At 46.1% G+C, this 72089-nt stretch overlaps 1 protein-coding gene across 1 annotated transcript; it reads left to right on the top strand.

Moving 5' to 3' along the window:
- Window positions 1-39704: 39704 nt before the first annotated feature.
- LOC148220377 (endogenous retrovirus group K member 8 Gag polyprotein-like) lies at window positions 39705-52277 on the top strand. Its single transcript, XM_088155538.1, has 2 exons — window positions 39705-39771; window positions 51100-52277. The coding sequence occupies exons 1-2, from the start codon at window positions 39705-39707 to the stop codon at window positions 52275-52277; spliced, it is 1245 nt and encodes a 414-aa protein (XP_088011664.1).
- The last annotated feature ends 19812 nt before the right edge of the window (window positions 52278-72089 follow it).

The following is a 72089-nucleotide window of genomic DNA, read 5'->3' as shown; positions in this document are numbered from 1 at the left end:
GGAGATCCAGGTGAGTTTTGAGGGGTCCCAGATTGATTTTGGGGGAGAATTTGTGGAATTTTGGGGGATCCCGGGTAGCGAGTTTTGGGGTGAATTTGTGTAATGTGGGGCATCCCAGTTGAATTTTAGGGGGAATTTGAGGAATTCTAGGGATCTCAGGGGTAATTTGGGGAGAGTTTGGTGAATTTTAGGATATACATGTGAATTTTAGGGTTCTCAGGTGAGTTTTGGTGATGCCAGGCAGATTTTGGGGTGAATTCTGTCGATTTTGGGGTATCCAGGTGAGCATTTGGGGGTCGTGGGAGAATTTTGCGATGAATTTTGGGGGATGCAGGTGGATTTTCAGGGGAATTTTGGTGATTTTTGGGAGTCCCAGATTGGTCTTGGAGTGAATTTGGTGCATTTGGGGGTATCTGGGTGCGTTTTGATGGGGATTGGAGACATTTTGGGGTGAATTTGGGAGGTGTTGGGGGGACTCGGTAATGGGGGTGATTTGAGGGATTTTTTGGGGTTGCAGGAGGGATTTTGGGGAGAAGCCCTGGGATTTGGTGGTTCCCCGTGAATTTTGGGGTGAATTTGTGGAATTCTGGGAGTTGCCAGGTGAGTGCTGGGCATCCCAGGGGGCACTTCGGGGTGAATTTTGGGGATTTTAGATTTCCCAGGTGAATTTCTGAGGTGAAAGGGTTCAAAAAGGGTTTTTTTGAAAACAAGTTAAAGCCAGAAGGTTATTGAAAATTAATAGATGTGATGCAAGTAGGTAATATGCAGACAATACACAGGGAGACAAATCATGGGAAAAATACAGTGGTAACACATGAGTGTGTGAGGATGGGATCAGTATAGCTAAGGCTCAGTTCAAGCTGAATTTCGAAAAGCATGCCAAAAATAAGAATAATAAAGGCACCTACGGGTATTTCAGTGGGGAAAGGAAGATGAAAAGAAACCTATCACACCTGCCCTATTCCCCCCCCCCACCCCCATAAGCCAGACAGGACTAGTGACAACAGACAAGGAGAAGGCTGAGGTACTCAACAAGTGTTGGTCTCAATTTTTATTGCCAGTCACTATTTCCACATCTCTCAGGTTATTGGACTGGTGGACTTGATTCTAAGCCATAGTAGCAGGTCAGCTTTCAGACCACTTGAGGAACCTGAGCATGCAAGACCATGGGACCCACCCAGAGGCATGTCAGGGCCCTGAGAGAACTGGCAGCTGTAGTTGCTAAGGTGCTTCCTCCATCATATTTGAGAAATCAAGGCAACCAGCTGAAGTCTCCAGACACTGTGTTGTATTGACTCCAATACTCTTGGCCTTTTTTATAAATCTTAGAGCTCTGAGTCAATTTCTACAGAGGATTCCCAATGCAGTTTCAAAAATGGAATCTTTGTTATTGGTCCTCATGTTGATCTTGGATATTTCCATTTTCTGCACTCCTATATTTTCGAAACATTTTTAATGACTTTAAAGAAAGCTGAGAAGAGGCATTATGCTCTTTCCAGTGATATAAATGGACCAGTATTCTTTTCAGACAAATATATTTTTGCTGTGTCGAAGCACATGTGCATACCTGTGTTTGATTTATGTGTCCAGGTTTTGGCAGTGGGGCAGTCACAGGGCCGTCCTCTGACAATGGCCCGGATGCTGCCCTGTCCAGCTTTCTTCCAACTGGCTCCACTTCAGGATGTCCTCCCTGCTGAGAGAAGAGGCTGGGACAGCACCTTTAGAAATGTGACTTTCTGGGTTTTTTTGTTTTGTTTTGTTTTGTTTTGTTATTTTTAAAATTACTAAAAAATTCACCCTGATTTTTGATGTGTTGGATTTGGAGGTTTTTTTCAGTATGGGTGGATTTTGTGGGGCATTTTTTGTCTTATTGGGGATTATTGGTTGGGGTTTTTTGTGTGTTTGATTTCCCTGCTTTTTGTGTTTGTTTGTTTGTTTGTTTGTTTGTTTGTTTGTTTCTTTATTGCGCCTTTGTAGAGTTTTTAAGCAAATTGATTGGAAAACTGAATAGTCCTCCACTATAGTCTCCTGGATTCACCTGAGACTCTTGCTAGGCATCTCCCTGATCCTTTTTGCAATGAGTCTCACATCATTCTCATGAAGAAACTGTCTGCTTATGGTTTGGATGGGTGGGCTGTTTGCTGGGTGACAAACTGGGTGATGGCCAGGCCCACAGAGTGGTGGGAAATAGAGTTCATCCAGCTGGTCCCCAAGGCTCAGTCTTGGGCCCAGTCCTGTTTAATATCTTTATCAGTGATCTGGACAAGGGGATAGAGTACAAGCCCAGGAAGTTCACAGATGATGGAAAGTTGGCTGGTGGTGTTTTTTTCTTCTGGAGGACAGCAGGCTCTGCTTCTTCTTCCTCCTGTTCTGAGGTCGCTGCTCCCTCTTCATCCCTCATTAAGTGTGCTGATTTTGTCGCTTGGATGAGAAAACAAACAATTTTAGCAACAATACTAGTGGCAGGGTACAAGAAAGGAAGAGTTCACATGAAATCCCCCCCCCAACAACAGACAATAACTGATGGCTCCTCTGCCCAGCTTACTGACTACACCGGAACCCACTGTCCCCCAAAGATACTCCCTTCTCCCTGCCCCCAGCCATGATGTGAGATGGAATAGAATAACTAAGATTAAGATTCTCCCTATGTAACTCCATCATACTTCGATTCTGGGAAAGAATATTTCTTGAAGTTCTATCATTTCAGATCATTTGAATTTGAATTTAATGTCACGATCCGCTATTAATGCAGAGCGGGGGTCGTGATGGTTCTTTTGATCTCAAAGGTGCAAACAGGCAAAATGCAGGGGACAAAATCAGTTTATTCAACAACAGAAAATCAGTTTAGTCAACAACAGCAATGCATTTCATCAAATGCCAACAATTCAGTTACGGTAAAGGGGAGAGGTACAGGATAAGGAAAGGGGAAGGAAAGGAAGGGATGGGAGAATAGCTACCAACAGACGAGACGGGCGTCCTCGCGGGTCATCCGATAGACGAGTCCTCCTCTGTGGGGAGATCTCAGGGGTCTTCATCAGTGGAGAGATCTCAAAGGGTCTTTTCCAGAGGGTCGCTCTTTTATAGTCCTTCTCCAAAGCGAGTGGCCTCTAGCCAAAAGGTGGGAAGATTTATGGACCATTGTGTGGTGCTGCAGGAGACAGGTACGGACAAGCAGTCCTCAGTTGATGCAACACAGTCTCTGGTTGGTGCCACGACAGCACGGTCCAGTGAACACAATACACCAGCACACAGTCATGAGCATCCACCTTGGCCCGGCCAGTAAACCATTGTTCGGAGTCAGTCTGGGTGGGGTCCTCAAGGTCTCCTTGCGACGGTCGGGAGGCAAAATCGAGGGGAACTTCGGACCGACCCTTACAATTTGCATACTAAAAAGTCTACCCAGAAACTCATGACAATATTAATAGCCCGTTCTAGAATGTCCGAGATGATAGACACTTCTTTCAAGAGAATGTGATACCTCACATGACTTGTCCAGAATTTCAATGAACAGTGTGAGTAGTCTAAAAGATTCTTGCTGCCATTTGGGTTTCCTGGTATTTGGCTGGTCTATGTAAGCCAACCAACTATTCAGCAGAGGGAATATTAGTGTGATACTTGATGGTATGTGAGATGGAGCACAGTAATTTATGGTTTTTGCATAGTGATGAAGCTGTAAAGAAAGCCCCATAATGCTCAGACAAGGAGGCTGCTGGACTTCAAGCAGCAAAGACCCAAATTGAACCAGTGAAAAGGTGTCGTTGAAATAAAAAAACCAGGTGGCGAGCAAAGTGATACTTAAGGGCAGTTGACAGAAAGAGGAAATCTGGTAAAAAAAAAAAATCCAAGAGTGAAGGAATAACAGGGAAAATGAAACTAAGGAAGGAAATAAATCTCAGCTAATCATTTCAGAAGCTAACAAGTTGTCATTGCAATGATGCATAAAGTGAGAAATAATAAATATGTCTGCACCAAAATCTGAAATATGAGCTTCACTGCATTCTGTCTTTTATGGAATCGTACAACAGTCTGTGATTAAAGATCATCTAGTCCAACTTCCTTGCCAGGTAGATCTTACAGTAGATCCAATTGCTCAAGACTAGCCAAACTGATAAGGAGCACTCTCAATGATGGGGCATCCACAGCTTCTCTGGAACACCCGTTTGAGTGTCTCACCAGCTTCATTGTTGAAAAGTTTTTCCTTTAAGCCAATCTAAACCTAGTCTCAGTTTGAAAGCATGGCCCCTTGTCCTGTCTCTGCAAACCTTCCTAAAAAGTCTTTCTCCCTTTGTCTTATACCCTCTTTACATATTGAAAGGCCACCATCCTGTCTCTCCAGAAACCTCTCTTCTCCAGGCTAAAAGATCCTACTTTTCACAAGAACCAGGTCATAAACTGAGATGGAAGACATCTCAGGAGATCAGATCATTCAACAGCTCAGCGAAAGAATAGCTCTGAAGTCAGATCAACTAGCTTAGGGCTGTGTCTGTTTGAATTTTGAAAATTACCAGGAATTGAAATGCTTCAAGGAAGAGAACTCTGGGTGGCTCCAGAAACAGCCTGAGAAACTCGAGCAAACTCGAAACCTCAGAAACTACCACTGCTTTCTCTCCCTCAGCCCAAGCAGTCACAAAGAAGAAGTGTTCCCAGCAGGCTGGGATAGCACACATATACACTACATATACATGACAGGCATCGCCAGAAGCCACATCCTGCTCCTTTCTGTGGCTGGCAAGAGTGAGACTGGATGTTTACATGTGGGCAAACTGGGTCCCTCCAGCAGCTCAGACACTCAGCCTACCCAGTGACCCCACTGAATTCCAGTATTTGCAGTGTCCCAAGGCCACAGCACTACTCCTCTTGCTGGCACAGACCATCACACACCTCCTAAATCAGTCAGGACTCCCCTTGTCCCACAGCCAGCAGCTCACGTGCTCTCCCCCAGGCCACTGCCATTGTTCACCAATTTCTCCACTTTGATCTTTGCTGGTGCTCTCAACACTGGCACACCCAGATGTTCTGCAGCTGTTGTTTCCTGGTGGAAAAGACTTGTAAAGCCATGTTTCCTAACAGGACTTCCACAACCTTTCAAAGCAACCTTTTCTGGGATATGAACAATCTCATTCAAATGTCAGCATTTCTTTTCCCATATGTGAAATCAGAATTTCCTTCTTCCGGGCGTGCCCAAAACAAGGCACAAACCAGATTGTGCCTTCTGTTTCACATGTTGACTTGTTTGTAAAAAATGCTAGGAGAATACCTGTTTTGATCCAAGCTAATCTCTGGCCGTTATAGTGCTTTCGGTAGTTAGTTTTGCTTTGCTATTTACTTGATGTCCCATTGAATTTTTGAATCATAAACAGACTATCAGTCTGTATAGCAGCATGGAAGTGATGAATAAATGCAATTACCATCTGCTCCTTTACCAACTTTTCCATTTCCATATTCACAGTTGGGGGATTCTGTATTTCTTCACTTGCCATAAATTCTCTGCAGGATGGAAAGTAGATATGTAGAATGGAATCACATGATATATGTGATATCATACGTGATATCACGTAGAAAGAAAAAATGATCAAGTATTACTTTGATAGAAACCAAAAGTGAACACTAGCCACTTTGTGTTGCTCATTGTCCAAAAGAAGAGTGCCACATTTCTGACCTGAAACTCTGAACTACACACTTCTTTTGCATGAGCTTCCAGTCCTTGACTCTCCCTTGCCATTTCAGTTGATGCCATTTTTCTTTCTCAAGCTCTGATTTCATACGATTCAAGAGTAGCTTGGCAGTTGCCCTCTCATTATCCAGCAGTGCTCTCCTTATATTCTGTGTATTAAAAAATAAAAACAGAAGTAGAAGCAGCATACGACATGCAAAAACAAACGAAAAATTGTCTCTTCTACAGAAAATGAGGGGAGAAAAGAACACAAATGATAACCAATACCCTGCCAAGTAGAAATTTCTTCTATATTTCAGTGATTGATAGGCAGAAAAAATGAATTTCATTTGGGGAAAGAAAGACATTCTAGGAATATTCAGACTGTTATCTTGCCCCAGGTAAAACATTTACCATGGCCTTAGCGTTAATGAGCTTGTGAACATCAGCTGCCAAGAGGAAGGACATTTCCTCCAGTTTCACAGAATACTTGGTCAGTACATCTGCTATCTGTGCAATCAAAGAATACAGAAAAGCAACAACAGTGAAAAGTAGAACTCAAATATCAATTTCCCAAGTTAAAATCTACATGAACAAAATTATTCCATTCAAGTGAATTCGATTTAATTAATGCATTAACTACATAAGTATCATTCTCACGTCCAAGAATAGAATTCAAAGAATCAACGTTGCTTCTTCGGAGACATTCAAGCCTCAGTAGATCCCGACTTCAAATCTATTAGGACGGCATGAAAGCTATACCTGCTACATTTAGTACATGTCAACTACAAAGACATCTAGAACAGCTCCAAAAGATGAACAAACCCATGAACTTTGAAAAAGACGCTAGCAAGAAATGTGGAAATAGGCTTTATCTGCCCAGTGCTTTTCCCAAAAGCTTGGGCACTCCTTGGCATCAGTGAGAGTCTCTGTCTCATTATTCAGCAGCTGGCTTAGGGTAAGAATGGATGCATGCAATCACTTCATTCCTGTTCATGACATAAACTTACTGCATCATCACAGAAGCCATTTACTTGGAAATATAGCCTAAAAAATAGGTGTCAGACTGGGTACATATCTAGATTGCTATGAGTAAAACCAATTCCTTTTTAACAGGAAAGCCATACAATATGCCTGCCATGGCAAATATTAGTCTACTAGCCCTGCATTTCAACGGGCAGCGAGCAGTTCATTACACCAAATTTACATTTGGCAAGGAGACAGTCTATTTATTACAAGCCCCTAGTTCTAGAACCAAGAATTCAGGAGTTGCTCATTCCCAATGAAAATCTGTCCATTTCAGACCTTTGGGGTTTTATGCTTCTGTTCTTTACCTGTCTTGAGTGTGGCTTTCTTGTGAAGCCACTGATGGGTGATTTTCCAACACATTTCTGCTGATGACATGGTAATTGCATGGCATCAGCAGACATCTCTGAATGTCTCTTTAAAGTATGCTTTTTACTCTTCTTAGAGGACCTTGTCTTCTTCTTTCCTTCACCCAAGAGGTGGGCGAAGTGAGCCTTCAAAGAAGCATCATCTCAGCAATTAGAATTCTTTCAAACCTACTGAATGGAGAACAGCAACAAAAAAAATTTAAAAAAAAAACTAGTACGCGAAAAACAGCAGAAGAGAAAGGTAAAATAATGAATCCTACATGCCACATGCATAACTCCATTCAAGGCTATTTTCAAAATGAGAAAAAAACAAAAGATCATCTTTTCCTCAGAGAGGAAAAGTGGAGTAACTGGATTGTGTTGCCTTGCCTACAGTTACCAGAAAAGTCAACAGCAGAGTTGAAAACTCCTGAAGCCTGCTAACTACACCTCTAAATGTTTTACTACTGTGTTATGATTCTGTCTTCACTTAATAGAACCTGATATACAACAAAAAGATGGGAGCACATGGAGATGCATTGGAGAGCCTATGCTGGAGGTTACACATTCATTTTTTACTCAAACAAATCCAAATTAGAAATGTTGAAAATGACCTGGGGCCATTTCAACAGCCAGCAAACTGACTAACACAACCAAGCTTTGGGTTTTATTCAATCCTTTGCTTGTTTTACCTGGGCCTTGAAGATCTGTCTGCAGCCTTCCTCTCTGCAAATATATCACAGTCGTCCTATTGAGAAGCCATGGCTCATCACAGCTGCTTGGCGAGGCCTGCTTCCAGAAGAACTGGCAACTACAAGCTGGGAGCCAAGAGATACAACACTTCACTTGGAAAAGGGCCTTCCATGAATCCCAGAATCCCAGAATCGTTTGGACTGGAAGCAGCCTTAGAGATAGATTATCTTCTTGCCTCATCCTGACATGGGCAAGGACACTTTTCCACTAGTCCAGGTTGCTCCATGTCCGCTCCAGCCTGGCCCTGGACACTTCCTGCCATGGGGCTCCCACACAGCCTCTTTGAGCAACATGTGCCAGGCCTCAGCACCCACACAAGGAAGAATTCCTTTCCAATATACCATTTACCCCAGCCCTCTGGCAGTTTGTAGCTATTCCCCCTTGTCCTGCGAGTCCAGACCCTTTTCCAAAGTCCCTCCCCAGCTATCTTGGAGCCCCAGCAGGCACTGCAAGGGGCTCGAAGGTCTCCCTGGAGCCTTCTGTTCTCCACATTGGACACCCTCAGCTCTCCCAGTCTGTCCTAGAGCAGAGGAGCTCCAGCTTTCAAAGCAGCTTAGCAGCCTCCTACCCGTGAAACTCGACGCCACCGCTGGCCTTTTCGGCCCTACGGATATCTCTTCCGGTGTCGCTCAGGGTCACTCCCTGCTCTCTCCCCGCCCCCCATGGGGCCATCAGGCGATGCCGCTCAGACGCCACTCCTGCAGCTGTCAGACCAACGGGTGTCAGGCAGCCGCCCCAGCCACATCCACAATCCACAGTGTCCTCTGCGGCTGCTGCAGGCTCTTGGCTGCCCACACACCCGGAAGCAGAGCACTGGAACAGAGGATCATAGCCCCACATTTGTGCTGGTGTTTGCACAAGGCAGGCCAGAATTGCCATGCCTGGGCTTTTCAGTTCAGCACGAGAATGAGAATACACCTGCGCCATGGGGGAGGAATCCTCTAAAGACTCCCTCATATGTGGTCTCTCTACGTTATGCCTAGGAACTTGCCATTCCTGAGGATACACTAACGCCTTTTTTAGCTTGAGGGTAAGAAATGCCATTGTACTGGTGTGCAGCTAAAGGAGCAGCACAGGCAGGCCAAGCCAAAAGCTGGGGCAGTGCCCTTCCTCACACCTTCTCTGTGGTGTACTCCATGCAGCTAGTGCGAAACGAGAAGGACGCGAGGAAGAAGAAGGCATTCTTAAAGTAGCCCTCTGTCAAGCAGCCCTGAAATGGCGCATAACACACGGCGTCTTGCTGCCCTACATTCTACACACTCGCAGCCCATTTTGCTGACTTGCAAAAGTTGCTACCAGAGCAGAGGGGGCCAGATTGAAGAGGCAGTGCCTAGGTCCACCTTCTACTTATTGCACGTAAGCCCCGTCCAGCTCCTCGCTGCACTCTGTATTTCCCTTCTACGCGGCATTTACCATGTTGCTCTCTGCAACTAGGCACCTAGAAGTGACCGCCAATGTTTCCACAGCGGGCTGCAAGGGAACCAAGGAGCAACAGAAGCAGCAGTGCTTCAGCTTGCTCCTTCCGACTGCTAAGGGCACTTGGGAAGGCAAGCGATAGGCAGCCACCTTCCTCTCCTAGCAGCCTGTAACGTGGTGCACACAAGCACGGTACTTCACCGCCCTCCCCCACGCCTGGCGTCGCTTTCACTCCCCGGCGCCCAGAAGCCGCAGAAGCGGCGCCACACAGCCAGCAGTGTGCCAGCAGCCAAGTGCTCGAGAACGCTGCTTCTGCCCAAGCCCACCTAGGAAGCGCACCTTTGTTCTCAGAGCTCCGTGCAACAGTCTGCCTCTCTCGCAGTTCGAATGGAAAACGAAAGCTTTTTGCCTATGCCTTTCACAGAGATTTGTTGCCAGGTCGCGAAGGTCTTGTGGGCGGAGCTCGCCCCCGACGCGAGGACGCTGCTATTAGCACCGCATTGCAGGGGCACTTCTCGCTCCTTGACTACGTGCTCAGCGCTCTCCGAATTCGCTGCTAGATCCTCTGTCCTTCTCAGCTGCAAGTAGCAGCACTCACAGTACATAGAGCTTCGCATGGACCGAGGACATGGAGGGACATATCGCCCACGAAAATGTGTCAGGACAGAGACGTGTTCTACATTGTCCCTTCTCATCATCCAGTTTGTGCTTCTGCTGCTTCTGCTGTTAGGAATTGGTCCTTGAAAGACGAGCGAGAGCGTCTTTCTGGGTGTATTGCACTGAGTAAGAGCTCGCTAGGGACTTCGCACTAGAAGCCAAGGCAACAGGGCGTGCTTGCCCGCAGAACTGAGGACAGGCTGTTGGGCAGAGCTGAAACTGACCCCAGGAGTTGAGCTCTGTCCGGACGGCAGAAGGTGAAGAACGAAGCCTCTTGCGAGCGCAGTGCAGCGAAGAGCACACGAGCAGTCAAAGAGCTCCTTCACAATCGCTTTCACTTCTCAGTGCCCTTGCTGCTTGGAAAAGTAGCTCGCAGCTGTTGCACGCCAGGGCAAAAGCTGGGGCAGTGCCCTTCCTCACACCTTCCCTGTGGTGTACTCCATTGTTGGGGGTTGAATGCTTCCCTTTTCTTTCTGTGGAATTTCTCCCATTGTTATGCTAATTGGCTACATCTTTAGGTAATGTTCTCTCCCAGGGAGGTGGGTGGAGGGAGAGAGGGTGAAACGGGAAAAAGGAAAGGTGGGCTGGAAAACTGTCTCCTTTGGCTGGTGGAGGGAGATGACGCCCCGCGCTCCTATCTGGCATCTCCCCTACCACCCCAGCGCTGAGATCCACCCTCCCTGCCTTTGGACATCGCTCTGCTGCTCTCCCACCTCACCGTACTAACTCCGGACACTCTGCCGAGCACCACGACCGACACCATGAGGGGGGAGTCACTTTCCCCATCCCTCTCACCCCTGGTCTGCAGGCCTCTTCAACTGTGCGGGACCTACCCTGCCCCCGCAGCACCAGTAACTGAGCACAGGGAGACCGCCTGCGGCCAAAAGGGACTGGAACTGAGTTACACTGTTCTGTTCTGTTGTCAATTTTTATAGCTGTTGTTGTTTTCTGCCTTGTTAGATATCAGTAAAGAACTGTTATTCTTATCCCCATATCTCCTGCCTGAAGGCCTCTGATTTGGACATAACATAATTAAAAAGGAGGGGGGTTGCACTCTGCATCGCAGGAAAGGGGCTCTTGCCTTTCCTTAGACCACACCTGCCTTTCAAACCAAGACAGATTTTGGTGCCCGGAACGTGAGGCATTCCCTGAGGGCATTGAGACAGGGTTAGAAAAGGGGATAACAGTTCTTGAATTACCCAAGCTTGTGGTAGGTGACACCATGCTGTCTAGCTTACCCTGGATTGGCCTCCATGTGTTCACCGCTATATCTCTCCCATTTGCAAGCCCTTTTTTAAACATGAGTTTCATAACCAAGGTTACCGTGGCTATTCTCCGGTTCATTTTGCGGATTGATCAGCTGAGGAATTCATGGATTTTTAATTTTCTCTGGAAGATGGCCACATGGATTCAGAGCTATTGCAATCTAAGTGTGTGTTTCTGGGGCTACTTCAATAATGGTACTTACTGTGAGGAAGTGGCAGCAGGTGAAATCTTCTTCAAACCCATCACATGGTTTTTGAAGTTCACCCCACCAGTCTTCAAGGGGTTCCAATCCGCTTTAAATGCTAATGACATTATAGTGTGGCTAGTGTTGCTTATATCCCTGTTAAACCTGTTCTATCTAACATTCAGAGATAAGGGGAGATTGACTTTGATAACGACGCTGATACCTACCGCAGGGACTAGGGATGTTACCCAAGAGCCTGACCCTGTTCCAGAGACTAGGGATATTAACCCAGCGTTTCACCCTGCCCCACAGCCCACCTTGGAAAGGAACCACCCAGAATGGGTGGTGGTGCTAGCGAAGGAGATACATGAGATGGGCCAGATGCTGAAGGAGTACCTCTCCCCAGCTGGTGAGAAACCCTCCCCCTGCCATAAAGAGGGAGACTCTGATGGTGCAGCAGTGGGACCCACAGACGTTACATCTGTCCGGTTCCAGCTGAACTGCAAGGGCACTCAGCCGCCGCAGTTGCCCCTGTGGAAACTAGGAAGTCTAAGATGAAAACAAGGCACCCAGATAATAAGGGACAGGAAGGGGGCCCCTCACAACCAGCAGGGGAGCCAGAAGTTGAGATCATCACCGAGTCCCTGTCATACGAGAGTCTCCGTAACCTGCGAAAAGACATTGTACAATGGGGCCGTGAGCCTTTTACAACTTGGTTACTGTGGGTCTGGGACCTTATGGGCACAGGTGTGCAACTGGATGGTACTGAGGCAAGGAATTTGGGAGTCTCGACCCAGGACTCTGGTGTGGACCAAGTATTTGTAAGGGAGACAGGTCTCGTTTCCCTCTGGGAGCGACTTTTAATGAGTGTGAGAGAGATATTTGTCCACAGGGAAAGAATGTGGGAGCACCACCAGAGAACGCGTTGGAATATTCTTGAGGAAGGGATCCAACAGCTGAAAGAAGTGGCAGTACTGGAGGTGCTTTTTGGGAGGGATGGACAGCATGACAATGACCCTGACAAGGTCAGGTGCACAGGGCAGAGGTTGTGGAATCTGGCAAACCTGGGCCCATCTCAATATACCCCCTTTATTGCAATGATTAATGCTGATACCAACCAAGTCACAGTGGGTTCTGTTGCCAACAGGCTCAGGAATTTTCAGAGTATGATGGCTGGCCCAATGCAGGCTCATGTCTCTGCTGTGGTTAAGGACCTCAGAGAGGAGTTTAAGGAGGAGATGAAGGAGATAAGGGAAGAGGTGAGGAAGATCAATGCAGCACCAGTGCGAGTCATGGGCCCCAAAAGTAGAGCCCAACGACCCCCAGCTAGGGAGAGAGGGTACACCCCACGTGCTGACCTGTGTTTTTTTCTACGTGACCACGGGGAAGACATGAGAAGGCGGGATGGGAAACCCACTTCTGTCCTGGCAGCACGGGTGCGCCAACTCAGGCAGGGGAACACTAACAGAGGGAACTCCACTAAAGTGAAGGTAGCCTCAGCCTCCCATGACCAAGGTGCACGGTATTACAGAAGGGAAGATGATCTGTCAGATCCCCTTGAAGGAACCTCCACTATGTATGCCCAGGAGAGAAATAATAACCAGGGCTAGAGGGGCCCTGCCTCTAGCCAGGGAGAGGCACGGGAAAAAGGGATCTTTTGGATGGTATGGATCCGATGGCCTGGCACATCAGAGCCACAGGAACACAGTGCATTGGTTGACACTGGTTCACAGTGTACATTAATACCATCGGGACATGTCGGGGAGGAACCTGTTTCAATTGCCGGGGTTACAGGGGGATCTCAGGAATTGACTTTGCTGGAGGCTGAGGTGAGCCTGACTGGGAAAGAGTGGCAGAAACATCCAATTGTGACTGGCCCAGAGACACCATGTATCCTAGGCATAGACTTCCTCAGGAGCGGCTATTACAAAGACCCAAAGGGACTCAGGTGGGCTTTTGGAATAGCTGCTGTGGCGGCAGAGGGCATTAAGCAGTTGAACACCCTGCCTGGGCTATCAGAAAACCCATCTGCAGTGGGACTCCTCAGGGTGAAAGTGCAACAGGTGCCAATTGCTACCTCAACAGTGCACCGCTGGCAGTACCGGACGAATCGAGATGCCGTGATCCCCATCCAGAAGATGATCCTTGAGCTGGAGAGCCAAGGGGTGGTCAGTAAAACCCACTCACCCTTCAACAGCCCCATCTGGCCTGTGCGTAAATCTGAAGGGGAATGGAGATTAACCGTGGACTATCGTCCATTGAATGAAATGACTCCACCACTGAGAGCTGCTGTGCCGGACATGCTGGAACTGCAGTACGAGCTGGAGTCCAAGGCAGCAAAGTGGTACGCCACCATTGACATCGCCAGTGCATTTTTCTCCATTCCTCTGGCAGCAGAATGCAGGCCTCAGTTTGCTTTCACCTGGAGGGGCGTGCAGTACACCTGGAATCGTCTGCCCCAGGGGTGGAAGCACAGTCCCACCATCTGTCATGGACTGATCCAGGCTGCACTGGAAAAGGGTGAAGCCCCCGAACATCTACAGTATCTCAATGACGTCATTTTATGGGGCAGCACAGAAGGGGAAGACTTCGAGAAAGGAGAGAAGATTATCCAGATTCTGCTGAAAGCTGGTTTTGCCATTAAGGGACGTAAAGTTAAGGGACCGGCTCAGGAAATTCAGTTTCTAGGAGTCAAGTGGCAAGATGGACATTGTCAGATCCCAACAGAGGTAATTAATAAGATCTCCTCTATGTCTCCACCTACCAACAAGAAGGAAACACAAGTCTTCCTAGGTGCCATAGGCTTTTGGAGAATGCACATTCCTGAGTACAGTCAGATTGTGAGCCCTCTCTACCTGCTTACCTGCAAGAGGAACGATTTCCGCTGGGGCCCTGAGCAGCAGCAAGCCTTCGCCCAGATCAAGCAGGAGATTGCTCATGCAGTAGCCCTTGGCCCAGTCAGGACGGGACCAGATGTGAAGAACATGCTCTACTCTGCAGCCGGGAACCATGGTCTGTCCTGGAGCCCTTGGCAGAAGGTGCCTGGGGAGACTCGGGGTAGACCACTGGGATTCTGGAGCAGAAGCTACAAAGGATCTGAAGCCAACTACACTCCCACAGAGAAGGAGATCTTGGCCGCCTATGAGGGAGTTCAAGCTGCCTCAGAGGTGATTGGCACGGAAACACAACTCCTCCTGGCACCCCGACTACCAGTGCTGGGTTGGATGTTTAAAGGAAAGGTGAATTCCACACATCACGCCACTGACACCACATGGAGTAAGTGGATTGCCCTCATCACTCAGCGTGCTCGTATTGGGAATCCAAATCGCCCTGGGATTCTGCGAATAATTACAAACTGGCCTGAAGGTGAGAGTTTTGGATTGTCTTCTGAAGAAGAGGAGCATGGGGCACGTGCTGAGGAAGCCCCACCATATAATGAGCTACCGGAGACTGAAAGACGATATGCCGTTTTCACTGATGGTTCCTGCCAAATTGTAGGCGCTAACCGGAAATGGAAAGCTGCAGTATGGAGCCCCACACGACAAGTTGCACAAGCTACCGAGGGACAAGGTGGATCGAGTCAGGTCGCAGAGCTAAAAGCCATCCAGTTGGCTTTCGATATTGCTGAACGAGAGAAGTGGCCAAGGCTTTATCTCTACACTGACTCAGGGATGGTAGCTAATGCTCTGTGGGGATGGCTGGATCACTGGAAAAAGGCCAAGTGGCAGCGCAGAGGGAAACCCATCTGGGCAGCTGAGATTTGGCAGGACATTGCTGCCCAAGTAGAGAAATTGACCATAAAGGTTCAACACGTGGATGCACATGTAGCCAAAACCCGGTCTAATGAAGAACATCACAACAAGGAGCAGGTGGACCGAGCTGCCAAAGTGAAAGTATCACAGGTGGATCTAGACTGGCAGCACAAGGGAGAATCATTCCTAGCTCGTTGGGTCCATGATGCCTCTGGTCATCAGGGGAGAGATGCAACATACCAATGGGCCCGTGACCGAGGGGTGGACCTTACCATGGACAGCGTCTCACAGGTCATCCAACACTGCAGGATGGTTAGAAACCTACCCTGTGACTCATGCCACTGCCCGGAACACCATCTTGGGCCTAGAAAAACAAGTCCTTTGAAGGCATGGTACCCCTGAGAGAATTGAATCAGACAACGGAACCCATTTCAAGAACGGCCTTATCAACACCTGGGCCAAAGAACATGGTATTGAATGGATATATCATATCCCTTACCACGCGCCAGCTGCCGGGAAAGTTGAACGGTCTAATGGATTCCGTAACACTACTTTGAAAGCACCAGGTGGTGGAACCTTGAGAAATTGGGAAATGAACTTGGCCAAAGCCACCTGGATGGTTAACACCCGAGGGTCCATCAATTGAGCCGGTCTTGCCCACTCTGAACCCCTGCACACAGTGGATAGAAACAAGGTCCCTGTGGCAGACATGGATGGAATTTTAGGAAAGACTGTTTGGATTAATCCCACCACAGGCAAAGGCAAACCGATCCATGGGATTGTTTTTGCTCAAGGACCTGCTTGCAGTTGGTGGGTAATGCAGAAAGATGGGGAAACCCGTTGTGTACTGCAAGGAGACCTAATTTTTAGTGAGAACTGTATGTAAGGTTTCATTTTGGATTATATATCTGTAACAGGGTATTGGTTTGGGTATGATGCAGATGGTAATAGAATAAGGGGTGGATTATGTCCTGGGGTACAATGCAAAAATGTGTATTCTATCACCATCTGTTAAAATGTGGGAGGGGTGGTGATCCTTATCTCTGTGGGAGATATCCTCTGCTGATGTGCCATCTGATAAGATCAGGGGGATGATCATCGTTATCTTTTCACAACCCATCCTTCCTCCAGAACATATATTCTGTTAATGGGCCATTAAGTCCTATTGTGCGACTGATAAGATTACATCATCCCATTGGGAGATGCTCCAGCCAGGGGGAGGAGCCAAACATTTCCTACCTAGATAAAAACTGAGATTTGGAACACCAAGGCAGTCCTTTCCACTGGATCCCAGAGGAAAGTTGAACCTTTTTCCACATCATCGCTGGATCTTCGGAGGAAAACTGCACCTTCTACAGGAGCACTGCTTCAATTCAAACACATCTGTCATCCAGCAGGACTGCAGCCACCATTTATACAGACTGCTACCAACACGATGACTGACAGGGTGTCAGGTTGTATTTCTGACTTTGTTGGTGGTTTTTCTTTTATATTATTGCATGTATTTTATTTTTTCTCTTTTCTCCTATTAAACTCTATTACTGACTTGGAGTCTCGCACTGGTTTTCCTTTCAAACAAACACAACCCCAAACCTCGCTACCCGGTATCCCCCAAAATTCCACAAATCCTCCCCCAAAATCAACCTGGGGCGCCTCAAAAGTCACCTGAATCTCCCCAAATCCGCCCTCCCCAATTCACCTGGGAACCCCCAAATCCCCAGAATTCAACCCAAAATTCACCTAGGACGCCAAAAACCTCCAAATTCGCTCCAAAATGATTGGCAACTTTACACAATTTTCCCACAAAAGGATCTAGAGCTGAATCATTAATCACTGAGAGAAGACCCTCTAACTAATTAAAGTTAGAAAGTGATATGTTTATTCACCGTCGGGCGGCACGGGAGTCACCTCCAAAAGACGTGACCGCCCCATAGCAAGGTTCTTTGCCATCTATTTATTCCCCAAGATCTTACATACAATACATATGCATAACCCCAGAACCTCCCATCCCATATAAAAATGAGCCCATTAGTCCTTCACGCATGCACAGCTCTTCTCTTGAATTGGGTCAGTGGTCTCGAAATGGGTCAGTGGTCTCGAAGGATGAAGTCAGGAGAGTCTTCATCAGGTCTCAGTGACCCTCTGGCACGATCCAAGGCTCTGTGCTTCATGGTTAGCAGTTCACTTATTTTACGTTCTTCTGTACGTAAATTTATAATAGCAGATAATTACACCAATTAAGTCTAGCCTAAGCATCTAGTAATTATTAACCTACCATTTACCTGCCTAACTTACATCTTGGTCATGGAAACTACTTCTACTCTTAGCAAAAATCTTAACTTTTTAAAATCATGATTCAGAGCCCTGGGTGCTTCATATACAAACTAAACAGAAAAAAACGTTCTATTAATTCGCAGCAAAAAGACTTCCTATTCCTCCTTCTTTTGGACAAAACTGCCTTCACTTTCAAACTTATTCTCTTGCCCACTTACCTGCATAATGCTTAGTCCCTGTTCTGCATGCTCATTTTCTTCACTTTTACAAGGAATCCTCTCCTCATCTTCTTCTTCCTCTGCTTCTTCCATTTCCTGTGCCAAGATCACCTGTTTCTCTGTTAGATTTGTTTCTCCAGCTGATTTTTGACAACTGTCCCTATCTTGTGGCACCGCTCGCTCGAGAGAGGTGATTGTCCTGCTCTGCTGTGGGCTGGGACTGCGCTTTCTTCAAGCCCTGGGGGCAATTTTGGATGCCACAACGTCAGAAAGACCTCAGGCTATTGGAGAAATATCCAAAGGAGGGACACAGAGATAGTGAAGAGGCTGGAGGGGAAGCCATACAAAGAGTGGCTGAGGGCATTTGGTTCAGCTGCAGTGAGGACACTGAGATCACACCTCACTTGGGACCTCTCAGCTCCTCTCAAGGGCAGCACAGGGACAGCTTTGCTCTCTGCTCTCTGCGACCAGGGACAGGAGCCAAGGGAATGCCAGGAGCTGTGTCAGGGGACGATTAGGCTGGCTATCAGGGAAAGGTTTTTTCCTTCAGAGGCTGGTCAGGCACTGAATAGGTTCTCCAGGCAATGGGCACAGCCCCAAGGCTGCCAGAGATCCAGGAGCGTTTGGCCAATGCTCTCAGGGATGCAGAGGCTGGGACTGTTGGAGTGTCTGTGCAGGGCCAGGAGTTGGACTTTGAGGATCCTTCGGGGTCGCTTCCAAATCAGGAAACTCTTACCATTTTCCCCCTCTTTCCTCTCCTTGCACAATGCTCTCAGCTTACTGTTCCACCGTATGTTCCACTTCTGAAACCTCAGCTACTTCTTTCCAGTTCAAGCACAGTTCTACTGGTTACAATCCAAAGATATACCGATTGAAAAACAACCAAAATAAAACATCTGTTTGGAATGTCGTGGTCTTATTTGGATCTCGAACTATGAAGTCGATTGTGCCTTGCAAGTTCTAAAAGCTAAACAACAAGCAAAACCACCTACCACACCGCATTAACATAGGGATTTGCTTTCTTCTAAGAAATCCATATCCCTTCTCAAAATGGATCTATTTCAGGAAGAGGTCATCTTTAAGAGATCACTTACTATCTAAAGAACCTGGAACACTCAAATCCGTAATGATAAGCCTGTTACCTTGCAGTTTTCTGTTCCAAAGGCAAATGAATTTGCTCAAGTGCCGTTTCTAACAAGGACAGAGTTCAAAGTGTGGCTCTGAGAAATGTTTTGGTATCCCTCTCCTATCTCTATTAAAAGCACTTTCTTCAATGGCTGAAACAATATTTAATATAGTCTGAATTTTAAAGGTCATGAAAATTTTCTCAAATGTGAAAAATTAATATAGCAGTCAGGTTTTAAACCAACGGGAATTTTTGTTTTACCTGTTTGAAGATTTCCTTCACACTCAAATGCTGGCTGATGAATACCTAGAAGAAATCAATTCCCACAAAATGCTTCTGGGTAAGCCATTACGTCATCCATTACAATTTGCTTCAGTGTCCCGTTCCTGTCCAATTGAAGGTCCCTGTTTAAGAGACTCAAGTACGGAGAGAAATAAAATTAAATTTGACTACAGTGCCTTTAAATCTAAATCGAACTTCCTGATCAATCTCATAAAACCTTTAGGGTAAATGCTGCCACTGATCTGTTTCTACTGAGCACAATCACGTCCTAGCTTGTTAGAGATTAGTTCATTACAAAGAAAGAAATGCACAGAAGTTAAAATATTTCCAAAGAAGCATTTGACATCCTTCCTTTTGGATGGGGAACCATTCCAACACAGCTTACATAAGAGGTCAAATTACTGTCTTCCATGTTAGTTGTGCACTGTGCTCAGTGGAGCATATCTGGTTTATTGGCCTTTGACTTGGACATAAAGCTGAGTCTTGATTCAAGAAAAATCAATATTCACACTTGTTTTCATTTACAAGGATATTGGCTTGGTCTCCTAAACAAAGAGAATGATGGGGAATTTATGTAGGTGTTCAGAGAGGTAACATTCTCTTTCCGCAACCTGGCATTGTATTTTCACTTGGTCTGTTACCTCTGGCTTTGTTTTAACGGCTCAAATTATCCGGAAGAATATCAAACCTCCAGCTCTAGCCACAGTCCCACTGCGAGGTGTGTGAAGGTATGTGCATCTGCCCCTCAGGTCCATACTGCTCTTCTAATGTGCCTCTGATCGAGCAGGTAGGAAAGACTGTTTCATTTCCTAGATGCATTGTAAATGGTACATTCCGTGACCCCTGCTATGCCCTGTAGCTTGGTCCCTCTCCCCTTCTGGCCATACAGGGCTGGCTGGGATCCAATTTCTCCCAGACCCCCTTTTCAGATCCTAGAAAAGATCTGTGCCCCCTGACCTCTGTATCTTTTTCTCTTGCTCCCTCTATTCCTCGCTACCCATGAGAAATAAACCCTGTAACTTCATCTGGGAAAAGAGCCTCTTTTGTTATCTAATTTACATCCATGAGGCAAGGGCCCCGGGAGCCATCACCCTAACACCTGAGCTAGAACAGAGGAAGGGCGAAGAAACCCATTTTAGGGCTGAGAAAAAGCCTCAGTTGGCGCCCAACTTGAATGGTCTCTACAGAGCACACCACGTTCTGCTGTGACTCCTATTTTCAGGATTCAAGAAGCCTTGGAGCTGATCAACTAGCTTAAATTTCTTTAACCTGCATTTTGTGCAGTTCGATGACCATTAAGCACGAACCGGGAGCCTGTCAGAAGCCCAGGCAGGTCAGTTCTGGACTTAGACCCACTACAGTTACTGAGACGCCTCTGCCTGCAAGAAAAAAAAAGGTGAGTGGAAGCCTCCTTTCGCGGCGGGTGGGTTCCTGGAGCTCCACGTGGTGGTCTCACCCAGTGGCATTTGGCTGGCGTGGCGCCGCTCTCGAGGAGAGACACGGAGCGGGCATGTGCGCGGCCTGCGCGATGGCTCGGTGTGCCCACGACCACGTGGTGTGGCGTGCTGACTGGTGAGGGCTGGACGCAGTCACCCAGGAGTGGTAGCAGGCAGGGAGCTTTGATCGGTTTCAAAGCTGTGGCACGGAGGTTTTTTTGCGTTTTTTTGCGGTTTTTGTGGGTTTTTGCGGCACGGGGGTCGGTCCCTATAGCGGGGCGGGCGCCACGTGGGTTTTACCGACAGAAACGGCAAAATTAACATCGGCTCCTCATCCAGTAAAGCCTGAAAACTGTAGTGTACCTGGCACGTTTTAACAACTAACTCTCTACCTGTGTTTTTAACTGTAGTGGGGAAGATATAGTGACAAATTGCTAAATATCATGGGCTTACAGCAATCTGCCTTACAAAAGAGTATAAGAAACCAACTCAGGGAGATATTAAGTTCAGGAAATGTTTTAATATCTAAGAAAAAGTTAGACCATTTTGCCAGCTGGCTGTCTGTTGAAAAATCTGACCTTGAATTGCAAAATATAAATTCGATATCATTTTGGGATGAAATAGGGGATTTATTAACTTTAAAAGTGGAAAATGGAGATAAAACAACTTCTGTATTCCTCCCGATTTTCTTACAAATTCGGAAACTTTTAATTCAGACAGAAAACAACAGACAGCAGCAGCAAAACGGTTCAGACTCACCTTCCCTTTCTTGAAAACCCTATAACCCGGACCTGGAGGGGACCTACGGGTCTCCCTGGGGGGTGCAGGGCTCCCAGCACTGCTGTGGCTGCTCTGAGTCCCTAGGTCCTCCCCGGTATCCCGGTTCTGATAATTTTTCGAAAATTGTCAGCACTCCCTCCTTGTTCCCTTCCCCGCTGGGCAACGGCCACGTGGCTACACCTGAAGGTGTCGGGGTCGCAGATAGCTCTGGCCATGCGATACAGCCCGTGGGGGGAGGTCCCATATGGTGGCAGCCACCTGTCTCCTCCTTTATCCCGCAACCCCCTTCACCCTCCGGTCCCTGCCCCTAAGCCTGTCCCCTCCCATAACCCATCCCTGCCCTCGGCTCCACTGCCCCCTCCCCGCTCCAAGACCCACCCCTGCACAGCACCCAGCGACCCTGCCCACAGCTGTTGCAACCCTGGATCCTACCACCCCTCCCCCGCTCCAGTTTCACATTGCTTCCCTCCAAACTGCTGCCGGGTGGGGGAGGGCAGTGGAGCCCCTGCTGAGTTCAGTGCCGGTGGGGGTGGGGAGGGATCAGCTCACAGCCCCTCCGGGACGGATGGTGTCCCCGTGGGGGGGGGGTGGGCAGCCCCCCGGTCCGGGTGGGGGGGGGGGATGCCCAGCCCTGAAAGTCAACACCAGGAAAAAGAGTATATACCATCAGTTGCTCCTGTAGTTTATCTTGGTAAGAGGAATGGTAGAAGAAGTTATCAACCTTTGTCCTATCAAGATAAAAAAGGAAATTTGTAAAGTACAGAGAGAATTTGGTAGAAATAGTGAAATCTTTAAAGGCATGATGAGAGCCACCTTTAACTCAAACGAACTGGTTCCATATGATATCAAAGAGCTTTTCCGATGTCTGTTAACTCCTTCAGAATATGATCTATGGGAAAGCCTGTGGAAAAGATCTTTGAAAGTGCTTTTACTAGAGCTTTTAAAAAGCTCAGATGATGCAAAAGATGCTGATAATAATGACATAACATATGAACACCTATGTGGGGAAAAGGATTGGCATTGCCCTGAAAGCCAAACCAGAGTACTATCCAAGTCTGTCCTGGATAAAATATGCAATGTTGCAGAAAAGGCTTATAATCAATTACCAACAGTAGATACTAAAGGCAGTTATGTTAACATTAAACAGTTTGCTTCTGAGAATTTCTTACAGTTTGTGGACCGCCTTTGTGTGCAAGTGGAAAGACAGGTGTCTGATCCAGGGATACAAGCTGAATTAATTAAAGAGATGGCTCAGAGGAATGCTAATGAAACCTGCCGTAGGGTTATTCTTGGCCTTCCCCTAGAACCAGCACCTAGCTTAGCACAGATGATAGAAGAATCGCCAGGAAAGCAGAACTGCTCAGTGGACACGAGAGGAATCCACGACTGGCACACCCAAAAACCATGGCAACTGTTCCACCAGAAGCCAAGAAGCAACCAATGTCACCAGAGCAACTGCAGCACATCATCTGCTTCCAGTGCAAGCAGCCAGGACACTTCGCCAGAGACTGTCCACACAACCAGAAACAGAAGAAGACCAACAAACAAAAAAACTCGCTTTACAGCGCATACCCGCCATTAACACAATAGCGCGCTCGGCTCGCAAAGGACTATCTCTTAATAAACAAAAAGGGGGAGGATGGGAGAGAGGGTGTGGGGATGCATGGCAATGAAAATATTAAATGTTCAATTAACAAGGTTTGGAAGCCACTAGGCTGTTTTAGGCTTGTGACTACCAAAGGTTTTCATTTCAGGTCACCTGATTGGACAGTCATTACAGTGGACTTAGCTAACAGTACACAGGATGTGACGTTAAACCACATGAAACTGGACACTGAGTACTTTGTTGTCGGGGACACAGCACACACACCCCTAGAGATTGAGGTATCTCCCATGACCATCAAGGGAAGCATAACTGGCCTCATTCTCCTGGCACGATGTCCTCTACCACCATATTACCTGGTTGAGGGATAAATCCTTGCCCAAGCCATTCCTGTTTTAGCAGAGGTCCTAGTTGATGGAAAATCACCTGAAGTCTACGGGGCAGAAGTCCTGGGTGAGGACAAACCTTCTCTGGCATGCAACCTAACCCGGGGATGAGATCACCTCCATGTGGAGGGGGTACTGGACACAGGTGCTGATGTGACTATCATACCCGAAAGGATGTGGCCGTCACATTGGGAACTTCAGCCTGTGGCAGGCAGAATCCAGGGTGTAGGAGGAGTCAAATTGGCAAAAATATCAAAAAGCATCGTACAAATTGAGGGGCCGGATGGAAAATTGGCTAGCATCTGTCCATTTGTTACAGACTATAAATGCCCTCTATGGGGGAGAGACACCATGTCCCAGAGGGGGGTAAAATTGATTATTCCTAAGACTCCTCAGAATTTTTAGGGGCGGCCACTGTGGGGCGCCCTACCCAAAAGTTGAAATGGCTAGATGATACCCCAAAGTGGGTAGCACAGTGGCCGATGAGTAAGGAAAAGCTCAGGGCGCTTGAGGAGCTTGTGGAAGAGCAATTGGCTAAAGGCCACATAGAGGAGACCACAAGTGCGTGGAATTTCCCAGTTTTTGTGATAAAGAAACCAGGGAAAGACAAGTGGAGGCTGCTCCACGACCTCCGGGAAATAAACAAAATAATTGAGGACATGGGGTCTCTCCAACCTGGAATGCCTTCTCCAAAAATGCATCCCAGAGATTGGCAATTGGCTGTTCTAGACATCAAGGACTGTTTCTTCTACATTCCCCTACACACAGAGGATGCCCCACGGTTCGCTGCCTCCATTCTTACCATCAATCGAGAAGCCCCAATGAAGCTCTACCACTGGAAGGTTTTGCCCCAGGGATTAAAATGTAGTCCCTCCATCTGCCAGTGGCATGTGGCCTCATTGCTGTCACAGGTGCGTGCCCAGAGAGGGGAGGCCATCATCCTTCATTGCATGGATGATGTGCTTGTGTGTGCCCCCGATAATTCTCTATTCCAAGACACACTTGACCTAGTGGTTAAAGTTTTAACCTCTGCTGGATTTGAATTGCAGGAGGACAAAGTCCAAAGGATGCCACCTTGGAAGTACCTGGGCTTGGAAATTCCTGCACGGACCATTGTTCCGCAGAAATTGGAAATTAATTGTAATCCAAAAACCTTAGCAGATCTCCATTCCCTGTGTGGGTCATTGAATTGGATCAGGCCCTGGCTAGGCCTCACTAATGAGAACCTCGAACGTCTCTTCAATTTTTTGAATGGGGAGAGAGAGCTGCTTTCTCCCAGGGAACTGACCCCAGAGGCAAAGACTGCAGTCAAAAAGGTTCAAAAGACTTTAGGAGAGAGGCAAGCTCACTGTTACCAGCCCGAGCTGCCTTTCAAATTCATTGTACGAGGGAAACTGCCTCGCTTACATGGGTTAATATTCCAATGGATCAAGGAGCAGAGAGAGTCACTCTTAATCATAGAGTGGGTCTTCCTCTCCCACCAAAGACCCAAAACTATCACTAAGCCACAAGAAATGATATCTCAGCTCATTCGGAAAGCAAGGATGAGACTGTATGAACTAGCTGTTTGTGACTTCACATGTATTCACCTCCCTGTTAAACTGTCTGAGGAGGGAAGGAGCTCTCCTGAAAGATTGACTAAAGAGATGTTTGAGCACTTGCTCCAGAGCAATGCCAGTCTCCAATTAGCCCTGGACAGCTACAGAGGACAAATATCAGTCCATGCCCCATCGCACAAGCTGTTCAATGAGGAATTCCACCTCATTCCTCCTGAGAAGAGGAGTCGGAGACCACTCAAAGCTCTCACAGTGATCACGGATGCATCTGGGGCGTCCCACAAGTCGGTGATGACTTGGAGACATCCTCAGACTCAGCATTGGGAAGTTGATGTTGAGTTTGTGGAAGGATCACCCCAGGTAGCTGAATTGGCAGCAGTCGTGAGAGCCTTTGAGAAATTCTCAGAGCCAATAAACTTGGTAACAGACTCAGCCTATGTAGCGGGGGTAGTGTCCAGAGCGGAGCAGGCAGTGCTCAGAGACATCGAGAATGAGCACCTTTTCAGGTTGCTTTCCAAACTAATTTATTTGATTTCTCATAGAGAACACCCATTCTATGTGATGCATGTGAGATCACACACAGATTTGCCAGGCAATATTGCAGAAGGGAACTGTCAGGCAGACTCCCTTGCAACCCCAGCAGAACAAGCAACCCCAGCAGAACAAGCACGCCTTCCTGACATCTTCCAACAGGCAAGGCTGAGCCACCAGCAGTATCGCCAAAATAGACCAGATCTAATGCGTCAGTTCCAGATAACAGGGAGTCAAGCTCGAGCCATTGTGGCCGCCTGTCCCAACTGTAAGCTCCAGACCATGCCCTCAATGGGCATGGAGGTAAATCCCCGAGGTCTTGGCAGTTGTGAGGTATGGCAGACAGACATCACACACATTCCTAGTTTTAGTCGCCTCATATATGTGCATGTTAGCATTGACACATATTCAGGCGCAGTCTATGCCTCTGCCCACGCAGGAGAAAGGGCAAGGCATGCCAAAAAACACCTAGTGCAAGCCTGTTCAGTATTGGGGATCCCTAAGGAAATCTTAACTGATCAGGGCGCAGTGTATAAGTCCAAGGAGTTCCTGGAATTTGTCCAACAGTGGGGAGTGGAACATAAAACTGGCACCTCCCACTCCCCCACAGGCCAAGGTGTAGTAAAGAGAGCCAATCAGATGCTCAAGCAGGTTTCGGCTAAACAGAGCAGTTCAACTGTGTGGATGTCTCCACAGCAGAAGCTCTGCAAAGCCATGTTTACTATTTCCTCAATTGTTCATTTGAGAACGAGTCCACCTGTGGTACGTCACTTTAACAGTGGTAAACAGTTCAAGTTATCCTAACATCCTCCTGTTTTGATTAGGGACCCAGAAACCTGGGAAATCAAAGGTCCCTATGAGCTCGTTACCTGGGGGCCTGGCTATGCGTGAGTATCCACTCCCTCAGGCCCTCGGTGGATTCCCCAAATGTGGGTAAAACCGTATGTCCCCAAACATCCTGCTCCAACTTAGGGGAACGAGGATCAGGTGGCTGTGGCTTCGAAAAGAAGACGCCGCCCGAAAAAAGAAAAAGAAATCCTCCTAAAGGAACATTCTGGCAGATAGAGTCTTTTAACAGGTTTTATAATGTTTGTCTTTCCTTTTAGAGAAAACCTTCCCTTCTCTAGGTCCTGTGAGGAACCCCATTCAAGTTGTCTTCCTGTTAACACTGTACAGTTTAGCAGCTGCATGAATCGTCCTTCAGCCCCGTCAGAACATCTGGGTGACCCTGGCACACACACTCCAAAATCGTGCTGCTACAGATTTTCTCCTACTACTGCACGGACATGAGTGCCAGGAATTTGAAGGACTTTGCTCTATGGACCTAACCTCGAAAATTCCTAACATCCATGCTACCCTAATTTGAAGATTAGTTCAATGGACTGTTCAAAAGCTGGGGACTCACAGGGTGGTGCGCAAAATCATAATTTGAATGAAACTAATATCCTTCTTTCAACTTTGTTAAACAAAAAATGGGGAGATGTTACATTTCCTAGATACATTGTAAATGGTACATTCTGTGACCCCTGCTGTGCCCTATATCTTGGTCCCTCTCCCCTCCTGGCCATACAGGGCTGGCTGGGATCCAATTTCTCCCCTCCCCCCTTTTCAGACCCTAGAAAAGATCTTTGCCCCCTGACCTCTGTTTCTTTTTCTCTTTTTCTCTTTCTCCCTCTTTTCCAAGCTACCCACGAGAAATAAACCCCCTCACTTCATCAGGGAAAAGAGCCCCTTTTGTTATCTTATTTACGTGAATGAGGCAAGGTCCCTGGAGGCTTCATCCTAACACCTGAGCTAGACCGGAGGAAGGGTGAAGAACCCGATTTTAGGGCAGAGCAAAAGCCTCAGTACACCACAGAGAAGGTGTGAGGAAGGGCACTGCCCCAAATTTTGGCTTGGCCTGCCTGTGCTGCGCCTTTAGCCGCACACCAGAACAATGGCATTTCTTACCCTCAAGCTAAAAAAGGCGTTAGTGTATCCTCAGGAATGGCAAGTTCCTAGGCATAACGTAGAGAGACCACGTATGAGGGAGTCTTTAGAGGATTCCTCCCCCATGGCGCAGGTGTATTCTCATTCTCGTGCTGAACTGAAAAGCCCGGGCATGGCAATTCTGGCCTGCCTTGTGCAAACACCAGCACAAATGTGGGGCTATGATCCTCTGTTCCAGAGTTCTGCTTCCAGGTGTGTGGGCAGCCAAGAACCTGCAGCAGCCGCAGAGGACACCGTGGATTGTGGATGTGGCTGGGGCGGCTGCCTGACACCCGTTGGTCTGACAGCTGCAGGAGTGGCGTCTGAGCGGCATCGCCTGATGGCCCCATGGGGGGCGGGGAGAGAGCAGGGAGTGACCCTGAGCGACACCGGAAGAGATATCCGTAGGGCCGAAAAGGCCAGCGGTGGCGTCGAGTTTCACGGGTAGGAGGCTGCTAAGCTGCTTTGAAAGCTGGATCTCCTCTGCTCTAGGACAGACTGGGAGAGCTGAGGGTGTCCAATGTGGAGAACAGAAGGCTCCAGGGAGACCTTCGAGCCCCTTGCAGTGCCTGCTGGGGCTCCAAGATAGCTGGGGAGGGACTTTGGAAAAGGGTCTGGACTCGCAGGACAAGGGGGAATAGCTACAAACTGCCAGAGGGCTGGGGTAAATGGTATATTGGAAAGGAATTCTTCCTTGTGTGGGTGCTGAGGCCTGGCACATGTTGCTCAAAGAGGCTGTGTGGGAGCCCCATGGCAGGAAGTGTCCAGGGCCAGGCTGGAGCGGACATGGAGCAACCTGGACTAGTGGAAAAGTGTCCTTGCCCATGTCAGGATGAGGCAAGAAGATAATCTATCTCTAAGGCTGCTTCCAGTCCAAACGATTCTGGGATTCTGGGATTCATGGAAGGCCCTTTTCCAAGTGAAGTGTTGTATCTCTTGGCTCCCAGCTTGTAGTTGCCAGTTCTTCTGGAAGCAGGCCTCGCCAAGCAGCTGTGATGAGCCATGGCTTCTCAATAGGACGACTGTGATATATTTGCAGAGAGGAAGGCTGCAGACAGATCTTCAAGGCCCAGGTAAAACAAGCAAAGGATTGAATAAAAGCCAAAGCTTGGTTGTGTTAGTCAGTTTGCTGGCTGTTGAAATGGCCCCAGGTCATTTTCAACATTTCTAATTTGGATTTGTTTGAGTAAAAAATGAATGTGTTACCTCCAGCATAGGCTCTCCAATGCATCTCCATGTGCTCCCATCTTTTTGTTGTATATCAGGTTCTATTAAGTGAAGACAGAATCATAACACAGTAGTAAAACATTTAGAGGTGTAGTTAGCCAGCTTCAGGAGTTTCCAACTCTGCTGTTGACTTTTCTGGTAACTGTAAGCAAGGAAACACAATCCAGTTACTCCACTTTTCCTCTTTGAGGAAAAGATGATTTTTTTTTTTTTTTCTCATTTTGAAAATAGCCTTGAATGGAGTTATGCATGTGGCATGTAGGATTCATTATTTTACCTTTCTCTTCTGCTGTTTTTCGCATACTAGTTTTTTTTTAATTTTTTTTGTTGCTGTTCTCCATTCAGTAGGTTTGAAAAAAATCTAATTGTTGAGATGATGGTTCTTTGAAGGCTCACTTCGCCCACCTCTTGGGTGAAGGAAAGAAGAAGACAAGGTCCTCTAAGAAGAGTAAAAAGCATACTTTAAAGAGACATTCAGAGATGACAGCTGATGCCATGCAATTACCATGTCATCAGCAGAAATGTGTTGGAAAATCACCCATCAGTGGCTTCACAAGAAAGCCACACTCAAGACAGGTAAAGAACAGAAGCATAAAACCCCAAAGGTCTGAAATGGACAGATTTTCATTGGGAATGAGCAACTCCTGAATTCTTGGTTCTAGAACTAGGGGCTTGTAATAAATAGACTGTCTCCTTGCCAAACGTAAATTTGGTGTAATGAACTGCTCACTGCCCGTTGAAGTGCAGGGCTAGTAGAGTAATATTTGCCATGGCAGGCATATTGTATGGCTTTCCCGTTCAAAAGAAATTTGTTTTGCTCATAGCAACCTAGATATGTACCCAGTCTGACACCTATTTTTTAGGCTATATTTCCAAGTAAATGGCTTCTGTGATGATGCAGTAAATTTATGTCATGAACAGGAATGAAGTGATTGCATGCATCCTTTTTTACCCCAAGCCAGCTGCTGAATAATGAGACAGAGACTCTCACTGACGCCAAGGAGTGCCCAAGCTTTTGGGAAAAGCACTGGGCAGATAAAGCCTATTTCCACATTTCTTGCTAGCGTCTCCTTCAAAGTTCATGGGTTTGTTAATCTTTTAGAGCTGTTCTAGATGTCTTTGTCGTTTACATGTACTATATGTAGCAGGTATTGCTCTCATGCTGTCCTAATCGATTTGAAGTTGGGATCTACTGAGGCTTCAATGTCTCAGAAGAAGCAGCGTTGATTCTTTGAATTCTATTCTTGAACGTGAGAATAATACTTAAGTAGTTAATGAATTAATTAAATCGAATTCACTTGAATGGAAAAATTTTCTTGTTCATGTAGGTTTTAACTTGGGAAATTGATATTTGAGTTCTACTTTTCATTGTTGTTGCTTTTCTGTATTCTTTGATTGCACAGATAGCAGATGTACTGACCAAGTATTCTGTGAAACTGGAGGAAATGTCCTTCCTCTTGGCAGCTGATGTTAACAAGCTCATTAACGCTAAGGCCATGGTAAATGTTTTACCTGGGGCAAGATAACAGTCTGAATATTCCTAGAATGTCTTCCTTTCCCCGAATGAAATTCATTTTTTCTGCCTATCAATCCCTGAAATATAGAAGAAATTTCTACTTGGCAGGGTATTGGTTATCATTTGTGTTCTTTTCTCCCCTCATTTTCTGTAGAAGAGACAATTTTTTGTTTGTTTTTGCATGTCGTATGCTGCTTCTACTTCTGTTTTTATTTTTTAATACACAGAATATAAGGAGAGCACTGCTGGATAATGAGAGGGCAACTGCCAAGCTACTCTTGAATCAAATGAAATCAGAGCTTGAGAAAGAAAAATGGCATCAACTGAAATGGCAAGGGGGAGTCAAGGACTGGAAGCTCATGCAAAAGAAGTGTGTAGTTCAGAGTTTCAGGTCAGAAATGTGGCACTCTTCTTTTGGACAATGAGCAACACAAAGTGGCTAGTGTTCACTTTTGGTTTCTATCAAAGTAATACTTGATCATTTTTTCTTTCTACGTGATATCACGTATGATATCACATATAACATGTGATTCCATTCTACATATCTACTTTCCATCCTGCAGAGAATTTATGGCAAGTGAAGAAATACAGAATCCCCCAACTGTGAATATGGAAATGGAAAAGTTGATAAAGGAGCAGATGGTACTCAGTGAACAGACACTGAAGGTTTTGCAATATATCGGGTATGGCAAAAGACGGTGTTGCATAAAGGCAAACAATTGTTCCTGGAGTTAGTGAAGGACTTGGGTACAAAATGCACTTTGCTTCCTGTCAATGTGTGATTGCTAAATCTAGCAGTGAGGCAGGGTCTACATCTATTTCTGTACAGCTCTTTTGAATGGAAAAAATGCATTCTTGATTTTCAGTGCCCCAGCTACACTTAATAGGTGGCGATCAGGCTCTAAAAATGGAGGAATGCAGAAGTAAATCTTGAAACATAGTAGAAATGGGCAAAGATGGGTGGAGAGCTAGAAGTTGGTGCTTTTGTCAAGGCATTTTTTCTCCATGGCGTGGGATTTTATTTGCGTAATAAATTAAGAGAGGGGTATGGATAGAAATCTAACGTTGCTACGTTTGAATATCCATCCTGAACACAAGACACATTTGTGTGGGTGAAAAGCATTACGATCTTTTCAGGGAGGTTTTTTATGGTGGATGTAGGAACAAGGTAGATGACAGTTAGTTCCTTATTGGGCAGTAAACAGTTGGCCTTGAACAACAACAATCTCAGGTTTATTTTCATTGCCAAGATGGCTGTAAATAAAAGAAAGCCCAGTAGTATGGATATTCGGATTCATAATTTTATATTTGAAATACTGACTGGTTTGTATTTTAGGATACCTGACTCTTGTTTCCTACTTTGATAGCACCTTGTTGCCTCCAACACGTGCCAAATCTGATGGAAGCGAATGGTGCAGAACTCTGGAGAATTGAAACAAAAGTCTAGGTAGGTCGGGAAATCCTAAGAACAGTCTGGAATTCAAGCAATATTTTCTTTTCTCCCGGGCAACGATGAGGCAGACAGTTGCTTTGAGAATGCATGTTTGCTCTATTCTTTGTTCCGTGTGTTCCCACATACCTTCTCAGTTGCTTGGAGGTGGCACTAAGAGCCAAAGAAGCTGCCTGTGGCATGGCTTTCCTTTGGCCAGTACAAACACCTGTGCATGGTGAGATCTAGAAGGAACTGGCTTGGTTAGAATGAATCTGGGGGAAATCAAAAGTTAATTTTGACATGGATCCCTTCTCAGTCATACAAAAATACTCCTTTTTAACTCTTGCAGAAGAAGAGGGGAAGTATGAGAAGAAGAGGGGAAGTATTGGAGATACTTCCTTTCTCTGTGTCCTTGCAGCATGCCTTCCCTCTCTGTGTCTGCCTTCTCTTGCTCCAGAGCACATCCTGTTGGGATGTTTGTAGCCTGTATGGTAGCAAAGAAGTTGGTAGCGATTGTAAGTACCTTGCTACTTTGAAGCATAATGATAAAGAGCTGTGTATGAAAATGTCTTGATTTCTTTGGCTGGGAGTGTCTGGTGTCTGTAGGCAAAGGTCTGTAGGCACTGCTGGGATCTGTTCCGTGTGCTGGGATTCAGCACGTGGCCTCTGTCATGTTTCCATGTCACACTGCACTATGAAAGATGGGAATTTTGACTGTGGTCTGTTCCATAGCATTCAGACAGCCCTAATCTGGAGTGCGTGGAGAAAATGAGCATCCAGTATGAGTTGGTCGAGGGCAAATGTCAGGAGAAAGGGCAGATGGGCAAGTTGAGTGCCACAGCTTTTGGCTGTGATAGCCGTGGTCCAATGTGTCATTCGAGTAAAATGCGTCTGAGGATGCACCAAACATTGAGATAACAAGTGGAATTCCTTTTTAACCTCTGCCTTACTCTGTTCAAAAAGTAAGCCATCCGTTTGGATTCACAGCAGAAGTTGGTATTTGTACTTGAAATGTGGAAAAGCTGTAACAAATGCCGGTAATGAAGGGAGTGCTGTCCTACGTGAATGTGGAAGATGCAAGGAGCCTCAGCCCTTGTGCTAAATCTGTCTTATCTTGGGAAAGAAATTCCACCTCTGCCTCAATTTCTCCCTTTGTGTCCAACCAGATGGCATTGTTTACTGATCTAATATGGCATGTAGGAGGCTGAATCTATCTCTGTCCACCACAGGAAAAGAAACAGTACATTTAGCCAGGCTCTCTGAAAGCCACATAGTATTTCCTCTGTGCATGTCAATAATTTGTTCTTCATTTCCGTCGGATGACCCTGTTGGATATGAACATTTGCACAGCAGAAGATGCTGAAGTTGTGCACTCCAGCATGCTTCAGATGACTGAGAAACTAAAATGTAGGTTTGAAGAAGAAGTGGAGCACGTGGATGTACGTTTCTTTTATTTGATGACATATATTTTCATCACTCCTTGGGATTAGTCTGTTCTTCCTGGGCTCCCACCCGCAATGCCTTCTGCGTGGTAGGCTACTGATGTCACCTTAGAAAGAGGTCCATAGTGTGACAGAACACTCCAAAGAAACAGTTTGGTGTGTAAGAGTTTCATGTGGAAGTGTTCATAATTCTTGTGTTTATTATTTGTAATATAAATAGATTGTATTTTTATCATCATTTCTATCTGAAATATATATGATAGCGATGAATGATGTATGGCCCAGTCTGCTTAAGATCAGACTTTAGGAATAGCTGGAAATGATCTCCCAAATGTCTTCCAATCTTTTCTATACCTAAAAAAGTCGGGCAGTTGTTTCTAAAGGGATAAATTATAGAATGTGATTTGGTGCTTTATGGTGCCAGAATAAACAGAAATTTTGATAATCCGCATTCTTAGCAGTTTACTTGGAGAATGATTTTTTTTACTCTCCAGATAGAAGATGACATCTTGGATACCAGTCGTAAAATTCCAGGCAGCCTTTTACCATGTTACATATCCTCTTACTCATTCATTTCACCTTCCAGCAGTTTAGAAAAAACTTGTTCACTTGAATGTTTTTCTTTGGAGTGATTTTAAGGAGACGTCTAAATGGCCATAATACTAGGTAGAAAGATTTGTGGGATTCTAGGGATCTCAGGGGAATTTTGGGGGGAATTTGGTGAATTTTAAGGTATACATGCGAATTTTAGGGTTCTCAGGTGAGTTTTGGGGATGCCAGGTGGATTTTGGGGTGAACACTGTCGATTTTGGGGTATCCAGGTGAGCATTTGGGAGTCGTCGGAGAATTTTGGGATGAATATGGGGGGATGCAGGTGGATTTTCTAGGGAATTTGGGTGATTTTTGGGAGTCCCAGCTGGGTCATGGAGTGAATTTCGTGGATTTGGGGATATCTGGGTGGGTTTTGAGGGGGATTGGAGACATTTTGGGGTGAATTTGTGGAATTTTGGGAGTTGCCAGGTGAGTGCTGGGCATCCCAGGGAGGACTTCGGGGTGAATTTGGGGGATTTTGGTTTTCCCAGGTGAATTTCTAAGGTGAAAAGGTTCAAAAAGGTTTTTTTTGAAAACAAGTTAAAGCCAGAAGGTTATTGAAAATTAATGGATGTGATGCAAGTAGGTAATATGCAGACAATACACAGGGAGACAAATCATGGGAAAAATACAGTGGTAACACATGAGTGTGTGAGGATGGGATCAGTATAGCAAAGGCTCAGTTGAAGCTGAATTTGGAAAAGCATGCCAAAAATAAGAATAATAAAGGCACCTACGGGTATTTCAGTGGGAAAAGGAAGATGAAAAGAAACCTATCACACCTGCCCTATTCCCCCCTCCACCCCCATAAGCCAGACAGGACTAGTGACAACAGACAAGAAGAAGGCTGAGGTACTCAACAAGTGAAAATCAACAAATGGAATCTTTGTTATTGGTCCTCATGTTGATCTTGGATATTTCCATTTTCTGCACTCCTATATTTTCGAAACATTTTTAATGACTTTAAAGAAAGATGAGACGAGGCATTATGCTCTTTCCAGTGATATAAATGGACCAGTGTTCTTTTCAGACAAATATGTTTTTGCTGTGTCCAAGCACATGTGCATACCTGTGTTTGATTTATGTGTCCAGGTTTTGGCAATGGGGCAGCCACAGGGCCGTCCTGTGACAATGGCCCAGGTGCTGCCCTGTCCTGCTTTCTTCCAACTTGCTCCAGTTCGGGATGTCCTCCCTGCTGAGAGAAGAGGCTGTGACAGCACCTTTAGAAATGTGACTTTCTTGGTTTTTTTGTTTTGTTTTGTTTTGTTATTTTTAAAGTTACTAAAAACCTTCACCCTGTTTTTTTTATGTGTTGGGTTTGGGGATTTTTTTCAGTTTTTGGTGGGTTTTTTGGGGGGCTTTTTGTGGGGCATTTTTTGTCTCTTTGGGTATTATTGGTTGGGGTTTATGTGTATTTGATTTGTCTGCCTTTTTTGTTTGTTTGCTTGGTGGTTTGTTTGTTTGTTTGGTTTTTTATTATGGTTTTGTAGAGTTTTTAAAGCAAATTGATTGGAAAACTGAATAGTCCTCCACTATAGTCTCCTGGATTCACCTGAGACTCTTCCTAGGCATCTCCCTGATCCTTTTTGCAATGAGTCTCACATCATTCTCCTGAGGAAACTGTCTGCTTATGGTTTGGATGGGTGGGCTGTTTGCTGGGTGACAAACTGGGTGATGGCCAGGCCCACAGAGTGGTGGGAAATAGAGTTCATCCAGCTGGTCCCCAAGGCTCAGTCTTGGGCCCAGTCCTGTTTAATATCTTTATCAGTGATCTGGACAAGGGGATAGAGTACACGCCCAGGAAGTTCACAGATGATGCAAAGTTGGCCGGTAGTGTTTTTTTCTTCTGGAGGACAGTAGGCTCTGCTTCTTCTTCCTCCTGTTCTGAGGTCGCTGCTCCCTCTTCATCCCCCATTAAGTATGCTGATTTTGTCACTTGGATGAGAAAACAAACAATTTTAGCAACAATACTAGTGGCAGGGTACAAGAAAGGAAGAGTTCACATGAATCCCCCCCCAACAACAGACAATACCTGATGGCTCCTCTGCCCGGTACTTGTGCGGCTTCGTTCACCCCCCTTCCCCACGCCTGGCGCCGCTTTCAGTACCCGGCGGCCAGAAGCCGCTGAGGCAGCGCCACACAGCCAGCAGTGTGCCAGCAGCCAAGTGCTCGAGAACGCTGCTTCTGCCCAAGCCCGCCTAGGGTGTGCTCCTTTGTTCTCAGAGCTCCGTGCAACAGTCTGCCTCTCTCGCAGTTCGAATGGAAAACGAAAGCTTTTCGCCTACGCCTTTCATAGAGATTTGTTGCCAGGACGAGAAGGTCCTGTGGGCGGAGCTCGCCCCCGCCGCCAGGAAGCTGCTATTAGCACCGCATTGCAGGGGCACTTCTTGCTCCTTGACTACGTGCTCAGCACTCTCCGAATTCGCTGCTACCAACACGGTCCTTCTCAGCTGCAAGTAGCAGCGCTCACAGTACATAGAGCTTCGCATGGACCTAGGACCTGGAGAGACATATCTCACACGAAAATGTGCCAGGACAGAGACGTGTTCTACATTGTCCCTTCTCGTCATCCAGTTTGTGCTTCTGCTGCTTCTGCTGTTAAGAATGGCTCCTTGAAAGACGAGCGAGAGCATCTTTCTGGGTGCATTGCACTGAGTGAGAGCTCGCTAGGGACTTTGCACTAGGAGCCAAGGCAACAGGGCCTGCTTGCCCCCAGAACTTAGGACAGGCTGTTGGGCAGAGCTGAAACTGACCCCAGGCGTTGAGCTCTCTCCGGACGACAGATGCTGAAGAACGAAGCCGCTTGCGAGCGCAGTGCAGCGAAGAGCACACGAGCAGTCAAAGAGCTCCTTCACAATCGCTTTCAGTTCTCAGTGCCCTTGCTGCTTGGAAAAGTAGCTCACAGCCGTTGCACACCAGGGCAAAAGCTGGGGTAGTGCAGTTCCCCACACCTTCGCTGTGGTGTACTCCATTGTTGGGGGTTGAATGCTTCCCTTTTCTTTCTGTGGAATTTATCCCATTTTTATGCTAATTGGCTACATCTTTAGGTAATGTTCTCTCCCAGGGAGGTGTGTGGAGGGAGGGGGGATGGAAACGAGGAGTGGAAAACTCTCTTGTTTGGCCCGTGGGGGGAGACGACGCCCCGTGCTCCTATCTGGCAACTCCCCTGCCACCCCAGCGCTGAGATCCACTCTCCCTGCCTTTGGACATCGCTCTGCTGCTCTCCCACCTCACCCTACTACCTCCGTACACTCTGCCTAGCACCATGACCGACACCGTGAGGGGGGAGTCACTTTCCTCATCCCTCTCACCCCTGGGCCGCTGTCGCTGTCACTCCAGCCCTCTTCAACTGTGCGGGACCAGACCTGCTCCCACAGCACAGGTAACTGAGCAGAAGGAGACGGCCTGCGGCCAAAAGGGACTGGAACTGAGTCATACTGTTCTGTTCTGTTGTCAATTTCTATAGCTGTTGTTGTTTTCTGCCTTGTTAGATATCTGTAAAGAACTGTTATTCTTATCCCCACATCGCCTGCCTGAAGGCATCTGATTTGGACCTGAAATAATTAAAAGGGAGGGGGGTTGCACTCTGCATCGCAGGAAAGGGGCTCTTGCCTTTCCTTAGACCATACCTGTCTTTCAAACCCAGACAGATTTTGGCGCCCGGAATGTGAGGCATTCCCTGAGGGCATTGAGAGAGGGGTAGAAAAGGGGATAACAGTTCTTGAATTACCCAAGCTTGTGGTAGGTGACACCATGCTGTCCAGCTTACCCTGGATTGGCTTCCATGTGGTCACTGCTATATCTCTCCCATTTGCAAGGCCTTTTTTAAACATGAGTTTCATAACCTAGGTTACTGTGGGTATTATCCGGTTCATTTTGTGGGTTGATCAGTTGAGGAATTCATGGATTTTTAATTTTCTCTGGAAGATGGCCACATGGATTCAGAGCTATTGCAATCTAAGTGTGTGTTTCTGGGGCTACTTCAATAATGGTACTTACTGTCAGGAAGTGGCAGCAGGTGAAATCTTCTCCCAACCCATCACATGGTTTTTGAAGTTCACCCCACCAGTCTTCAAGGGGTTCAAATCCGCTTTAAATGCTAATGACATTATACTGTGGCTAGTGTTGCCTATATCCCTGTTAACCCTGTTCTATCTAACATTCAGAGATAAGGGGAGATTGACTTGGAAAACGACCCTGATACCTACCACAGGGACTAGGGATGTTACCCCAGAGCCTGACCCTGTTCCAGAGACTAGGGATATTAACCCAGAGGTTGACCCTGCCCCACAGCCCACCTTGGAAAGGAACCACCCAGAATGGGTGGTGGTGCTAGCGAAGGAGATACATGAGATGGGCCAGATGCTGAAGGAGTACCTCTCCCCAGCTGGTGAGAAACCCTCCCCCTGCCTTAAAGAGGGAGACTCTGATGGTGCAGCAGTGGGACCCACAGACGTTACATCTGTCCAGGTTCCAGCTGAACTGCAAGGGCACTCAGCAGCAGCAGTTGTCCCTGTGGAAACTAGGAAGTCTAAGATGAAAACAAGGCACCCAGATAATAAGGGACAGGAAGGGGGCCCCTCACAACCAGCAGGGGAGCCAGAAGTTGAGATCATCACTGAGTCCCTGTCATACGAGAGTCTCCGTAACCTGCGAAAAGACATTGTACGATGGGGCCGTGAGGCTTTTACAACCTGGTTACTGCGGGTCTGGGACCTTATGGGCACAGGTGTGCAACTGGATGGTACTGAGGCAAGGAATTTGGGAGCCTTGACCCAGGACTCAGGTGTGGACCAAGTATTTGTAAGGGAGACAGGTCTCGTTTCCCTCTGGGAGCGACTTTTAATGAGTGTGAGAGAGAGATTTGTCCACAGGGAAAGAATGCAGGAGCACCACCAGAGAACGCCTTGGAATACCCTTGAGTAAGGGATCCAACAGCTGAGAGAAGTGGCAGTACTGGAGGTGCTCTTTGGGAGGGATGGACAGCATGACAATGACCCTGACAAGGTCAGGTGCACAGGGCAGATGTTGTGGAATCTGGCAAACCTGGGCCCATCTCAATATACCCCCTTTATTGCAATGATTAATGCTGATACCAACCAAGTCACAGTGGGTTCTGTTGCCAACAGGCTCAGGAATTTTCAGAGTATGATGGCTGGCCCAATGCAGGCTCATGTCTCTGCTGTGGTTAAGGACCTCAGAGAGGAGTTTAAGGAGGAGATGAAGGAGATAAGGGAAGAGGTGAGGAAGATCAATGCAGCACCAGTGCGAGTCATGGACCCCAAAAGCAGAGCCCAACGCCCCCCAGCTAGGGAGAGAGGGTACACCCCACGTGCTGACCTGTGGTTTTTTCTACGTGTCCACGGGGAAGACATGAGAAGGTGGGATGGGAAACCCACTTCTGTCCTGGCAGCACGGGTGCGCCAACTCAGGGAGGGCAACACCAACAGAGGGAACTCCACTAAAGTGAAGGTAGCCTCAGCCTCCCATGACCAAGGTGCACGGTATTACAGAAGGGAAGATGATCTGTCAGATCCCCTTGAGGGAACCTCCACTATGTATGCCCAGGAGAGAAATAATAACCAGGGCTAGAGGGGCCCTGCCTCTAGCCAGGGAGAGGCACGGGAAAACCAGATCTTTTGGACGGTGTGGATCCGATGGCCTGGCACATCAGAGCCACAGGAACACAGTGCATTGGTTGACACTGGTTCACAGTGTACATTAATACCATCGGGACATGTCGGGGAGGAACCTGTTTCAATTGCCGGGGTTACGGGGGGATCTCAGGAATTGACTTTGCTGGAGGCTGAGGTGAGCCTGACTGGGAAAGAGTGGCAGAAACATCCAATTGTGACTGGCCCAGAGACACCATGTATCCTAGGCATAGACTTCCTCAGGAACAGCTATTACAAAGACCCAAAGGGACTCAGGTGGGCTTTTGGAATAGCTGCTGTGGCGGCAGAGGACATTAAGCAGTTCAACACCCTGCCTGGGCTATCAGAAAACCCATCTGCAGTGGGACTCCTCAGGGTGAAAGAGCAACAGGTGCCAGTTCCTACCTCAACAGTGCACCACCGGCAGTACCGGACAAATCGAGATGCCATGATCCCCATCCACAAGATGATCTGTGAGCTGGAGAGCCAAGGGGTGGTCAGTAAAACCCACTCACCCTTCAACAGCCCCATCTGGACTGTGCGTAAATCTGAAGGAGAATGGAGATTAACCGTGGACTATCGTGCATTGAATGAAATGACTCCACCACTGAGCGCTGCTGTGCCGGATATGCTGGAATTCCAGTACGAGCTGGAGTCCAAGGCAGCAAAGTGGTACGCCATCATTGACATCGCCAGTGCATTTTTCTCCATTCCTCTGGCAGTAGAGTGCAGGCCTCAGTTTGCTTTCACCTGGAGGGGTGTGCAATTCACGTGGAACCGACTGCCCCAGGGGTGGAAACACAGCCCCACCATCTGTCATGGATTGATCCAGGCTACACTGGAGAGGTGTGGATCTCCAGAATATCTGCAGTACATTGATGACATCATTCTGTGGGGGGACACGACAATGGAGGTATTTCAGAAAGGAGAAAAGATCATTGAGATTCTGCTGGGAGCCGGCTTCGCCATTCAAAAGAGCAAAGTCAAAGGGCCTGCCCAAGAGATCCAGTTCCTGGGAGTAAAGTGGCAAGATGGACGGCGCCAGATTCCCAGTGAGGTCATCAATAAGATCACTGCAATGTCTCCACCAACCAGCAAGAAAGAAACACAAGCCTTCCTAGGTGCCATAGGCTTTTGGAGAATGCACATTCCTGAGTACAGTCAGATTGTGAGCCCTCTTTACCTGGTCACACGCAAGGAGAACCATTTCCACTGGGGCCCTGAGCAGCAGCAAGCCTTTGCACAGATCAAGCAGGAGATCGCTCATGCAGTAGCCCTTGGCCCAGTCAGGACGGGACCAGAGGTGAAGAACGTGCTCTACTCTGCAGCCGGGAACCATGGTCTGTCCTGGAGCCTGTGGCAGAAGGTGCCTGGTGAGACACGAGGCCGACCACTGGGATTCTGGAGTCGAAGCTACAGAGCGTACGAGGCCAACTATACTCCAACGGAGAGGGAGATCTTGGCCGCCTATGAAGGGGTCCAAGCTGCCTCAGAAGTGGTTGGCACGGAAACACAACTCCTCCTGGCACCCCGACTGCCAGTGCTGGGGTCTATGTTTAAAGGAAAGGTTCCCTCAACCCACCATGCCACTGACGCCACATGGAGCAAATGGATTGCCCTTATCACACAACGCACCCGTATTGGAAACCCGAATCCCCCTGGGATTTTGGAGATAATTGCCAACTGTCCGGAAGGGGAAGACTTTGGTCTTGCCGACGAAGAGGAACAGGAACAAGTGACCCGGGCTGAAGAAGCCCCACCGTATAACCAACTGCCAGCAGATGAAACATGCTATGCTCTTTTCACTGATGGTTCCTGCCGCATCGTGGGGATGAACCGGAAGTGGAAAGCAGCCGTATGGAGCCCCACACGACAGGTTGCACAAGCTACCGAAGGAGAAGGTGGATCGAGTCAACTTGCTGAATTCAAAGCTGTTCAGCTGGCCCTGGACATTGCTGAAAGAGAGAAGTGGCCAAAACTCTACCTTTACACTGATTCATGGATGGTAGCCAATGCTCTGTGGGGTTGGCTGGAAAGGTGGCAAAAGGCTAACTGGCTACATAGGGGAAAGCCAATCTTGGCTGCCGATGAATGGAAAGACATTGCCACCCGGGTAGAGAAGCTGCCTGTGAAAGTCCGTCCCGTAGATGCCCATGTCCTCCAGAGTCGGGCTAAGGAGGAACACCGACACAATGAGCAGGTAGATCAGGCTGCACAGATAGAGGTGTCGAAGATAGATTTAGATTGGCAGCACAAGGGAGAGTTTTTCCTGGCTGGATGGGCCCATGATGCCTCAGGTCATCAGGGCAGAGATGCCACCTATAAGTGGGCACGAGACCGAGGGGTGGATCTAACCATGCACAGTATTTCTCAAATTATCCATGACTGTGAGACGTGTGCTGCCATCAAGCAGGCCAAGCGGGTGAAGCCCCTCTGGTATGGGGGGCGATGGGCCAAATATAAGTTTGGAGAGGCCTGGCAGATTGACTACATCACACTGCCTCAAACCCGCCAGGGCAAGTGCTATGTACTGACCATGGTGGAAGCCACCACTGGATGGTTAGAGACCTACCCTGTGCCTCATGCCACTGCTCGGAACACCATCTTGGGCCTGGAAAAAACAAGTTCTTGGGTGGCATGGTACCCCTGAGAGAATTGAGTCAGACAATGGGACTCATTTCAAGAACAGCCTTATACACATCTGGGCTAGAGAACACGGCATTGAGTGGGTGTACCATATCCCCTACCATGCACCAGCTGCAGGGAAAGTTGAAAGGTTCAATGGCCTGCTTAAAACCACCTTGAAGGCACTGGGTGGGGGAACTTTGAAGAACTGGGAGATTAATCTACAAAAGGCCACATGGTTAGTGAGCACCCGAGGTTCCACTAATCGAGCAGGCCTTGCCCAGTCTGAGCCCTTGGGAATATCAGATGGAGATAAGGTTCCAGTGGTACACATGAGAGGTATGCTAGGAAAAACTGTTTGGGTGAATCCTGCCTCCAGCAAAGACAATCCCATCCGTGGAGTTGTATTCGCTCAGGGACCAGGTTGCACCTGGTGGGTGATGCAAATAGTGGGGAGACCCGATGCATCCCCAAGGAGACGTTGTTTTAGGGTGAAATACCTATAGTACTGTGCCTATGTCTCTAACTGCATGTATGTATATATAATGCAACGGTTTAATTTGATATAGCATATTAGTATGGGAGAAATTCAGGGGTGGATAATGTTGGGGGTTGAATGCTTCCCTTTTCTTTCTGTGGAATTTCTCCCATTGTTATGCTAAGTGGCTACACCTTAAGGTAATGGTGGGTGGAGGGAGGAGGGGGGGAAACGGGAAAAGGAAAGGTGGGACAGGGGGTCTGGAGCGGGGGACTCTCTCTTGCTTGGCTACTGGAGTGGGAGGACAGCCCGGGCTCCGGTATGGCATCTCCCCTGCCATCCCAGCACTGAGATCCACACTCCCTGCCGTTGGACATCGCTCTGGTGCTCTCCCACCTCACCCTACTACCACCGGACACTCTGCTGAGCACCACGAGTGACACCGTGACCGGGAGTCACTTTCCCATCCCGCTCACTCCTGGGCCGCCACCATCACTCCAGCCCTCTCAGACTGCGCAGGACCTGTCCTGCCTACAGAACCGGTAACTGAGCGCAGGGAGACGGTCTGAGGCCAAAAGGGAGTGGAGATGAGCTATACTGTTCTGTTCTGTTGTCAATTTTTATATCTGTTGTTGTTTTCCTGACTTGTTAGACATCAGCGAAGAACTGTTACCCTTATCCCCACATCTCCTGCCTGAAGGCCTCTGATTTGGACATAAAATAATTAAAAGGGAGGGGGTTGCATTCTGCATCTCAGGAAGGGGGCTCTTGCCTTTCCTTAGACAACACCTGTCTTTCAAACCAAGACAGACACTCATTGCAAAAAGGATCAGGGAGATGCCTAGGAAGAGTCTCTGGTGAATCCAGGAGACTATAGTGGAGGACTATTCAGTTTTCCAATCACTTTCCTTAAAAAAATCTACAAAACCGTAATAAAAAAACAAACAAACAAACAAAAAAAGCAGATCAAACAAACACACAAAAAACCCCAAACAATTATCACCAAAGGGACAAAAAAAGCCCAAAAAAAGCCCACAAAAAACCCCACTACAAACTGAAAAAAAAAACAAAACAAAACCAACACATCAAAAAATCAGGGTGAAGGTTTTTAGTAATTTTAAAAATAACAAAACAAAACAAAATAAAAAAACCCAGAAAGTCACATTTCCAAAGGTGCTGTCCCAACCTCTTCTCTCAGCAGGGAGGACATCCTGAAGTGGAGCCAGATGGAAGAAAGCGGGACAGGGCAGCACCTCGGCCATTGTCACAGGACTGCCCTGTGGCTGCCCCATTGCCAAAACCTGGACACATAAATCAAACACAGGTATGCACATGTGCTTAGACACAGCAAAAACATATTTGTCTGAAAAGAACACTGGTCCATTTATATCACTGGAAAGAGCATAATGCCTCGTCTCAGCTTTCTTTTCAGTCATTACAAATGTTTCGAAAATATAGGTGTGCAGAAAATGGAAATATCCAAGATCAACATGAGGACCAATAACAAAGATTCCATTTTTGAAACTGCATTGGGAATCCTCTGCAGAAATTGACTCAGAGCTCTAAGATTTATAAAAAAGACCAAGAGTATTGGAGTCAATACAACACAGTGTCTGGAGGCTTCAGCTGGTTGCCTTGATTTCTCAAATATGATGGAGGAAGCACCTTAGCAACTACAGGTGCCAGTTCTCTCAGGGCCCTGACATGCCTCTGGGTGGGTCCCATGGTCTTGCATGCTCAGGTTCCTCAAGTGGTTTGAAAGCTGACCTGCTACTATGGCTTAGAATCAAGTCCACCAGTCCAGTAACCTGACAGATGTGGAAATAGTGACTGGCAGTAAAAATTGAGACCAACACTTGTTGAGTACCTCAGCCTTCTCCTTGTCTGTTGTCACTAGTCCTGTCTGGCTTATAGGAGTGGGGGGGAATAGGGTAGGTGTGATAGGTTTCTTTTCATCTCCCTTTTCCCACTGAAATACCCGTAGGTGCCTTTATTATTCTTATTTTTGGCATGCTTTTCCAACTTCAGCTTCAACTGAGCCTTAGCTATAGTGATCCCGTCCTCACACATTCATGTGTTACCACTGTATTTTCCCCATGATTTGTCTCCCTGTGTATTGTCTGCATATTACCTTCTTGCATCACATCTACTAATTTTCAATAACCTTCTGGCTTTAACTTGTTTTCAAAAAACCCTTTTTGAAACTTTTCACCTCAGAAATTCACCTGGGAAACCCAAAGCCCCCAAAATTCACCCCGAAGTCCCCCCTGGGATGCTGAGCACTGACCTGGCAACTCCCAAAATTCCACAAATTCACCCCAAAATTCCCGGGGGACCACCAAATCCCAGGGCTTCACCCCAAAATCCCACCTGCAACCCCCAAAATCCCTCAAATCACCCCCAAGACACAGTCCCCCCAACACCTCCCAAATTCACTCCAAAATGTCTCCAATCCCCCTCAAAACTCACCCAGATACCCCCAAATACACCAAATTCACTCCAAGACCCAGCTGGGACTCCCAAAAATCACCAAAATTCCCTGGAAAATCCACCTGCATACCCCCAAATTCATCCCAAAATTCTCCCATGACTCCCAAATGCTCACCTGGATACCCCAAAATCGACAGAATTCACCCCAAAATCCACCTGGCATCCCCAAAACTCTCCTGAGAACCCTAAAATTCTCATGTACACCCTAAAATTCACCAAATTAGCCCCCAAATTCCCCTGAGATCACTAAAATTCCACAAATTCCCCCTAAAATTCAACTGGGACTCCCCACATTCTACAAATTCACCCCAGTCCTGGGGTACAATGCAAAAATGTGTATTCTATCATCATCTCTTAAAATGTAGGAGGGGTGGTGATCCATATCTCTGTGGGAGATATCCTATGCTGATGTATTGGGAATCCATATCGCCCTGGGATTCTGGAAATAATTACAAACTGGCCTGAAGGTGAGACTTTTGGATTGTCTTCTGAAGAAGAAGAGGAGCAAGTGGCACGTGCTGAGGATGCCCCACCATATAATGAGCTACCGGAGACTGAAAGACGATATGCCCTCTTCACTGATGGCTCCTGCCGAATTGTAGGCACTAACCGGAAATGGAAAGCTGCAGTATGGAGCCCCACACGACAAGTTGCACAAGCTACCGAGGGACAAGGTGGATTGAGTCAGGTCGCAGAGCTAAAAGCCGTCCAGTTGGCTTTGGATATTGCTGAACGAGAGAAGTGGCCAAGGCTTTATCTCTACACTGACTCATGGATGGTAGCTAATGCTCTGTGGGGATGGCTGGAAAGCTGGAAAAAGGCCAACTGGCAGCGCAGAGGGAAACCCATCTGGGCAGCTGAGATTTGGCAGGACGTTGCTGCCTGAGTAGAGAAATTGACCATAAAGGTTTGACACATGGATGCACATGTACCCAAAAGCCGGGCTAATGAAGAACATCACAACAACGAGCAGGTGGACCGAGCTGCCAAAGTGAAAGTATCACATGTAGATATAGAGTGGCAGCACAAGGGAGAATCATTCCTAGCTCGTTGGGCCCATGATGCCTCTGGTCATCAGGGGAGAGATGCAACATACCGATGGGCCCGTGACCGAGGGGTGGACCTTACCATGGACAGTATCTCACAGGTCATCCACGACTGCGAGACCTGTGCCGCAATCAAACAGGCCAAGCGGGTGAAGCCTCTGTGGTACGGTGGATGATGGTCAAAGTACAGGTATGGGGAAGCCTGGCAAATTGACTACATCACCCTTCCCCAAACCCACCAGGGCAAGCACTACGTACTGAGCATGGTGGAAGCAACTACAGGATGGTTAGAAACCTACCCTGTGCCTCATTCCACTGCCTGGAACACCATCTTGGGCCTAGAAAAACAAATCCTTTGGAGGCATGGTACCCCTGAGAGAATTGAATCATACAACGGAACCCATTTCAAGAACGGCCTTATCAACACCTGGGCCAAAGAACATGGTATTGAATGGATATATCATATCCCTTACCACGCGCCAGCGGCCGAGAAAGTTGAACGGTCTAATGGACTCCTTAAGACTACTTTGAAAGCACCAGGTGGTGGAACCTTGAGAAATTGGGAAATGAACTTGGCCAAAGCCACCTGGATGGTTAACACCCGAGGGTCCATCAGTCGAGCAGGTCCTGCCCACTCTGAACCCCTGCACACAGTGGATAGGGACAAGGTCCCTGTGGCACACATGCAAGGTATTTTAGGAAAGACTGTTTGGATTAATCCCACCACAGTCAAAGGCAAACCGATCTGTGGGATTGTTTTTACTCAAGGACCTGCTTGCAGTTGGTGGGTAATGCAGAAAGATGGGGAAACCCTTTGTGTACAGCAAGGAGACCTAATTTTTAGTGAGAACTGAATGTAAGGTTTCAATTTGTATCATATATCTGTAACAGGGTATCGGTTTGGGTATGATGTAGATGGTAATAGAATAAGGGGTGGATTATGTCCTGGGGTACAATGCAAAAATGTGTATTCTATCACCATCTGTTAAAATGTGGGAGGGGTGGTGATCCTTATCTCTGTGGGAGATATCCCCTGCTGATCTGCCATCTGATAAGATCACGGGTGTGGTCATCGTTATCTTTTCACAACCCATCTTTCCTCCAGAAGATATATTCTGTTAATGGGCCATTAAGTCCTATTGTGTGACTGATAAGATTACATCATCCCATTGGGAGATGCTCCAGCCAGGGGGAGGAGCCAAACATTTCCTACCTAGATAAAAACTGAGATTTGGAAAACCAAGGCAGTCCTTTCCACTCGATCCAAGAGGAAAGTCGGACCTTTTTCCACATCATCGCTGGATCTTTGGAGGAACACTGCACCTTCTACAGGAGCACAGCTTCACCGGAACCACATCTGTCATCCAGGAGGACTGCAGCCACCATTTATACGGACTGCTACCAACACCCTGACTGACAGGGTGTCAGGTTGTATTTCTGACTTTGTTGCTGGTTTTTCTTCTATATTATTGCACGTATTTTATTTTTTCTCTTTTCTCCTATTAAATTGTATTACTGACTTGGAGTGTTGCACTGGTTTTACTTTCAAACTAACACAACCCCAAACCTCGCTACCCGGGATCCCCCAAAATTCCACAAATTCTTCCCCAAAATCAACTTGGGACCTTTCAAAACTCACCTGGATCTCCCCAAATCCCCCCCCCCCCCCAATTAACCTGGGAACCCCCAAATCCCCAGAATTCTACCCAAAATTCACCTGGGACCCCAAAAACCTCCAAATTAGCTCCATAATGACCGGCAACTTTACACACTCCATTTTCCTACAAAAGGATCTAGAGCCCTGGGTGCTTCATATACAAACTAAAAAGAAAAAACCCTTCTATTCATTCTCAGCAAAAAGACTTCCTATTTCTCCTTCTTTTGGACAAAACTGCCCTCACTTTCAAACTTATTCTCTTGCTCACTTACCTGCATAATGCCTAGTCCCTGTTCTGCATGCTCATTTTCTTCACTTTTACAAGGAATCCTCTCCTCATCTTCTTCTTCCCCTGCTTCTTCCATTTCCTGTGCCTAGATCACCTGTTTCGCTGTTAGATTTGTTTCTCCAGCTGATTTTTGACAACTGTCCCTATCTTGTGGCACCGCTCGCTCGAGAGCGGTGATTGTCCTGCTCTGCTGTGGGCTGGGACTGCGCTCTCTTCAAGCCCTGGGGGCAATTTTGGATGCCACAACGTCAGAAAGACCTCAGGCTATTGGAGAAATGTCCAAAGGAGGGACACAGTGATAGTGAAGAGGCGGGAGGGGAAGCCATACAAAGAGTGGCTGAAGGCATTTGGTTCAGCTGCAGAGAGGACACTGAGATCACACCTCACTTGGGACCTCTCAGCTCCTCTCAAGGGCAGTACAAGGACAGCTTTACTCTCTGCTCTCTGCGACCAGGGACAGGAGCCAAGGGAATGCCAGGAGCTGTGTCAGGGGACGATTAGGTTGGCTATCAGGGAAAGGTTTTTTCCCTCAGAGGCTGGTCAGGCACTGAATAGGTTCTCCAGGCAATGGGCACAGCCCCAAGGCTTCCAGAGATCCAGGAGCATTTGGCCAATGCTCTCAGGGATGCAGAGGGTGGGACTGTTGGAGTGTCTGTGCAGGGCCAGGAGTTGGACTTTGACGATCCCTAGGGGTCCCTTCCGACTCAGGAAACTCTTACCATTTTCCCCTCTTTCCTCTCCTTGCACAATGCTCTCAGCTTACTGTTCCAACGTATGTTCCACTTCTGAAACCTCAGCTACTTCTTTCCATTTCAAGCACAGTTCTACTGGTTACAGTCCAAAGATATACCGATTGAAAAACAACCAAAAAGAAACACCTGTTTGGAATGTCGTGGTCTTATTTGGATCTCAAACCATGAAGTCGATTATGACTTGCAAGTTCTAAAATCTAAAGAAGCAAAACCACCTACCACACCGTTTTAATACAGGGATTTGCTTTCTTCTAAGAAATCCATATCCCTTCTCAAAATGGATCTCTTTCAGGAAGAGGTCATCTTTAAGAGATCACTTACTATCTAAAGAACCTGGAACACTCAAATCCGTAATGATAAACGTGTTACCTCGCAGTTTTCTGTTCCAAAGGCAAATGAATTTGCTCAAGTGCCGTTTGTAACAAGGACAGAGTTCAAAGTATGGCTCTGAGAAATGTTTTGGTTTCCCTCTCCTATCTCTATCAAAAGCACTTTCTTCAGTGGCTGAAACAATACTTGATATAGTCTGAATTTTAAATGTCATGAAAATTTTCTCAAAAGTGGAATATTAATATAGCAGTCAGGTTTTAAACCAACGGGAATTTTTGTTTTACCTTTTTGAAGATTTCCTTCACACCAAAATCCTGGCAGATGGATACCTAGAAGAAATCAATTCCCACAAAATGCTTCCGGGTACGCCATTACGTCATCCATTACAATTTGCTTCAGTGTCCCGTTCCTGTCCAATTGAAGGTCCCTGTTTAAGAGACTCAAGTACGGAGGGAAATAAAATTAAATATGACTACAGTGCCTTTAAATATAAATCTAACTTCCTGATCAATCTCATAATACCTTTAGGCTAAATGTTGCCATTGATCTGTTTCTACTGAACACAATCACGTCCTGGCTTGTTACAGGCTATTTCATTACAAAGAAAGAAATGCACAGAAGTTAAAATATTTCCAAAGAAGCATTTGACATCCTTCCTTTTGGATGGGGAACCATTCCAACACTGTTGGCGGCCTAGTAGGAGCTCTGGCTCTGCAGCCTGTCTATAGAAAACTACCTTAGTTATGTTAAAGGTCTGTTCAAGGTTACCGTGTCTTTGGCGTGACTATAGTAGAAAAACATAATCATAAATTTTCTCGTTGAGATAAGCAAGAACAAAGGAAAAGACATCTGGGGAAGCAAGATCCTGTTTAGTTGACATACCATGTCCACTTCAAAGAGTATCTTACGCAATAACTAGACTGTAGAAAGATAGATCTTAGATGAACCAATAGAATTACTATTAACATATATACGTCTTTTGTGTAACCAATCGTACTCTTTGTAACAAACTCTAAGTAACCACTGAAAACGTATAAAAATCATCTCTTTGTTAAAAATAAAGACTCTGCTCTTTGCATTCATATTGAGTGCGTGTTATTGATTCCTGTTCTCCAGCATGAAAACCCCAGCATCTTGGTGACCCCCACGTGATGATCCGAAGGGGCCAGATTGCTTAACAGTCGGACTTTTATGTGGAGGGTCTCTGTGCGTGCCACCTATGGGAACGTTGACTTCCCGCAGCCGTTGTGACCGGGCTTCCGAGAGAGGCGCGAGTGGCCACTGTCGACCAGTGAGTTGGAGCCTTAGACGGATGTAAAAAATTTGCGGGATGGGAAACACGGTATCAGCTATCGAGAAGGCTACTGTTGATGCCTTAATGAAACTTGCCCAAAAGTAAGGAGAGACTGTTGATCGGTCTTCGCTCGTGAATTTACTGTATTGGGCTAAACATCGTGTTTTTTTAGAGACTCTACCGATGTTTTTAAAGAGACTACTTGGCAAGAAGTCGGGGCAGATTTGTGGGAAGCTATACAAGCTGGGAATAAGGAGGTAAAATCCTTAGCTCCTACGTACCAGCAGCTGCACATGTTAATTGAACAAATGGGTGCTGAAATTGAGCTGGAACTCACAGCACAGACCATGGTCACTGCCGTAGCTGGTAAACTCACCCAAGAGTCTGCTACTGTCCCACCCGCGTACGTGTCAGCCCCTGCGGCCCATGGCCCCTATGATGATTTAATACCACCCTGGGACCCTACCGATGATCATAATGTGCCTTCCTTTGCACCCCCGGAACCTACGGCACCCTCTGCGCCCTCGGTACCGACGGCACCCCCAGTAACAATGAGCGTAGCGCCCGCTAATCCCACTAATACTGACCCCGTGTTACATCTGCCCTCACCTCCCACTTTCGACCCAGCGACTGTGCCTCTTCCCGAAGAAACAGGAATGGACACGGATGATTTACAGTCCACACTGCAAAAGCAGACCGAAACCATGCTTGAACTGTTAGGTGAAATGAAGCGGCTTGATAAGGGTTCCAAAAGTAAAACGATTCGGGAAGCATATAAAAAGGCCCATAACGCCATTCTCTCCAGCCTCAAAACTTTAGAGGAAAATTCTTTTTCTGCACCGAATACTTCTACATCTCAACGCCGACAGAACATTATCAATTTGGTTAAGGCGGGGGAGTGGGATATGCCTACTGCAAATCAATTTCTAACATCTAAAGGTTTACCCCCAATAATGCTTTCCGAAATTGAAAACACAAATGTTTCTCATTCTACAGAAAAGGAAGGGACGGGATTGTTAACTACCTTTAATGACTCTTTTCAGCGTTGGTGGAACAAAGGAGGGGAGGGAGGCTTGGGAGGCTCGGGCGGCTCGGGGAGTTCGGGAGGCTCAGGGAAAGGTCCTGACAAAACTTCCATCCCCAAAGACCCTTCTTTTTACATGAATAAGAGGTGGAAAGGAGTGGTAACAAATGCTGAGTTGACGGGAGATTTTCAGTTTGTCTCAGCTCCGGTGGTGCGAGGAACTGGTGGTAATAATGCTTGGCACCCCTTAGACTGGCAAATGATAGCAAGGGTTCAAAAATCTGTAATGGACTACGGTGTTGATAATCGCTTGGTAAGGCGACAAGTAGAAGCATTGCTAAAATATCAAGAACTCGTCCCTGCCGACCTTAAGGCTATGCTTGAGCTTATACTAGGACCTACTAGTTATATGTTATTTTTAGCAAAGTGGCAACAAAGATTGGAGCTTAAACAATTAGATAATGTCAATTTGCCGCAAGGTGATCCTCTACGCTTTGCCACGCTAGATATGCTTATGGGAAATGGTAAATTCATCGATCCACAAAGACAGGCAATGTTAGGGGCTCGCATTTTAGCTCAAAGCAAGTCTGCTGCTTTAGAAGCTTTTAACAACTTGCCCCAAGTAGGTAAGCCTGGACAACCTTATTTACATATTCAGCAAAAGGAAGATGAATCCTTTTTGTCTTTTGTGGACAGGATTAAAGAAGGAGTAGAGGTAGCACCAGATGTCCCTCCTGATATGAAAGATACTTTAGTAAAAGAAATAGCTATGCAAAATGCAAATGCCACCTGCAAGCGATTATTAGCAGCATTACCAGCTCGTATGACAATAATACAAATGATTGAACAATGTTCACGAGCCCCTTTAGAAATTGAAAAGGACAAAGCTCGAATTCATGCTGCTGCTTTAGCTGCAGCCATTACTCAAGCACACAAGCAAGGGAACGGGGACAAACGCCCTCCCAATACATGCTATAATTGCGGTCATACCGGACATATTAGAAAGCATTGTCCTTCACGTTTGGCAAAACAACAACAAAATAACAATACGAACCTCACATCTACATCATTTGTCGGCACTTGCCGCCGATGCGAAAAGTTTGGCCACAAGGCAAATGAATGCCGATCCAAATTTAAAAAGGATGGGACACCGTTGTCGGGAAACGAGATGAGCCGAAAGGGGGGGGGGCGGCGAACAAAAAGAACCCCTCAGTAGCCATGGCTGTCTCTACAACATGCTCCCTGCCACAAAAAGGAGCACTAGAGTCTATTTGGTAACTAGAGACTCCGTGACTATTTTTGATGATTCTGTTACCGTCATCGATAGTACTACCAAAGGTCCACTGGGTGGCGGTATGGCAGCATTATTGCTAGGGAGATCGTCGGCCACTTTAGACAGCATTTTCGTTTTACCTGGTGTAATTGATGCTGATTATAGTGGTATTATCAGAATAGTAGTGAAAGTCTTTTCCCCACCAATGTTCATTCCACAAGGTAGTGTAATTGCTCAACTTGTTCCTTTTCTTCCCCAGGTTCCAACAGCTACTAATTCACAAAGATCTGGTGGTTTTGGTAGTACCGGACCCTTAATTGCCTTTGCTCAAGTCATGACTAGTGATAGACCGACCCGGCAAGTAACCATAAAATTGTATTCTGATAATATTGATGATTCCAAAATGCTTGAACATTCAATGATGCTAGACACTGGGTCAGACGTCACCATAATACCACTAATTGCTTGGCCTCAGCAGTGGCCCACTACACTCTTAAATGAGCAAATCTTAGGAGTTGCTGGAACCACCCATACTTTACAAAGTTAGGAATTCGTAGAAATTACTGATAAAGAGGGAAACAAGGCTGTAGTAAAACCTTATGTACTAGACACTCCTCTTTGGATCCTTGGTAGAGACATGCTTAGTCAATGGAATGTCATTTTAACCAACCAACATTTTCAGGGGCAGCCACTGAGCCGATAGGTGCTCGACCCACTATACAACTAACATGGAAATCTGACCAACCAGTATGGGTGGCTCAGTGGCCCATCACTAAAGATAAATTAGAGCATCTCCATTCATTAGTACAAGAACAATTAGCCTTTGGTCATTTACAACCTTCTATGAGTCCCTGGAATACCCCCATTTTTGTTATACAAAAAAAGTCGGGAAAATGGAGATTTTTACATGACTTAAGGGCAGTCAATAATCAAATGCACTCTAGGAATTCTGCAACCAGGTTTGCCATCGCCAGCTGGTTTACCAAAAAACTATCACCTGTTTATTATTGATATCAAAGATTGCTTTTTTAGCATTCTGTTGCACCCTGAAGATACCAAACGATTTGCATTTCGTGTGCCCTCCATTAATCACAGTGCACCTATGAAAAGATATGAGTGGGTGGTACTCCCTCAAGGTATGAAAAATAGTCCTACAATTTGTCAATGGTTTGTAGACCAAGCCTTACATCAATGGAGACTTAATAATCCAAATTTTCTAACATATCATTATATGGATGACATTTTAGTCGCAAGTGAATTTCCATTACCCCACTTAAAACAAAAGGAATTATTGCTAGAATTAGAAAAGTGGGGATTGAAAGTGGCAGAAAAAAAGGTGCAATTCTCCGACCCTTGGTCTTACTTGGGCTTTAAAATAACACAAGCTCGCTTTGTGCCTCAAAAGGTAACTTTACATGCAAATATTGAAACAGTCAATGATGTGCAGAAGCTTCTAGGAGACATTCAAAGCATACGTGCATGGGCAGGTATTTCAAATCAAGACTTAGATCCTTTAAGAAAATTGTTACAAGGTTCAAAGGACATTAATGATAAAAGGTGACGTTTCTTCCACCCGCTGCCCACCTCACCTGGGCTACCGGCTAGCTCCGGGAAGCCTACGTCGGTGAGTGGCCCCTCCCCGGCACCACTCTGGGAGCCGCAGAAGGGGTGTAGTAACAGCCAGGCCTGGGCGAGTCATCAGGGAGGGATAAAGAGTCGCAGGAGAGACCTTTTACGGTTCTGGGGGAAGGGATTTATTGAAGGAAAAGGTAACAAGTCCGGAGGTTAGGAGGGGGAACCGCAAAAGGCAGTTAGAATGGGTTCTACACAGGCCTAAGTACGGGGGAGGAGCAAGGGGAAGGCACAAAACTCTGGCCAATAACGGTTAACGGGGGGAGGTACAGAGGGTGGGGAAAGGGGTACATTGAGCCAATAAGGTAAACCGAGGGTGGGGATACATACAATATAACCAATCATGAATACAAGAGGGAATGCTTGACACAGAAACTTCTAGAACAAAGGGAGGGGCTACAAAGGATTGACATCCCGTGGGGCAGGGTTTAGGGTGAAGGACAGGGAAGGTTCCAGATAAAGGGGAGGGGTTTAGGATGACTGACTAGGACAAGGGCGGGAAAGGGAAAAACCATTATGCACTTAACTTAGGGGAAAGAAACTTGGATGAACCATCAACACAGAAGGAAAATTAACATTAAACAACATAACACATCAAAAAGGGAATTAACCCAAGAAGGGAAACAAGCACTACAAATAATTGCTAAAAAGTTGCATTGTACAACTGCTTTTAGGTTTGATCCTACCATACCAATAAACCTTTATATCATTAACTACCCTGCTGAACAAATTGCTATAATTGGGCAGGAATCATTCAAGACTTTCTTCTTATTGGAATGGGTGTTTTTAGCATGTAGCCCCACTTCCTCTGTTACAAGACATATTGATCATTTAGGATCCTTAATTCTGAAAGTACGCCAACGAGTGCATACTGTTTTTGGAGTTGATGCATCTTCTCTTTATGTGCCCATAAATAATTTGTCTCTTTGCACTGAATGGCAATCACTATTGTATACATTCGCTACAGCCACTATTGGCTTAGAACTTGACAATCATTATCCGTCACATGCCTTGTTTTCCACTAACCTCCCACTAAAAGGTCAAACATTGCGAAACTCTAAGCCAATTCCCAATGCGATCACTGTTTTTACTGATGCCAGTGGAAGGACCAAAAGGTTCGGATATGCAATATGGAAAAATGGCAACTGGGATGTCGTAGTTTACCAACATCCGGAAGGATCAGTACAATTACTTGAACTCAAGGCTGTAACCTAAGCTTTTCAACACTTTGACTTTCAAGAAATTAATCTCGTTAGCGATTCCTTGTATGTTGCCTCTATCTTGGAAAGAATTGAGGACGCATTAATAGGTCGAATCTCAAACTCCTTAATTTATCATGAACTCGTTCTTCTAGTAAATGTAATTAATATCAGGCACCATGCCTTTTTCTCAACATATATCCGCAGCCATCTCAATCTACCAGGGTTTTTATCAGAAGGAAACGCCAAAATTGACCAAATCGTATCCTCACCAGCCATTGGACTCAGTAATTTTGACCTTGCCGTTGCCTCTCATGCCTTTTTTCACCAGTCAGCATTAAGCCTACAGAAGGAATTCCATCTAACAAAACGAGAGGCACGAGGTATCATAGCATGTTGTCCTGATTGTGCAAAACTACCTCCAATCCAGTTACAAGGAGTGAACCCTCGTGGTCTCCACCCTAGAACATTGTTTCAATCAGATGTCACAATCGTGCCATCATTTGGACGCTTTAAACATGTACATGTCACTGTTGATACCTGTAGCAGACTAGTATGGGCAAGCCTATGATAAACGCCAAAAGTAAGGCAACCTGCAGACACTGGTTAGAAGCTTTTGCAGTGCTTGGTGTCCCACAACAAATAAAAACAGATAACGGTCCTAATTATGTTAGTTCTACTTCACGTGAGTTCCTACGTAGATGGAACATTACCCATGTCACAGGAGTACCTCACAATAGTACTGGGCAAGCTATTGTAGAACGCAAACATCAAGACCTTAAACGCCTTTTCTCTGCTTTACAAAGGGAGAGGAATATCACCCTCTCTCCACAAGAAATCGTAGCAAAAACATTGTATGTCCACAATTGGAAAATGTGGATGGAACGCCCTGAGCTAAAAACCCAAATGTTGCCCATTACACTGCATTTTTGCAAGGATGAATCTTTGACTGTTCATAAGATACAAGTATCTGTATGGGAACCCCAATCACAACAATGGACTGGTCCCCACCAATTATTGACATGGGGACGGGGTTATGCTTGTGTATTAACAGGTGCTAAACCTAATTGGATCCCAGCCAAGTGGGTCAAGCCTTGGATATCAAAGATTGAGGAAACTGGAGAAGACACGGAGCCAAATTCAACGGTAGACGAATAGAGTGCAAGATCTCATCCCGATCCTAATCATTATTCTCAAGGAACCAATAAGAACACACCCCAATATCCCAGACTTTCCAGATGTGATTGATTTGCCTAGACTAGTACAGAAATATCTTAGGTCTAGAATACAAGAAGTATTATTTCCTCGTTGCGGTTGTGTAGTATGGAAATTAGGAACTTTCTTATGTGGAAATTGTAAAAGGGAGTATAACTCCAGTGATATTTATACTTGCTTTTTGGGATGTAATGAATGTCAGGAACGCCAATCAGTAAGACCTTTAGAATCACTTAGAAAGTGGTTAAAACTGCCTGACTTAACTGTTAGTGAAGCTATAAGCCTATTTGAATCAATAGAAGAAAGGAATTTAGCATTGTATGCGTGGTATATTTTAAATTATACAAAGCTAGTTGAGACTGCTTGGTGTACTATTATTATATCTAGCCAATATACTGTTGCCTGCAAAATCCATAGCAATAATGATGCTAATTAAGCTACTAACACTATGTTTGACTCTTACCCAGTGCTTTTCGCAATCAATCAACCTCCCTCAAGAGAACTTCTGGATCGCTTGGGCCAGCAAAACTGGTAACACAAATTTTTGTTTACATCTTAGTGCAGCCACTGACCCATTTAAAACTTGCCTCATTGGGTCACCGGTACAACCACAAGAAATCACTATAGCCCCCCCTATCAATTGCTCAGAAGTAAAAACAACAGTCACTGCCTGGCAAAAATATTCAAATCTCTAAATACAACCCTGCCATGGGATCCTCAAGAGTTAAATTTACTAGACAGCCAAAAAGCAAATCACTCAGGATGTGTGTATTTTGGGCAGACTAGTTGGAACATTAACGAATCTAAAAAACAAGTCTGGCTAACCCCTCGTAAGTTTTACAATAGTAGTGAACATTGTGGATCATCCCCCTATGGGTGGGGTTCAGGTCATATTCACTTAGACATTTCTAAGCCCCTTTCCCTACCTCAAGGTCTATATTTAATCTGTGGAGATAGAGCCTGGCAAGGAATACCTAGCGTGCTGGACAGCTAAACAGGCCAATGTCACTACACAAGTTCTGTCCCAAATGGCTCAAGATATGAGTAGTCTCAGACAAGCTATTCTTCAAAACAGAGCAGCTATTGATTACCTTTTGTTGGCCCAGAGTAAAGGCTGTGAAGATTTTGAAGGAATGTGTTGTTTTAACTTGTCCGATCATAGTGATTCAATCCATCAGCAGCTAGAATGGCTTCAAGATCACGCTAAGAAGATTACTGTCAATCACAACCCCCTTGATGACGGGTTAATGTCTTTTGAGATTTCTGCATGGGTAAAAGATATCCTTAAGATAGGAATTATTATTGTACTAATTGTAGTAACTGTGTTCTGTATGGGACCTTGCATCATCCAGTGTTTTTCCTTTCAAATTCGACGTATGGCCAATGCTATTTTTGAAAAGAAAGGGGGAGATGTTGGCGGCCTAGTAGGAGCTCTGGCTCTGCAGCCTGTCTATAGAAAACTACCTTAGTTATGTTAAAGGCCTGTTCAAGGTTACCGTGTCCTTGGCGTGACTATAGGAGAAAAACAAAATCATAAATTTTAACGTTGAGATAAGCAAGAACAAAGGAAAAGACATCTGGGGAAGCAAGATCCTGTTTAGTTGACATACCATGTCCACTTCAAAGAGTATCTTACGCAATAACTAGACTGTAGAAAGATAGATCTTAGATGAACCAATAGAATTACTATTAACATATATACGTCTTTTGTGTAACCAATCGTACTCTTTGTAACAAACTCTAAGTAACCACTGAAAACGTATAAAAATCATCTCTTTGTAAAAAATAAAGACTCTGCTCTTTGCATTCATATTGAGTGCGTGTTATTGATTCCTGTTCTCCAGCATGAAGACCCCAGCAAACACTGCTTACATAAGAGGTCAAATTACTGTCTTCCATGTTAGTTCTGCACTGTGCTCAGCGGAGCCTTTCTGGTTTATTGGCCTTTGACTTGGACATAAAGCTGAGTCTTGATTCAAGAAAAATCAATATTCACACTTGTTTTCTTTTATACGGACATTGATTTGGTCTCCTAAACAAAGAGAATGATGGGGAATTTATGTAGGTGTTCAGAGAGGTAACATTCTCTTTCCGCAACCTGGCATTGTATTTTCACTTGGTCTGTTACCTCTGGCTTTGTTTTAACGGCTCAAATTATTAGGAAGAGTATCAAACCTCCAGCTCTAACCACAGTCCCACTGCGAGGTGTGTGAAGGTATGTGCATCTGCCCCTCAGGTCCATACTGCTCTTCTAATGTGCCTCTGATCGAGCAGGCATGAAAGACCTCCTGGGTGTGTGAACAGTGCTGCTTCCTCTATGGCTTCAGAGCTGCTGCTAAGATCTTCAGGAAGGAGAGCGGTATTGTACCAATTTTTAGATGATTTTTAAAGTTGGAAGTGCTTGGCTATCTTAAACGTCTGAGTTCCTAGAACTTTGAATGAGATCAAATCTATGAGTGAAGAGATGATGGTGCAGACCAACTTCTGATTCCGGTGATCCAAGAATCTGCGCTACTACTTTTACCTTCTGAATAAGGCATGGATGTGATGGTATGCACAGTAATACTGATGTGCTATGGTTTTTGAATGATAGCAGTCTTCCTTTGTCCCATTCCTAAACCGTGGGCATTATTTGCCTTAACCTTGTTCAGTAGGGACATTATTCTATATTCTTACATGAAGTGAAAAGCACTCTTTTTCCATACCTTCACACAACAGCATTAAAACAAGGCCTAAGTAGTACAACCAATGTTCAAAGATGCTCTACCTTTTAAGTTGACGATACAAAATTCATACCTTGTTCTAATTTGATCTCAAGAAGAAAGGGTGTTCTCCAAATACTGCTTCAGCTCTTCCTCACAGCTCACCATTTTCCTTTTTTCTAAAATTGTATCCAGATCACTTTCATCATCTAAGGCCACATTAAAAAGCTAGTAAAAATGGTTTCGTAGCTACTAAAATCTCCCCCACTATTTAGGATTCAAGGAAGTTAATTATGCACATATATTCTACACCCAGAAGAGAAAGCTACCTCAGAAAACTCATCGCCTATGAAAATCTTCCTAGATAATGAACACCTCTGACACTGCCACCCCAAGTTGCTTGTTGAAACAATGAGAACCTCACATCCAATCAGACTCTAGACCTGCACAAGATCTCGTAATAGCAACTTGCAGCCACTTTCTACAGAAAACAGCAGTGATCTCTATCACTGTTGCCATACCAAGAATAAGACAGGACTGTCCATTCAGTGTGAATCAAGCAGTTAGCAAAAATGCACCTGACAGAATGAAACTGAAGAGTAGAAATTCCCATCTAAAAGTCAAAGATTACATTTTTAATTTTATAGCAGGTATTTTGAATTTCAGAGGGCTCTTTGCATTAAGAAGTCCTGTCTTTATAGCACAGCCTTGTTTTTATGTTTCTACCCGCATTATGGCCATTTAGACGTCTCCTTAAAATCACTCCAAAGAAAAACATTCAAGTGAACAAGTTCTTTCTAAACTGCTGGAAGGTGAAATGAATGAGTAAGAGAATATGTAACATGGTAAAAGGCTGCCTGGAATTTTATGACTGGTATCCAACATGGCGTCTTCGATGTGGAGAGTAAAAAAAATCATTCTCCAAGTAAACTGCTAAGAATGCGGATTACCAAAACTTCTGTTTATTCTGGCACCATAAAGCACCAAATCACATTCTATAATTTATCCCTTTAGAAACAACTGCCCGATTTTTTTATGTATAGAAAAGATTGGAAGACATTTGGGAGATCATTTCCAGCTATTCCTAAAGTCTGATCTTAAGCAGGCTGGGCCATACGTCATTCAACGCTATCATATGTATTTCCGATAGAAATGATCATAAAAATACAATCTATTTATATTACAAATAATAAACACAAGAATTATGAACACTTCCACCTGAAACTCCTCCACACCAAACTGTTTCTTTGGAGTGTTTTGTCACACTATGGACCTCTTTCTAAGGTGACATCAATAGCCTACCACGCAGAAGGCATTGCAGGTGGGAGCACAGGAAGAACCGACTAATCCCAAGGAGTGATGGAAACATATGTCATCCAATAAAAGAAACGTACATCCATGTGCTCCATTTCTTCTTCAAACCTACTTTTTAGTTTCTCAGTCATCTGAAGCATGTTGGAGTGCACAACTTCAGCATCTTCTGCTGTGCAAATGTTCGTATCCAACAGGGTCATCTGAAGGAAAAGAAGAACAAATTATTGACATGCACAGAAGAAATACTGTGTGGCTTTCAGAGAGCCTGGCTAAACTTAGTGTTTCTTTTCTTGTGATGGACAGATATAGATTCAGCCTCCTACATGCCATATTAGATTAGTAAACAATACCATCTGGTTGGACACAAAGGGAGAAAGTGAGGCAGAGGTGGAATTTCTTTCCCAAGATAAGACAGATTTAGCACAAGGGCTGAGGCTCCTTGCATCTTCCACATTCACGTAGGACAGCACTCCATTACCGGCATTTGTAAAGGCTTTTCCACATTTCAAGTACAAATACCAACTACTACTGTGAAACCAAAGGGATGGCTTACTTTTTGAACAGTGTAAGGTGGAGTTTAAAAAGGAATTCCACTTGCATCCTCAGACGGATTTTACTCGAATGACACATTGGACCACGGCTGTCTCAGCCAAAAGCTGTGGCACTCAACTTGCCCATCTGCCCTTCCTCCTGACATTTGCCCTCGACCAGCTCATACTGGATGCTCATTTTCTCCACGCACTCCACATTAGGGCTGTCTGAATGCTATGGAACAGACCACAGTCAAAATTCCCATCTTTCATAGTGCAGTGTGACATGGAAACATGACAGAGGCCACGTGCTGAATCTCAGCACACGGAACAGATCCCAGCAGTGCCTACAGACCTTTGCCTACAGACACCAGACACTCCCAGCCAAGGAAATCAAGACATTTTCATACACAGCTCTTTATCATTATGCTTCAAAGTAGCAAGGTACTTACAATCGCTACCAACTTCTTTGCTACCATACAGGCTACAAACATCCCAACAGGATGTGCTCTGGAGCAAGAGAAGGCAGACACAGAGAGGGAAGGCATGCTGCAAGGACACAGAGAAAGGAAGTATCTCCAATACTTCCCCTCTTCTTCTGCAAGAGTTAAAAAGGAGTATTTTTGTATGATTGAGAAGGGATCCATGTCAAAATTAACTTTTGATTTCCCCCAGATTCATTCCAACCAAGCCAGTTCCTTCTAGATCTCACCATGCACAGGTGTTTGTACTGGCCAAAGGAAAGCCATGCCACAGGCAGCTTCTTTGGCTCTTACTGCCACCTCCAAGCAACTGAGAAGGTATGTGGGAACACACGGAACAAAGAATAGAGCAAACATGCATTCTCAAAGCAACTGTCTGCCTCATCGTTGCCCGGGAGAAAAGAAAATATTGCTTGAATTCCAGACTGTTCTTAGGATTTCCCGACCTACCTAGACTTTTGTTTCAATTCTCCAGAGTTCTGCACCATTCGCTTCCATCAGATTTGGCACGTGTTGGAGGCAACAAGGTGCTATCAAAGTAGGAAACAAGAGTCAGGTATCCTAAAATACAAACCAGTCAGTATTTCAAATATAAAATTATGAATCCGAATATCCATACTACTGGGCTTTCTTTTATTTACAGCCATCTTGGCAATGAAAATAAACCTGAGATTGTTGTTGTTCAAGGCCAACTGTTTACTCCCCAATAAGGAACTAACTGTCATCTACCTTGTTCCTACATCCACCGTAAAAAACCTCCCTGTAAAGATCGTAATGCATTGCACCCACACCAATGTGTCTTGTGTTCAGGATGGATATTCAAACGTAGCAACGTTAGATTTCTATCCAGACTGCTCTCTTAATTTATTACGCAAATAAAATCCCACGCCATGGAGAACAAATGCCTTGACAAAAGCACGAACTTCTAGCTCTCCACACATCTTTGCCCATTTCTACTATGTTTCAAGATTTACTTCTGCATTCCTCCATTTTTAGAGCCTGATCTCCACCTATTAAGAGTAGCTGGGGCACTGAAAATCAAGAATGCATTTTCTCCATTCAAAAGAGCCGTACAGAAATAGATGTAGTCCCTGCCTTATTGCTGCATTTAGCAATCACACAATGACAGGAAGCAAAGTGCATTTTGTAGCCAAGTCCTTCATTAACTCCAGCAACAATTGTTTTCCTTTATGCTATACCCTCTTGTGCCATACCCAATATATTGCAAAACCTTCCGTCTCTGTTCAGTGAGTACCATCTGCTCCTTTATCAAATTTTCCATTTCCATATTCACAGTTGGGGGATTCTGTATTTCTTAACTTGCCATAAATTCTCTGCAGGATGGAAAGTAGATATGTAGAATGGAATCACATGATATATGTGATATCATACGTGATATCACGTAGAAAGAAAAAATGATCAAGTATTACTTTGATAGAAATCAAAAGTGAACACTAGCCACTTTGTGTTGCTCATTGTCCAAAAGAAGACTGCCACATTTCTGACCTGAAACTCTGAACTACACACTTCTTTTGCATGAGCTTCCAGTCCTTGACTCTCCCTTGCCATTTCAGTTGATGCCATTTTTCTTTCTCAAGCTCTGATTTAATTTGATTCAAGAGTAGCTTGGCAGTTACCCTCTCATTATCCAGCAGTGCTCTCTTTACATTCTGTGTATTAAAAAAGAAAACCAGAAGTAGAAGCAGCATACGACATGCAAAAGCAAACAAAACATTGTCTCTTCTACAGAAAATGAGGGGAGAAAAGAACACAAATGATAACCAATACCCTGCCAAGTAGAAATTTCTTCTATATTTCAGTGATTGATAGGCAGAAAAAATGAATTTCATTTGGGGAAAGAAAGACATTCTAGGAATATTCAGACTGCTATCTTGCCCCAGGTAAAACATTTACCATGGCCTTAGAGTTAATGAGCTTGTGAACATCAGCTGCCAAGAGGAAGGACATTTCCTCCAGTTCCACAGAATACTTGGTCAGTACATCTGCTATCTGTGCAATCAAAGAATACAGAAAAGCAACAACAATGAAAAGTAGAACTCAAATATCAATTTCCCAAGTTAAAATCTACATGAACAAGACAATTTTTCCATTCAAGTGAATTCGATTTAATTAATTCATTAACTACATAAGTATCATTCTCACGTCCAAGAATAGAATTCAAAGAATCGACGTTGCTTCTTCTGAGACATTGAAGCCTCAGTAGATCCCAACTTCAAATCTATTAGGATGGCATGAAAGCAATACCTGCTACATTTAGTGCATGTAAACTTAAAAGACATCTAGAACAGCTCTAAAAGATGAAGAAACCCATGAACTTTGAAGGAGATGCTAGCAAGAAATGTGGAAATAGGCTTTATCTGCCCAGTGCTTTTCCCAAAAGCTTGGGCACTCCTTGGCATCACTGAGCGTCTCTGTCTCATTATTCAGGAGCTGGCTTAGGTTAAAAAAGGATGCATGCAATCACTTCATTCCTGTTCATGACATAAACTTACTGCATCATCACAGAAGCCATTTACTTGGAAATATAGCCTAAAAAATAGGTGTCAGACTGGGTACATATCTAGATTGCTATGAGTAAAACCAATTTCTTTTTAACCGGAAAGCCATACAATATGCCGGCCATGGCAAATATTAGTCTACTAGCCCTGCGCTTCAACGGGCAGTGAGCAGTTCATTACACCGAATTTACATTTGGCAAGGAGACAGTCTATTTATTACAAGCCCCTAGTTCTAGAACCAAGAATTCAGGAGTTGCTCATTCCCAATGAAAATCTGTCCATTTCATACCTGTGGGGTTTTATGCTTATGTTCTTTACCTGTCTTGAGTGTGGCTTTCTTGTGAAGTCACTGATGGGTATTTTTCCAACACATTTCTGCTGATTACACGGTAATTGCATGGCATCAGCAGGCATCTTTGCATGTCTCTTTAAAGTATGCATTTTACTCTTCTTAGAGGACCTTGTCTTCTTCTTTCCTTCACCCAAAAGGTGAGCTAAGTGAGCCTTTAAAGAACCATCATCTCAACAATTAGAATTCTTTCAAACCTACTGAATGGAGAACAGCCACAAAAAAAAATTAAAAAAAACCCCTAGTACGCGAAAGACAGCAGAAGAGAAAGGTAAAATAATGAATCCTACATGCCACATGCATAACTCTCTTCATTCGAGGCTATTTTCAAAATGAGAAAACAAAAAAAAGATCATCTTTTCCTCAGAGAGGAAAAGTGGAGTAACTGGATTGTGTTGCCTTGCTTACAGTTACCAGAAAAGTCAACAGCAGAGTTGAAAACACCTGAAGCTGGCTAACTACACCTATAAATGTTTTACTACTGTGTTATGATTTTGTCTTAGTTAATAGAACCTGATATACAACAAAGAGATGGGATCACATGGAGATGCATTGGAGAGCCTACGCTGGAGGTAACACATTCATTTTTTACTCAAACAAATCCAAATTAGAAATGTTGAAAATGACCTGGGGCCATTTCAACAGCCAGCAAACTGACTAACACAACCAACCTTTGGCTTTTATTCAATCCTTTGCTTGTTTTACCTGGGCCTTGAAGATCTGTCTGCAGCCTTCCTCTCTGCAAATATATCACACTTGTCCAATTGAGAACCCATGGCTCATCACAGCTGCTTGGCCAGGCCTGCTTCCAGAAGAACTGGCAACTACAACCTGGGAGCCAATAGATACAACACTTCACTTGGAAAAGGGCCTTCCATGAATCCTAGAATCCCAGAATGGTTTTGACTCGAAGCGACCTTAGAGATGATAGATTATCTTCTTCCCACATCCTGACATGGGCAGGGACACTTTTCCACTAGTCCAGGTTGCTCCATGTCCGCTCCAGCCTGGCCCGGGACACTTCCTGCCATGGGGCTCCCACACAGCCTCTTTGAGCAACATGTGCCAGGCCTCAGCACCCACACAAGGAAGAATTCCTTTCCAATATACCATTTACCCCAGCTCACTGGCAGTTTGAAGCTATTCCCCCTTGTCCTGCGAGTCTAGACCCTTTTTGAAAGTCCCTCCCCATCTATCTTGGAGCCCCAACAGGCACTGCAAGGGGCTCGAAGGTCTCCCTGGAGCTTTCTGTTCTCCAGATTGGACACCCACAGCTCTCCCAGTCTGTCCTAGAGCAGAGAAGCTCCAGCTTTAAAAGCAGCTTAGCAGCCTCCTCCCCGTGAAACTCGATGCCACCATTGGCCTTTTGGACCCTACGGATATCGCTTCCGGTGTCGCTTGGGGTCACTCCCAGCTCTCTCCCCGCCCCCCATGGGGCCCTCAGGCGATACCGTTCAGCTGCCACTTCTGCAGCTGTCAGACCAACAGGGGTCGGGCAGCCGGCCCAGCCACATCCACAATCCACAGTGTCCTCGGCGGCAGCTGCAGGCTCGTGGTGGACCACACACCCGGAAACAGAGCTCCGGAACAGAGGATCATAGCCCCACATTTGTGTTCATCCCTGCACAAGGAAGGCCGGACTTGCCATGCCAGGACATTTCAGTTCAGCACGAGAATGAGAATACACCCGCACCATGGGGGAGGAATCCTCTAAAGACTCCCTCATACGTGGTCTCTCTACGTTATGCCTAGGCACTTGCCATACCTGAGGCTTCACGAACGCCTTTTTTACCGTGAGGGTACGAAATGCCATTGTTCTGGTGTGCAGCTAAAGGTGCAGCACAGGCAGGCCTAGGCAAGATCTGGGGCAGTGCCCTTCCTCACACCTTCGCTGTGGTGTACTCCATGTAGCTAGAGCGAAGCGAGAAGGACGCGAGGAAGAGGAAGGCATTCTTAAAGTAGCCCTCTCTCAAGCATCCCTGAAAGGGTGCATACCACACAGCGTCTTGCTGCTCTACATTCTACATAATCTTAGCTCCCTTTGCCGACTTGCAAAAGTTGCTACCAGAGCAGAGGGGGCCAGATTGGAGATGCAGTGCCTAGGTTCACCTTCTACTTATTGCACGTAAGCCCCGTCCATCTCCTCGCTGCACTCTGTATTTCCCTTCTCCGCGGCATTTACCGTGGTGCTCTCTGCAACTCTGCGCCTAGAAGTAACCACCAATGTTTCCACAACGGGCTGCAAGGGAACCGAGAAGGAGCACAAGCAGCAGTGCTTCAGCTTGCGCCTTTCGACTGCTAAGGGCACTTGGGAAGGCAAGCGAGAGGCAGCCACCTTCCTCTCCTAGTAGCCTGTAACGTGGTGGACATTAGCACTGTACTTGTGCGGCTTCGTTCACAGCCCTTTCACACGCCTGGCACCGCTTTCAGTCCCCGGGGGCGAGAAGCCGCTGAGGCAGCGACACACAGCCAGCAGTCTGCCAGCAGCCAAGCGCTCAAGAACGCTGCTTCTGCCCAAGCCCGCCTAGGGCGTGCACCTTTGTTCTCAGATCTCCGTGCAACAGTCTGCGTCTCTTGCAGTTCAAATGGAAAACGAAAGCTTTTCGCCTACGCCCTTCACAGAGATCTGTTGTCAGGACGAGAAGGTCTTGTGGCCGGAGCTCTCCCCCACCGCGAGGAAGCTGCTATTAGCACCACATTGCAGGGGCACTTCTCGCTCCTTGACTACATGCTCAGCCCTCTCCGAATTCGCTGCTAACTCCATGGTCCTTCTATGCTGCAAGTAGCAGCGCTCACAGTACATAGAGGTTCGCCAAGACCGAAGACCTGGAGGGACATATCCCACAAGAAAATGTGTCAGGACAGAGACGTGTTCTACATTGTCCCTTCTCGTCATCCAGTTTGTGCTTCTGCTGCTTCTGCTCTTAGAAATTGCTCCTTGAAAGACGAGCGAGAGCGTCTTTCTGGGCGCATTGCACTGGGTGAGAGTCTGCTAGGGACTTTGCACTAGGAGCCAAGACAACAGGGCGTGCTTGCCCGCAGAACTGAGGACAGGCTGTTGGGCAGAGCTGAAATTGACCCCAGGAGTTGAGCTCTATCTGGACGGCAGAAGGTGAAGAACGAAGCCACTTGGGAGCGCAGTGCTGCGAAGAGCACACGATCAGTCAAATAGCTCCTTCACAATCCCTTTCACTTCTCAGTGCCCTTGCTGCTTGGAAAAGTAGCTCACAGTGTTGCATGCCAGGGGAAAAAATGGGGCAGTGCCCTTCCTCACACCTTCGCTGTGGTGTACTCCATTGCTGGGGGTTGAATGCTTCCCTTTTCTTTCTGTGGAATTTATCCCATTTTTATGCTAATTGGCTACATCTTTAGGTAATGTTCTCTCCCAGGGAGGGGTGTGGACGGAGGGGGGGTGAAATGGGAAAAAGGAAAGGTGGGATGGAAAACTCTCTCGTTTGGCTCGTGGAGGGAGAGGACGCCCCGTGCTCAGATCTGGCATCTCCCCTGCCACCCTAGAGCTGAAATCCACGCTCCCTGCCTTTGGACATCGCTCTGCTGCTCTCCCACCTCACCCTACTACCTCCGGACACTCTGCCCAGCACCATGACCGACACCGTGAGGGGGGAGTCACTTTCCCCATCCCTCTCACCCCTGGGCCACTGCCGCCGTCACTCCCGCCCTCTTCAACTGCGTGGGACCTGTCCTGCCCCCACAGCACCGGTAACTGAGTACAGGGAGACGGCCTGCGGCCAAAAGGGACTGGAACTGTTACACTGTTCTGTTCTGTTGTCAGTTTTTATAGCTGTTGTTGTTTTCTGCCTTGTTAGATATCAGCAAAGAACTGTTATTCCTATCCCCACATCTCCTGCCTGAAGGCCTCTGATTTGGACCTAAAATAATTAAAAGGGAGGGGGGTTGCACTCTGCATCGCAGGAAAGGGGCTCTTGCCTTTCCTTAGACCATACCTGTCTTTCAAACCAAGACATATTTTGGCGCCCGGAACGTGAGGCATTCCCTGAGGGTATTGAGAGAGGGGTAGAAAAGGGCATAACAGTTCTTGAATTACCCAAGCTTGTGGTAGGTGACACCATGTTGTCCAGCTTACCCTGGATTGGCCTCCATGTGGTCACTGCTATATCTCTCCCATTTGCAAGGCCTTTTTTAAACATGAGTCTCATAACCAAGGTTACTGTGGCTATTATCCGGTTCATTTTGTGGGTTGATCAGTTGAGGAATTCATGGATTTTTAATTTTCTCTGGAAGATGGCCACATGGATTCAGAGCTATCGCACTCTAAGTGTGTGTTTCTGGGGCTACTTCAATAATGGTACTTACTGTGAGGAAGTGGCAGCATGTGAAATCTTCTCCCAATCCATCACACGGATATTGAAGTTCACCCCACCAGTCTTCAAGGGGTTCAAATCTGCTTTAAATGGTAATGAAGGTGAAGAACGAAGCCGCAGGGCACCGGGATTGCAAGCGCAGGGCAGCGAAGTGCACGCGAGCAGTCAACGAGTTTCTTCACAATTGCTTTCACTTCTCAGCGCTCTTGCTGCTTGGAAAAGTAGCATACAGCCGTTGCACGCAAGGGCAAAAGCTGGGGCAGTGCCTTTGCTTACACCTTCGCTGTGGTGTTCTGCATGCAGCTAGAGCGAAGCGAGAAGGATGCGTGGAAGAAGAAGGCGTTCTTAAAGTAGCCCTCTGTCAGCATCCCTGAAAGGGCACATAACACAAGGAGTCTTGCTGCCCTCTATTCTACATACTTGCAGCTCCCTTTGCCGACTTGCAAAAGTTGCTGCCAGAGCAGAGGGGGCCAGATTGAAGAGGCAGTGCCTAGGTTCACCTTCTATTTATTGCACGTAAGCCACGTCCAGCTCCCCGCTGCACTCTGTATTTCCCTTCTCCGCGGCATTTACCGTGGTGCTCTCTGCAACTCTGCGCCTAGAAGTGACCACCAATGTTTCCACAACGGGCTGCAAGGGAACCGAGAAGCAGCACAAGCAGCAGTGCTGAGGCTATTTCTTGGCCCTAAAAATGGGGTCTTCAGCTTTTCCTCTGGTCTAGCTCAGGGACCTAAATAAGATAACATAAGACGCTCTTTTCCCTGATGAATTTGCAGGGTTTATTTCTCATGGGTAGTGAGGAAAAGAGGGAGAAAGAGAGGGAGAAAGAGACAGAGCTCAGGGGGTAGAGATCTTTTCTAGGGTCTGAAAAGTTCGGTGGGGAGAAATTGGATCCCAGGCAGCCCTGTATGGCCAGGAGGGTAAGCGACCAAGCTACAGGGCATAGCAGGGGTCACAGAAAGTACCATTTACAATCCACCTAGGAAATGCAATATCTCCCTGTTTTTTGTTTTACAAAGTTGAAAGAAGGATATTAGTTTCATTTAAATTATGACTTTGCCCACCGCCCTGTGAATCCCGAGCCTTTGAACAGTCCATTGAACCAATCTTCAGATTAGGGTAGCATGGATGTTCGGAGCTCCCGAGTTCAGATCCATACAGCAAAGTCCTTCAAATTCCTGGCACTCATGTCCGTGCAGTAGCAGGAGAAAATTTATTGCGGCACGATTTTGGAGTGTGTGTGCCAGGTTCATCTAGATGTTTTGACGTGGTTGAAGGACGATTGATGCAGCTGCTTAACTGTTCAGTGTTAACAGGAAGACAACTTGAATGGGGTTCCTCGCAGGACCTAGAGAAGGGAAGCTTTTCTCTAAAAGGAAAGACAAACATTATAAAACCTGTTTAAAGACTCTATCTGCCATAATGTCATCCTTTAAAAGGATTTCTTTTTCTTTTTTCTGGCAGCGTCTTCTTTTTGAAGCCACAGCCACCTGCTCCTCGTTCCCCTCAGTTGGAGCAGGATGTTTGGGGACATACGGTTTTACCCACATTTGGGGAAATCACCATGGGCCTGAGGGAGTGGATACGCACACATAGCCACGTCCCCAGGTTACGAGCTCATAGGGACCTTTGATTTCCCAGGTTTCTGGGTCCCTAATCAAAATTGGAAAATGTTGGGATAACTTGAACTGTTTACCACTGTTACAGTGACGTACCACAGGTGGACTCATGTTCTCAAATGAACAATTTAGGAAATTGATAGTAAACATGGCTTTGCAGAGCTTCTGCTGTGGAGACATCCACACAGTTGAACTGCTCTGTTTAGCCAAAACCTGCTTGAGCATCTGATTGGCTCGCTCAACTACACCTTGGCCTGTGGGGGAGTGGGAGGTGCCAGTTTTATGTTCCACTCCCCACTGCTGGACGAATTCCAGGAACTCCTTGGACTTATATGCTGCGCCCTGATCAGTTTTGATTTCCCTAGGGATCCCCAATACTGAAAAGGCTTGCACTAGGTGTTTTTTGGCGTGCATTGCCCTTTCTCCTGCGTGGGCAGAGGCATAGACTGCGCCTGAATATGTGTCAATGCTAAGACGCACATATTTGAGGCGACCGAAACTAAGAATCTGTGTGATGTCTGTCTGCCATACCTCATTACTGCCTAGACGTCAGGGGATAACCCCCATGCCCATTGAGGGCATGGTGTGCAGCTGACAGTTGGGACAGGTGGCCACAATGGCTCGAGCCTGACTCCGTGTTAGCTGGAACTGACGCATTAGACCTGGTGCATTTTGGTCATACTGCTGGTGGCTCAGCTTTGCCTGTTGGAAGATGTCAGGAAGGTGTGCTTGTTCTGCTGGGGTTGCAAGGGAGTCTGCCTGACGGTTCCCTTCTGCAATTTCGCCTGGCAAATCTGTGTGTGATCTCACATGCATCACATAGAATGGGTGTTCTCTATGAGAAATCAAATAAATTAGTTTGGAAATCTACCTGAAAAGCTGCTCATTCTCGATGTCTCTGAGCACTGCCTGCTCCGCTCTGGACACTACCCCCGCTACATAGGCTGAGTATGTTACCAAGTTGATTTGCTCTCAGAAATTCTCAAAGGCTCTCACAACTGCTGCCAGTTCAGCTACCTGGGGTGACCCCTCCGCAAACTCAACATCCGCCTCCCAATGCTGAGTCTTGGGATTTTTCCAAGTCATCACCTTCTTGTGGGACGCCCCAGATGCATCCGTGAACACTGTGAGAGCTTTGAGTGGTCTCCTACTCCTCTTCTCTTGAGGAATGAGGTGGAATTCCTCATTAAACAGCTTGTGAGACGGGGCATGAACTGATATTTGTCCTCTGTAGCTGTCCAGGGCTAATTGGAGACTGTCATTGCTCTGGAGCAAATGCTCAAACATCTCTTTAGTCAATTTGTCAGGAGAGTTCTTTCCCTCCTCAGACAGTTTAACAGGGAGGTGAATACATGTGAAGTCACAACCAGCTAGTTCATACAGTCTCATCCTTGCTTTCTGAATCAGCTGAGCTATTAACTCTTGTGGCTTAGTGATAGTTTTGGATCTTTGGTGGGAGAGGAAGACCCACTCAATGATTAAGAGTGACTCTCTCTGCAGCTGGTTCCATTGGAATATTAACTTGTGTGAGTGTGGTAGTTTTCCTCGGACAATGAATTTGAAGGGCAGATCGGGCTGATAACTGCGAACTTGCCTCTCTCCTAAAGTCTTTTGTACCTTTTCGATTTCCGTCTTAGCCTCTGGGGTCAGTTCCCTGGGAGAAAGCAGCTCTCTCTCCCCCTTCAATACATTGAAGAGAGGTTCTAGGTCCTCATTAGTGAGGCCAAGCCAGGGCCTGACCCAATTCAATGACCCACACAGGGAATGGAGATCTGCTAAGGTTTTTGGATTACAGTTAATTTCCAATTTCAGCGGAACAATGGTCCGTGCAGTAATTTCCAAGCCCAGGTA

The sequence above is a fragment of the Sturnus vulgaris genome, chromosome W (assembly GCF_052056855.1).
Source record: "Sturnus vulgaris isolate bStuVul1 chromosome W, bStuVul1.hap1, whole genome shotgun sequence".
Lineage (NCBI taxonomy): Eukaryota > Metazoa > Chordata > Aves > Passeriformes > Sturnidae > Sturnus > Sturnus vulgaris.
This window is presented reverse-complemented; position numbering and strand designations above follow the sequence as displayed.

Coding starts and splice junctions, on each gene's coding strand:
- LOC148220377 (XM_088155538.1), top strand. CDS start 39,705: ATGCTGGAATTCCAGTACGAGCTGGAGTCCAAGGCAGCAAAGTGGTAC. Junction 39,772..51,099: donor CGCCATCATTGACATCGCCA/GTGCATTTTTCT, acceptor GGAACAAAGGAG/GGGAGGGAGGCTTGGGAGGC.